This window comes from Bufo bufo, chromosome 1 (assembly GCF_905171765.1).
Source record: "Bufo bufo chromosome 1, aBufBuf1.1, whole genome shotgun sequence".
Lineage (NCBI taxonomy): Eukaryota > Metazoa > Chordata > Amphibia > Anura > Bufonidae > Bufo > Bufo bufo.
This window is the reverse complement of record NC_053389.1, coordinates 626002776-626074864: the sequence shown is the minus strand read 5'-3', so window position 1 is coordinate 626074864 and position 72089 is coordinate 626002776. Positions and strand designations below refer to the sequence as shown.

Below are 72089 nucleotides of genomic sequence, written 5' to 3'. Positions count from 1 at the left end.
CGGGGTGGAACGACCCCGCGTTACGTAGTCAGTTTTGTCAGGGGTTATCTGAGAGGTTGAAAGTTACCCTGGCTTTTCATGAGTACCCGGATACTCTAGAGAATGCTATATATTTGGCTATACGGTTGGATAGACGTATCAGAGAGAGGTGTAAGGGTCCCTCCGTGCAAGGGATCCTTTCTGCGTGTGGTTTTGTCTCACCTGCTGCCCAGGGTGATATTACTTATAACTCTGGGGTAGGAGAGGAACCATGCAGTTGGGTCAGATATCTTTTCGTTCTGGTAGGAGAAACTTTAGGAGATTACATAAATTATGTTACTACTGTGGTAAAAGTGACCATTTTGTTTTTGCTTGTCGTTTTGTTAAACCGCGTGATGATATGAAAGAAAAAAATATATATATGAGATACTGTCTGCCGTGACAGGCGGTGAAGGAGGAATAGGTAGCCAATTAATTTTTAAATTGGGGTATCCCCCAAAATATTGGGACATATAACAAAATAAAACAAAGAATAAGTGCACTTGAGTACAAGAATGGATGGTTGAGGCTCGTATAAATGTCTATTCTGCACAAGGTACGGACAAGTCCTGTGGGATCCATGCCTGGTTCATTTTAATAAACGTAAGCTTGTCCACATTGGCTGCGGCCTGTGATAATGCTCTCTGCCCTGCTAAACACATGTTCACACTATACACTGGCTGCAGGGCAGGTCAGCACCTCCAAGGCTGACACAGCTTTTCCACATTTTGGCCATGCTAACCCTGCCTTCTCAGGTGCTGGTGGCGACCTCCTCCTCCTCCTCTGCCTTCGCCTTGTGCTTCCACTGTGCCCCTGCTGTCAGGTGGAAATGCTATCATCAGCGTGCGCTTGTAGTCGCGCATCTTCCGATCAGTAACAGATGTTTTCACTAAATTTAGTTCCCTGTCAGCAATGCAGAGCAAGGGTTCATTCACAGCAAAAGGGGGTTCATATCACCCAGCAATAGAACAGAGGATTTTGAGAGATTTAGGCCCCTGTCACCCAGGCACAGCAGGGGTTCATTAACGGCAAAAGGTACAACAGAGGATTTTGAGAGATTTAGGCCCCAGTCACCCAGGCACAGCAGGGGTTCATTCACGGCAAAAGGGGGTTCATGTCACCCAGCAATAGAACAGAGGATTTTGAGAGATTTAGGCCCCTGTCACCCAGGCACAGCAGGGGTTCATTAACGGCAAAAGGTACAACAGAGGATTTTGAGAGATTTAGGCCCCAGTCACCCAGGCACAGCAGGGGTTCATTCACGGCAAAAGGGGGTTCATGTCACCCAGCAATAGAACAGAGGATTTTAAGAGATTTAGGCCCCTGTCAGCAATGCAGGGCAGGGGTTCATTCACGGCAAAAGGGGGTTCATGTCACCCAGCAAAAGAACAGAAGATTTTTTTTTTTTTTTTTTTTTAAATATATATTTTTATTTTCCAAAACATGGTGTTTGTACATAAGACAATAATAATCATAACGGTATGCCTGACATGGTAAACACAAACATCCTTACATATAGAAAAGTTCTATACAGCATCCCAAGAACACCCACACAATAATAAAATATTAATAACTATATCCCCCCCCCTCCCCATTGGCTGCCGTCCACTCCATCATTTAATGTTTACAATAATAACACTTTATAGCTATGTAGATTTGCGTGCAATTCTCCGTTTCCTTTCGATGTCCTCATAAACATTAATTTTTTGAAGGTATGCACCCCACTCCCTTATTGAGGGCGGGGAGACAGAGCCCCAATACTTTATCAATATAGCTTTAGCGACCATCAAACCCCGCATCCAAATCCGTCTAACCTGGGCCGGGACTTCCCCTTCTAACCCACATTCTCCAAAGAGCATTATCAGAATCCCTGGGTTATAGTTCGTTGAGCTCTCCCTTTGTAGGGTAGCGAAGACCTCATCCCAGTAACTTCTTATTTTGCTGCAGCTCCAAAGCAAGTGGACATAATCCGCATTAATGTATCCGCATTTGGAGCAGCAGCAATCCCGCTCTTTATTTTGGGGAAATTTTCCTTGAATTTTAGGCGTATAGTAAAGTCTATGAAGGATCTTAAATTGGATTAACCTATGCGCACTGGAAACTGACACCCTTCTCACATTCCTATAAATAGTAGACCACTGTAGTGGGGGGCAATTCAGCTCCTTCTCCCACTTAACTGTGCTCTTGAAAGGTGTTACAGTTGCCAGTGCGATTCGGAGTTTTCCATACAGTCTGGATAATTTCACTTTTTCGTATTTCTGAGCGTCACAAAAATCAAAAAATATATTCTCTTGTGGAAAAAAAGAGCCTCTATTCCTAGAGGCATTAAATATATGTTTCAAACGTGAGTACATAAATAAATCTAATGGTGAACTATCAGTAAAACCAAACTCCGATAGTGATTTAAACTGACCCATATAAAAAAGGTCAGACACCCTGTTAATACCCTTACGGACCCAATAACCAAAATCTGTAATTTTGAAGAACTCCTCCAGCTCCCTGTTCTCCCACAGAGGGGTGAAACCAAATGGACCGGAAGACTTAAGGGTCTTCTTCAGTCTGTTCCAAACCCTCTGCAGAGAGCACGGGATCAACAAGGACCTCCTCATTCCCATGGACCCATTCTCCAGGCATACAAAAATATTATCCACTGGTTTATCAAAAAGTTTTGTTAAATATCGTGAAAGTAAACTCTCCTTGAAACAGCGACAACGCTGAATCTGTGCACACAAATAATAACCTTGGAAAAAGGGTAGTGACAGCCCACCATCTGCCTCCGACAACCATAGATACCTCTGCTTTATACGCACTCTCTTCCTTCCCCAAATTAAGTCATTAATCATAGCCTCCAACCTATGAAAAAAGATATCGTCTATCCAAATGGGTGAGGCACACAACGGAAATAAAACTATCGGGAGGATAATCATTTTGATCAAAGCTATTCTATCCGTCTGTGCCAATATCAGCTTCCGCCAAGCACAGATTTTGTCCCTAACTTTATTCAGAATCGGGGCCAGATTAAGATCATAAAACCTATTTATAGGGAGCCCAATCTTAACCCCCAGATAGTCTAAAGTATCATTGGGGACCAAAGCACGAACTCGCCTCCCCTCATCTACAGCCTTACGGTTCAGCGGAAGAAGCGATGATTTTGACCAGTTAATTCTATAGCCTGATAGTTTACCAAAATCTTCTATTACCTCTATAACATACGGGAGAATTTTCCACCCCTGGTCCAAGAACAGAATCACATCATCGGCATATAGACTTATTTTATCGCCCGCGCCCTCAACTCCAAAGCCGTCTATACGTCTGTCTAAGCGAATCCGAGAAGCCAACGGTTCAATAAAGAGAGCAAAGAGGAGAGGAGACAGGGGGCAACCCTGTCGCATCCCCCTCCGCATCGTAACGGGGGAAGATCTAATACCATTGACACTAATACATGCAACTGGATGTGCATATAGCATTTGAGTCATTTCCAGAAAGGGCTTCCCGATGCCAAAGTGAAACATTGTAGCCCACAGGAAAGGCCACTCCATCCTGTCAAACGCCTTTGCAGCGTCTAAGGACAGAATGGAGTGGTCCATACTACCCCCAACAGACAGATTCAGATAAACCCTATACAGGCTCATCTGTATCTGTCGTCCCGGAATAAAACCCGTCTGATTAGGGTGTACCAAACCCGCTATGACCTTCTTTAAACGGTTAGACAAAATCTTAGCAAAGATCTTATAATCCGTATTCAAAAGTGATATGGGTCTATATGATCCCATATCACACGGATCTTTGTCCTTTTTCAGAACCAAGGTAATCACTGCTTCCCCAAATGATGGGGGTAAAGCACCGCATCCACAAGATTCATTTAGGACTAGAAGCAGAATCGGCAAGAGTACGCTAGCGTGAAACCTGTATAGATCAAACGGTAATCCGTCTGGTCCAGGGGCTGATTTATATTTTAGAGAGGGAAGAGTCGCCTGGAGTTCCTCTAAAAGAATGGGGGAGTCCAGACGCTCTCTATCTTGAGAGCCCAACTGGGGGAGCTCTAATTTTTGAAGATATTGATCCATAACAGTCCGACTACACATAGACTTAGATTTATAGAGGGTAGAGTAATATCTCGCAAATTCCTCCCTTATCTCCTCTGCAGAGTCCACACCAGTCCCCTGTAGATTCCTAATTTCTCTTATACTGGTAGACTCCCTCTGGTTGGCCACCAAACGAGCCAGAAACCGACCCGTTTTACCAGATTCGCAAAAACGATTCTGGCCTTGAAATAGAAGCTTATGTTGTGCTTTTTTATATAGTAGCGTCTTGAGCTGTAAATTGGCCTCTTTTAACTCTTTAATAGATTGTTCCGTATAGGAGTCATTTAATGCGGATCGTAAACTCCTTATTAAGTGTGTCAATTGTTGTTCACTATGGCGTGCTTCCGTTCTAAACCTATTAATTTTACTAAAGTATAGGCCCCTTATATGAGCCTTCAAGGCGTCCCATACATAGTGAATATGTGTCGATCCTACATTAAGATCCCAAAATTCCCGAATATCCTGGTCTATTCGGGATTGCTCCCCTATCACATCGAACCAATGCGGGTTCAGTTTAAAAGTTCTACCTGTATTTGGAGCCTCCTTAAACACAACAAAGACTGGGGAGTGATCCGAGATTCCATGGGGTTCATATCTCATTCTCAGGACTCGTCTGCACAGATCACGACTTGCGAACGCCAAATCTATACGGGACATTGACCCGAATGACTGGCTAAAACATGAAAAGATTTTTTTATTGCCATATAGGTGGTGCCAGATATCAACCAGCGCCAACTCCTGGCATATAGTAGTCAAGGGGGATCCTGCGCGGCCGCGCCCGGAGACCGACGAGAACCGATCCAACTCAGGATCCGGTACTGCATTAAAATCACCTGCCACAAAAAGTGCACATTGATTTTTTGTAGATATATATTGCACTAGCAGTGCAAACACCGTTGCATTAAATGGAGGGGGAATATAAATAAAAGCCAGAATGACCTCCTGCCCTTTCCAATACCCATGAAGAAATACAAATCTACCCTCTCTATCAATCAAATTATCTAGCGGTTGGTACTCCATCCCGTGATGAATATAAACACTAATCCCTCTTGCATAAGAAGAGTAGCAAGCGTGGTACTCAAGAGATGCCCATTTCCTTTTCAATGTGTAAATCCTATCCAATGTAACATGGGTCTCTAGCAGTACCACAATCGCCGGTAAGTGGCGGACTACAAGGTCAAACACCACCGTCCTCTTCACCCTGTCTCCCAGCCCTCTCACATTCCAAAATAGAATGTTACACTGCATATCCTGCTAATAAATGAGCTTTCCAAAACCCCCTTCCCTAACGGAGAAGCACACGAATCTACACGGCAAACGACGGCAGCCAATCCCTCCCTTAAACCCCCCCACCAAACCCCTATCTGGTTGACAGGGCATTTCACAATACCCATCAACCTCTCTCCTTCCACCAAACCTCCCCTCATTAACCTCCCGCCTCACCTGCCCTCCACGCCACTCAGACCCTTCAAGTCCAACCATTGTGCCACTTCCGTCTGTGTGGAAAAGAACCGCACCGAATCATTATATACCACTCTCAATTTAGCGGGATATAACATTGAATAGTTAATCTTAGCCGCAATCAATCTTTTTTTCACATCAGAGAAAGTTCTTCTTTTATTTTGATTTTCTCTCGAAAAATCAGGAAAAATTGATATCAAATTACCGTTAAATTGTGTATCTGCTATTTCTCTTTTGCGTCTAAGGACCCAATCCCGATCCTTTGAGCAAACAAATTTTGCCAGGATAGCCCTAGGAGGGGCCCCTGGAGGAGGTTTTTTAAAGGGGATTCTATGGGCTCTTTCCACACAGAAGGTAGACACGTCATAGTCTGGTCCCAGATTCTCTACCAGCCATTTCTGAATGAAATTCGACGGGTTATCCTGTTCTACCCCTTCTGGGAACCCTACTAACCGCAGGTTATATCTACGAGATCTGTCCTCCAGTTCAACCACTTTCCTTCTTAACCAAGAGCGGTCTTCATCTAACTCTTCTAGTCTGTTCTTTAATAGACCATTCTCTACGGTGACAGAGTTGACTGCAGATTCCAACTCCTTCACCTTTAGTCTCAATTTCACCATTTCGTCTCTTATTATGGTAACATCCCCTTGAACAACTGAAAGGGAAGAGGTCAACTCTGCCACCGAGGTATTAGTAGCGTTTACTACACCCAGTATATCTTGGAGTTTTTTATTAATACTATCGAAACCTTCACTATGGGAGGGACTGACCTTCGATAAACCCCGTTCTAACTGATCCGGAATTTCTAATCCTGACTCGGTCTGGGCGGTAGACCTGTGTACCCCTCCTCTAGTTTTGGGTGGTGGTGACTTCAGAAATTTATCTAATCGGGCCTGTGGGCTCCCTCCTGATCCTCCTTTTGGGGAAGTCACTCCTCCTGATTTACAGAACTTTGGCGGCATTTTTTTAAGCTAAATAAATAGAAACGTACCCCTACACACAAAATACTTGCACAGTATCTACTAAGTTACATCCCCCTAGTAGAAAGGCTGTAAAAGGTTACAAATACTTATATAGAGATCAACCCCTAGAGCAAAGAGCGGTTCCTGACCTCTAACAAACTCAGATATAACTAGTATTCATTCTATGAGTCATGTTCGTAGCAGTGTGTGACAGGGCCACTAATTAATGTCTTTAACTTAATTTAGTTACAAATAAGTATTACGCCTGGTTTCCAGAAGCGAGCTAAATATAAGTAAAAGACAGAAATAAAAACAGGGGGCCTGCTAAACTAAAGAACAGGCATACAAATATCCACACTATATGGGCCCCCTCCCACCGCTATACCATCTTAGGAGAACCGCTATAGAAATGAGGAACTCCTTTCGCACGGCATAAGAATATAATATACTCCGTCGGCATAGATAGGAATCAACCCCGGATCACTGTGGGACCAAAGGGCTTATTACATAAAAGTCCTGTAGGGGTAGTATATTTTAAGCGCATGGGACCACTATAGTAGATCAGGGGAAAGACTTATTAAACCCCATAGTCCGGCCCGACCACTAGAGCCCCCCAAATAGAGCTGGTCCACCCAGGAAATCGAGCCAAAAAGGTTGTCCAGTCAATCAGCCCAAGACCTCTGGTACATCCGAAAGTACACCTAGCAGTTGCAGCTGGGACAATGGGGGGCAGCAAGCCTCCACCCGTGGTCTCCACTCCTCACAAGCATACCACACGTTGAATCCGGGTGGGGAGAGGCCACAGAACACAGACCTCACTCACGGCTCCACCAACGTCTACAGCCAATCACCACCGCTCGCCCGCAATCAGCGGACAGTCAGAAGAGAGAGAAGCGCAGCGGTGCATGCGGCTCACCAGACTCCACCGCACGGTCAGCAGGGCCAGGATGAGAGGGGCACAAGGCATCCACCAAAGGATCGACGGGGCTAGGACAAAGCGTGGCACATACTCCGGCTCCAAACGGGTCGCGCTGTCTCCCGACATCCACTCAAGGTAGGGAAACCAAACTATACCTCAGCCGTACATCGTGGGGACCTCAGCCGTACAGCGCAGGATCCATCACTTAGCCAATGCGTCCAGGAGTATAGCCTCGTCCGATGAAAGGATCAGAACGTCGTCCCCCAGGGCCCACGCCGGAATGCCGAGTCCCGTGTTCCGCTCAAGACAGCTCCCGATTTGCAACAGAAGTGCACGCTCTCCAAGCTGGTCACTCGCCGGGCTCCGCGTACCGCATCAGAGCAGGAGGTAGAGCAGGAGGCATGGGGAGAGGGAGAGGCGGCGTAGGGAGAAGCGCGACACGCACCCCTACGTCATGCCGCTACGCCCCTGTAGACTCCTTCCAACAGAAGATTTTGATAGATTTAGGCCCCTGTCACCCAGGCACAGCAGGGGTTTGTATACACCAAAAATGGTAAAATGTCACCTGACAATTGAAAATAAGAATTTTTTCAATTTAGGCCACTAAAATTGGCACTTTTTTGAATTAAAATGGCTCTGAAATAGTCCTTGAAAAGGCTAAAGGGATGTAAAAGGCAGTAAAATGTGCTTAAGAGCATGGCAACTGCTCTGCAAACAAATGTGGATAGGGAAATATCTTAAAATGGAATAAAATAACTAAAAATTACAAATTATTAACCTGCAACTCAGAGAAGGAGGTGGATATGGAGTCGGAGGTTGAGGAGGCGGTGAATGTGGTGTTGTAGGTGGAGGCAGCAATGGAAGAGGAACAGGTAGCCAACAATGTTTTTTTTTAATTTTTTATATAAATATTGGGACAAATAAAAAAAAAGAAAACAAAGAATTATTGCACTTGACTTGAGTACAAGAATGTATGTTTGATGGTGGTATAAATGTCTATTCTGCACAAGGTACAGACAAGTCTTGTGGGATCCAAGCCTGGTTTATTTTAATGAACGTGAGCTTGTCCACGTTGGCTGTGGACAGGCGGCTGTGTCTGTCTGTAATGACGCCTCCTGCCATGCTAATTACACGTTTAGAGAGTACACTGGCTGCAGGGCAGGCCAGCACCTCCAAGGCATACAGGGCAAGCTCTGGCCATGTGAACAATTTGGAGACCCAGAAGTTGAATGGGGCAGAACCATCAGTCAGTACGTCTAGGCGTGTGCACAGGTACTGTTCCACCATGTTGTTCAAACGCTGCCTCCTGCTAACACGCTCCATATCAGCAGTTGGAGCCGGTTGTTGCGGCGAGTTGACAAAGCTTTTCCACATGTCGGCCATGCTAACCCTGCCTTCTGAGGTGCTGGCGCTGACACAGCTGCGTTGGCGACCTCTTCCTCCTCCCCAGCCTTCGCCTTGTGCTTCCACTTGTCCCCCGGCATCAGTCGGGAATGCTCTGTAGTCGCGCATCTTCCGATCACGCTCCAGTGAGGGAATTAAGGACGGCACATTGTCTTTGTAACGGGCATCCAGCAGGGTGGCCACCCAGTAGTCAGCACAAGTTAAATGTAGGCAACCCTGCAGTCGTTGCGCAGGCACTGCAGCATGTAGTCGCTCATGTGTGCCAGGCTGCTCAGAGATAAGGACAAGCTGTCCTCTGTGGGAGGCGATCGTCTGCGTCCTCCGTATCCCCCCAGCCACGCACCAGTGATGGGCCCAAGCTGTGTTGGGTGCCACCCCGCTGTGAACATGCTTCATCCCCATCCTCATCCTCCTCCTCCTCATCCTCCTCCAGTAGTGGGCCCCTGCTGGCCAAATTTGTACCTGGCCTCTGCTGTTGCAAAAATTCTCTTTCTGAACCACTTCTAAAAGACTGGCCTGAAAGTGTTAGAGAGGACCCCTCTTCCTCCTCCTCATTCTGGGCCACATCCTCTTCCATCATCGCCCTAAGTGTTTTCTCAAGGAGACATAGAAGTTGTATTGTAACGCTGATAACGGCATCATCGCCACTGGCCATGTTGGTGGAGTACTCAAAACAGCGCAACAGGGCACACAGGTCTCGCACGGAGGCTCAGTCATTGGTGGTGAAGTGCTGCTGTTCTGCAGTGTGACTCACCCTTGCGTGCTGCAGCTGAAACTCCACTATGGCCTGCTGCTGCTCGCACAGTCTCTCCAGCATGTGCAAGGTGGAGTTCCACCTGGTGGGCACGTCGCATATGCAGCGGTGAGCGGGAAGGCCGAAGTTACGCTGTAGAGCAGATAGCCGAGCGGCGGCAGGATGAGAACGCCGGAAGTGCGCACAGACGGCCCGCATTTTATGCAGCAACTCAGACATGTCGGGGTAGTTGTGAATGAATTTCAGCACATGCGCCAGGCAAGGGATGTGCGTCAAACCGGCTAGTCCCAGAGCTGCAACGAGATTTCGCCCATTATCGCACACATCAGGCCGGGCTCGAGGCCCACTGGCAGCAACCACTCGTCGGTCTGCTGTTCTATACCCCACCGCAACTCCTGCGCGGTGTAGGGCCTATCCCCCAAACACATCAGTTTCAGAATGGCCTGCTGACGTTTACCCCTGGCTGTGCTGAAGTTGGTGGTGAAGGTCTGTCGCTGACCGGATGAGGAGGTGGTAGAAGAGGAGGAGGAGGAAGCCGAGTAGTAAGAGGAGGCAACAGGAGGCAAAGAAAGATGCCCTGCGATCCTTAGCGGCAGAAGGACGTGCGCCAAACAGCTCTCCGCCTGGGGCCCAGCCGCCACCACATTTACCCAGTGTGCAGTTAGGGAGATATAGCATCCCTGGCCGTGCTTACTGGTCCACGTATCTGTGGTATCTGTGGTTAGGTGGACCTTGCCACAGATGGCATTGCGCAGTGCACACTTGATTTTATCTGATACTTGGTTGTGCAGGGAGGGCACGGCTCTCCTGGAGAAGTAGTGGTGACTGGGAACGACATACTGTGGGACAGCAAGCGACATGAGCTGTTTGAAGCTGTCCGTCTCCACCAGCCTGAATGACAGCATTTCATAGGCCAGTAGTTTAGAAATGCTGGCATTCAGGGCCAGGGAACGAGGGTGGCTAGGTGGGAATTTACGCTTTCTCTAAAAGGTTTGTGAGATGGAGAGCTGAACGCTTCCGTGTGACATGGTGGAGATGCTTGGTGACGGAGATGGTGTTGTTGGTGGCACATCCTCTGTTTGCTGGGCGGCAGGTACCCAACGTTCCTCCAGAGGCGGAGGAAGAGGCCGAGGCAGCAGCAGAAGAGGGAGCAGGAGGGGCCTGAGCCCTTTTTTGGTTTTGAAGGTGCTTACTCCACTGCAGCCCGTGTCTCGCATGTAGATGCCTGGTCATGCAGGTTGTGCTAAGGTTCAGAAGGTTAATGCCTCGCTTCAGGCTCTGATGGCACAGCGTGCAAACCACTCGGGTCTTGTCGTCAGCACATTGTGTAAAGAAATGCCATGCCAGGGAACTCCTTGAAGCTGCCTTTGGTGTGCTCGGTCCCTGTTGACGGTGGCCAGTAGCAAGCGAACTGTTTCGGCGATGGCTGCTCTGCTTTTGCACCCTGCTCCCGCTTTTGCTACGCTGTTGGCTCGGTCTCAGCACTGCCTCTTCCTCCGAACTGGCACGACCTTCATTCCATGTGGGGTCTAGGACCTCATGGTCCCCTGCATCGTCTTCCACCCAGTCTTCCTCCCTGACCTCCTTTTCGGTCTGCACACTGCAGAAAGACGCAGCAGTTGGCACCTGTGTTTCATCATCATCATCAGAGACGTGCTGATGTGGTATTCCCATGTCCTCATCAGGAAACATAAGTGGTTGTGCGTCAGTGCATTCTATGTCTTCCACCCCTGGGGAAGGGCTAGGTGGATGCCTTTGGGAAACTCTGCCAGCAGAGTCTTCAAACAGCATAAGAGACTGCTGCATGACTTGAGGCTCAGACAGGTTCCCCGATATGCACGGGAGTGATGTGACAGACTGATGGGCATGGGTTTCAGGCGCCACCTGTGTGCTTTCTGCAGAAGACTGGGTGGGAGATAATGTGAATGTGCTGGATCCACTGTCGGCCACCCAATTGACTAGCGCCTGTACTTGCTCAAGCTTTACCATCCTTAGAACGGCATTAGGCCCAATCGAATATCGCAGTCGATTCTGGCGACTACTAGGACTTGAGGTAGTAGGTTCTGTAGGACGTGTAGCTGTGGCAGAACGGCCACGTCCTCTCCCAGCACCAGAGGCTCCACCAACACCACCACCACGACCATGACCGCGTCCCTTATTAGATGTTTGCCTCATAGTTAGCGTTCACAAAGCAAAGTAAAAAGTGGTTTAGGCCTCATGCACACGACCGTTATGTGCATCCGCGTCCGTTGTTCCGTTTTCCGCACCCATTGACTTTCAATGGGTCAGTGGAAAAATCGGAAAATACACTGTTTGGCAGCTGCATCCGTGAGCCGTGTTTCCTGGCCGTGAAAAAAATAGGACCTGTCCTATTTTTTTCACGGTCAACGGTTCGCGGACCCATTCAAGTCAATGGGTCCGTGAAAAATCACGGGTGCACACAAAATTGTCATCCGCGTCCGTGATCCGTGTCCATGATCCGTGTCCGTTTTTTCCTATCATTTCAATGGCAAACTTGACTTAGATTTTTTTTTCATTTTTCATGTCCGTGGATCCTCCAAAAATCAAGGAAGACCCACGGACGAAAAAAAGGTCACGGATCACTGACCTACGGACCCCGTTTTTGCGGACCTTAAAAAAAAACGGTCGTGTGCATGAGGCCTAAGTCTGTTAAAAATAATTAACCGCAAATATAAACCCTGATGTAGGGTATTGCACTCTATTTTTTTTTTAAGACTCAATATTACAGCGGTATTTGTGGCCTAAATGTGACACTCACTTATGCACATCTTATCCCAGATGTGTAGTATATCAGAGGCTTTTTTCACCCCAGTAATCAAAAAGCCGTATTTATGGCCTAAATGTGACAGTCACTTATACTTGTCTAATCCCAGATGTGCAGTATATTAGAGGCTTTTTTCCCCCTAACCAAAAAGCTGTATTTCTGTCCAAAATGTGACAGTCACTTATGCACGTGTAATCACAGATGTGCAGTATATTAGAGGGTTTTTTACCCCAGTATGCCAAAGCCGTATTTATGGCCTTAATGTGACAGTCACTTATGCACGTGTGATCCCAGATGTGCAGAATATTAGTTTTTTTTTCACCCTAACCAAAAAGCTGTATTTCTGTCCTAAATGTGACAGTCACTTATGCACGTGTAATCCCAGATGTGCAGTATATTAGAGGCTTTTTTACCCCAGTATTCAAAAAGCCGTATTTCTGTCCTAAATGTGACAGTCACTTATGCTTGTTTAATCCCAGATGTGCAGTATATTAGAGGGTTTTTTCACCCTAACCAAAAAGCTGTATTTCTGTCTAAAATGTGACAGTCACTTATGCACCTGTAATCCGAGATGTGCAGTATATTAGAGGGTTTTTTCACCTTAACCAAATAGCCATATTTATGGCCTAAATGTGACAGTCGCTTATGCATGTGTAATCCCAGATGTGCAGTATATGAGAGGCTTTTTTACCCCAGTATGCCAAAGCCGTATTTCTGGCCTAAATGTGACAGTCACTTATGCACGTGTAATCCCAGATGTGCAGTATATGAGAGGCTTTTTTCACCCCAGTAACCAAAAAGCCGTATTTATGGCCTAAATGTGACAGTCACTTATGCTTGTCTAATCCCAGATGTGCAGTATATTAGAGGCTTTGTTCACCCTAACCAAAAAACTGCATTTCTGTCCTAAATGTGACAGTCACTTATGCTTGTCTAATCCCAGATGTGCAGTATATTAGAGGGTTTTTTCACCCCAGTATGCCAAAGCTGTATTTCTGGACTTGCAGATAGCCTATGCTGGTGCACTATCGTTGCATAAAATGACTGCCGATCATATATTGATATTGACTAACTGAAGAAAAAAAAGTTAGTTTTCAGCAGTAGTTGGCTCAGGGTAGGCTTAAGAAAAATTGTGCACTGCACCCACAAAACACTTTTTCTGTAGATCGCTGAGTACATAAACAGTTCTTGATAAGATTTCTCCCTGATCTCTCCCTCACAGCAGTTGCAGCCTCTCCCTACACTAATCCGAGCAGAGTGACGGGCCGTGCTACGTGACTCCAGCTTAAATAGAGGCTGGGTCACATGCTGCAGTTGGCCAATCACAGCCATTTCAAAAATAAAATTAATTATATCACCACACTGGATAAATCTGTGGTAATATCTGATTACACCCAAATAATTATCAGATTCCTTTTGTAAACTGGGATTAATTTAAAACATAACATTTACTAAGTCATTTAAAATAATGGTTTCTGCAAGGTGATGGACAACAACAATATCTCCAATATACCACTTCAAATGCATGAAAAAAAGGGGTGGATCTTACCCCATTCTGCGGGATCCACGATCAATGGAGAAATTTCCTGGTCTTGGATATTACCAGGAATCGGTGTTGACAGGGTGCTTGCGTCGGTATTGGCACTGTAGATAACTCCTAGTAGGCCCTATTCTGCCTTTCCTACCTCGTTAGGGGTCAGGGGCTACCGGCAGCGCCTGCCTATCACACATGGAGCACCCGCCCCGACAGGGGCGGCTTTTGAGACATCATCAGGGGACTTCACACATGTATTCAAGGGCAGCTAGAAATAAAATCAGAAACATACACTAAATACAGGTCACATATATTACTGAGTACCGCATATGAAATAGTCATCAGCAGGCTCAGGTTACTTACTAAAGATCAAGGTGGTTTTGGCCTCGTGTCTTCACTCAGGATATTCAGTTGTTCCTATCCATGCTGTACAATGGGAAGTGTCCCATAACAGCCAGTGTCTCACCACAAACAGCAATGATTTGGGTGAGCATTCAACAGTTGTTATCCTCTTCCTTATATACCTCACCTTCCGGTTAGTGTACGCCCCCCCCCTGATTACCTACCTCACCTGTCCGTATCCATTGTGGTGCATGTCGCTGCAGGTGGAACGCACGCCGCTCGCATGCGTTCCACCGGACCGGAAGTTGGAATCACATGGGTCGGGCTGACCGGAAGTGAGGTAAAGACCTGCATTTAGGCGTCGCTGGTTACATAGCAACCTCCAAACGCACGGCCAGTTCCCAGGCATATGATAATTTGCCTGCTCTTTTCTATATGCACAATTGCAAACCGGATTTATTAAGCAGGATTGCCAAACTCGATCTCCCCCTCTTCACACCCGTCACCAACTAGGCCTGGGGGACCTAACATATTAAAATTCCACCCAGATAGTGGATCCGTGTTTATACCGAGTCAGCCATCACATCTCACATTTTTATTATGAGATATGATGTTTCTACTCTATCCCAGTGGATCATCAGTGTTCTGTTCAGATCATCCATCACATCTCACATGCTCATCACTATGGATGAGCTAATCTGAGTGTGAGGGAGATCTGGCCATTTTACTTTTGCAAAACTAAACCGCTATTAAGAGTCATCCGTGATATGATGGTGCATAGCCACTACACACCAGTGCCTCACAAAAAAACATGGCTTGAGAGAGTCATTAGTGGTAACTTCAGATGCGGAGGATGTGTGGCGTGCCCCTTTATGGCCAAGGCAAAGTCGTTTAGGAGTAACAACACTGGCAAAATGTATACAGTTAATGATATGATTAACTGTAAAAGCATGGGAGTGGTGTACAAAATTACATGTAAATGTGGAAAGGAATATGTGGGGAAGACAGGGAGAGAACTGAGGAGAAGGATAGGAGAGCATGTGAGCGACATCAGAAATGGCAGAGACACGTCGGTGGCACGACATGTGAACACTGAACATGATGGCAGGCTGGACTGTCTTTCCTTTATGGGGATTGAAAAAATCAAGCCAGGAATAAGAAGGGGCGATTTTGATAGAAGGATCCTTCAATGTGAAGCAAAATGGATCTTCTATTTGAAGACAGTTCACCCTTTCGGCCTAAACGAGCAACAAAATTACTGCTGCTTTATATGAGTAATCTTGACTCTTAATAGCGGTTTAGTTTTGCAAAAGTAAAATGGCCAGATCTCCCTCACACTCAGATTAGCTCATCCATAGTGATGAGCATGTGAGATGTGATGGATGATCTGACCAGAACACTGATGATCCACTGGGATAGAGTAGAAACATCATATCTCATAATAAAAATGTGAGATGTGATGGCTGACTCGGTATAAACACGGATCCACTATCTGGGTGGAATTTTAATATGTTAGGTCCCCCAGGCCTAGTTGGTGACGGCTGTGAAGAGGGGGAGATCGAGTTTGGCAATCCTGCTTAAAAAATCCGGTTTGCGATTGTGCATATAGAAAAGAGCAGGCAAATTATCATATGCCTGGGAACTGGCCGTGCGTTTGGAGGTTGCTATGTAACCAGCGACGCCTAAATGGAGGTCTTTACCTCACTTCCGGTCAGCCCGACCCATGTGATTCCAACTTCCGGTCCGGTGGAACGCATGCGAGCGGTGTGCGTTCCACCTGCAGCGACATGCACCACAATGGATACGGACAGGTGAGGTAGGTAATCAGGGGGGGCGTACACTAACCGGAAGGTAAGGTATATAAGGAAGAGGATAACAACTGTTGAATGCTCACCCAAATCATTGCTGTTTGTGGTGAGACACTGGCTGTCATGGGACACTTCCCATTGTACAGCATGGATAGGAACAACTGAATATCCTGAGTGAAGACACGAGGCCAAAACCACCTTGATCTTTAGTAAGTAACCTGAGCCTGCTGATGACTATTTCATATGCGGTACTCAGTAATATATGTGACCTGTATTTAGTGTATGTTTGTGATTTTATTTCTAGCTGCCCTTGAATACATGTGTGAAGTCCCCTGATGATGTCTCAAAAGCAAGACAGAAACATGGCATGTAGGGCTTTGTAATTAGGGCCATATAGAACACTAGACCCATACTGAGGGAAAGGTTCGGTGTGGGGTGCTCCATGTGTGATAGGCAGGCGCTGCCGGTAGCCCCTGACCCCTAACGAGGTAGGAAAGGCAGAATAGGGCCTACTAGGAGTTATCTACAGTGCCAATACCGACGCAAGCACCCTGTCAACACCGGTTCCTGGTAATATCCAAGACCAGGAAATTTCTCCATTGATCGTGGATCCCGCAGAATGGGGTAAGATCCACCCCTTTTTTTCATGCATTTGAAGTGGTATATTGGAGATATTGTTGTTGTCCATCACCTTGCAGAAACCATTATTTTAAATGACTTAGTAAATGTTATGTTTTAAATTAATCCCAGTTTACAAAAGGAATCTGACAATCACAGCCATGCCAATAGTAGGCATGGCTGTGATGGCCTTTTGGGGCAAGTAGTATGACGCTTGTTGATTGGCTGCTTTGCAGCCTTTCAAAAAGCGCCCTAAAAATCGCCGAACACCGTACCCGAACCCGAACTTTTACGTAAATGTTCGGGTCCGGGTGCCGAAAACCCTAAAGTTTGGTACGAACCTGAACTTTACAGTTCGGGTTCGCTCAACTCTACTAGTAAACCTTTCTACGGCTTGTTGCAGTGCCGCTTCCTTTCTTTCAAAATTCGAGGAAGATGAGAACTTTTTTGCTGCCTCCACACATTCATGCAATTTTGCTGTATTTCTTGCTAATATCTCCCTTTGCTCCTCTAATAAAAGTTTCATTAGTCTTAGGGAAGACTCTATCGATTCTTTCTCCCACTTTTTTATAAACTCATCAGATATCACTCTCGCTGTTGGCAACAATGGACTCCTGAGTCCTCGAGGTACTATCCTATTTTTTAGAAAAACCTCTAGTGTCTGCACCTCCCACCACGATCGAACCTTATTTTTTTAGACCCTGGTGAGGTTCTTAAACACAGATCTGGGAACAGTATCACAGATACTCTTAATAATCTCGATATTGTTTCTTCTTCTTCTTACAAACTTTATTAATACACATAAGCATAAGCTTGATTATAATGTAAATGACTAATATAATTAGCACTACTTGTACTACTGTTTGAAAAAGCCCAATTAACCAGCCACTCGACCTTTTGAACCAGTTGGCAGGATTGAGAAAGGAAAAGGTGTCTCCCCACCATGAGTCTTTGTTTGTACTATTTTCCTGTAACCATTTGTCTCTCATGGTTTTCACCTTTTCTATTCTAGCTTTTACCGGTAGGTTACCTTGGGGATCTACAGTGGATATAAAAAGTCTACATACCCCTGTTAAAATGTCAGGTTTATGTGATGTAAAAAAAATGAGACAAAGATAAATCATTTCAGAACATTTTCCACCTTTAATGTGACCTATAAACTATACAACCTAATTGAAAAACAAACTGAAATCTTTTAGATAGAGGGAAGAAAAACTATAAAAATAAAATAATATGGTTGCATAAGTGTGCACACCCTGAAACTAATACTTTGTTGAAGCGCCTTTTGATTTTATTACAGCACTCAGTGTTTTTGGGTATGAGTCTATAAGCATGGCACATTTTGACTTGGCAAGATTTGCCCACTCTTCTTTGCAAAAACACTCCAAATCTGTCAGATTGCGAGTGCATCTCCACAGATTTTCAATCTGATTCAGGTCTGGGCTCTGGCTGGGCCATTCCAAAACTTTAATCTTCTTCTGGTGAATAGTGATTAGCAATATTCAAATTTGTGATATTTCGGGAATATTTGGTCGAATATTCGCCATATATCCACAAATTTGAGAATTCTCTATCTCCAGTCATTATTTTCTTGATTGCGGAAATCGGCAATAGAAAAATTTGCAATAAAAATTAGCATTACGAAAATTCGCAATCAACACTACTCCTAAAGCCAAAGATACTGCAACCTTCTCATTGGCCCACAAGCTAGAAGCAGGGGGGGATCATGTGTACTGATTTTTTAAAAAATCTCGAATATTAAAAATTACGAAAATATATCACTATATTCTAAATATTCGCGAATTCTCGAAGTGCCAATATTTGCAATAAAAATTAGCAATTTTAATATTCAAGATCAACACTACTGGTGAAGCCATTCTTTTGTTGATTTGGATGTATGCTTTGGGTCGTTGTCATGCTGAAAGATGAAGTTCCTCTTCATGTTCAGCTTTCTAGCAGAAGCCTGAAGGTTTTGTGCCAATATTGACTGGTATTTGGAACTGTTCATAATTCCCTCTAGCTTAACTAAGGCCCCAGTTCCAGCTGAAGAAAAACAGCGCTAAAGCATGATGCTGACACCACCATGCTTCACTGTGGATATGGTCTTCTTTTGGTGATGTGCAGTGTTGTTTTTGCGCCAAACATATCTTTTGGAATTATGGCCAAAAAGTTCAACCTTGGTTTCATCAGACCATAACATCTTTTCCCACATGCTTTTGGGAGACTTCAGATGTGTTTTTGCAAAATGTAGCCTGGCTTGGATGTTTCTCTTCGTTAGAAAAGGCTTTCATCTTGCCACTCTACCCCATATCCCAGACATATGAAGTATACGGGAGATTGTTGTCACATGTACCACACAGCCAGTACTTGCCAGATATTCCTGCAGCTCCTTTAATGTTGCTGTAGGCCTCTTGGTAGCCTCCCAGACCAGTTTTCTTCTCGTCTTTTAATCAATTTTGGAGGGACGTCTAGTTCTTGGTAATGTCACTGTTGTGCCATATTTTCTCCACTTGATGATGACTGTCTTCACTGTGTTCCATGGTATATCTAATGCCTTGGAAATTCTTTTGTACCCTTCTCCTGACTGATACCTTTTAACAATGAGATCCCTCTGATGCTTTGGAAGCTCTCTGTGGACCATGGCTTTTGCTGTGGGATGCTACTAAGAAAATTTCAGGAAAGACCAACTAGAGCAGCTGAAGTTTATTTGGGGTTAATCTGAGGCACTTTAAATGATGGCAGGTGTATGCTGACTCCTATTTAACATGATTTTGAATGTGATTGCTTAATTCTGAACACAGCTAAAGCCCCAGTTATAAGAGGGTGTGCACACTTATGCAACCACATTATTTTAGTTTTAGTTTTGTTTTCTTCCCTCCACCTAAAAGATTTCAGTTTGTTTTTCAATTGAGTGGTACAGTTTATAGGTCACATTAAAGGTGGAAAAAGTTCTGAAATGATTTATCTTTATCTCATTTTTTTACAGCACAGAAACCTGACATTTTAACAGGGGTGTGTAGACTTTTTATATCCACTGTATATAATGGCAACAAGTAGGTCCTACAACCTGACACATACCTCACTCCTTTGCTGTCAGGTAGTCCAAAACCAAGGTGTGTTGATTGGTGACAATGATTATCTGATTCTGGACAATGTTAGAGGCGTTCATGAGTTTTTACACTTCCCATATCTGATCATCCAAATAATCAGTTGCCGCCACTAGCTTGTCCCACATCTGCATTACCATGGGGTACAAGAACAAGGTACTGAAGAACTTATTGGTGATGCTCATCTCTACAACATGTGGCTTACAGTTTGGTCTAGGTGTGTTATCCTTGGCCCTACGGTACAAGTTGTGTTTAGGAATAGCATTTATGTCAATTTTAGAGTGTGGTACTATAAAAGTGGCAGAAGTAAGTCAGGCAATTGTACATAAACCAGTGACATTTCTGGGCAACCACTTGTATGCCTTATGCCCACAGACTAGGAATATACTTTCTGGGACTGCAACCACCATACTATTAAACAACTGAGTTATCAATTTGTCCAGTAGGACACCTGACAGTTTTGATCCCTTTTCCTGACTCTCTGAGGAGTTAGAGGTTATTCCAGCAATTAAATCAACTAAAGTACGGTTGCTACAGGCCAGATTCTCACCCTTTACAGGCTCTACCCCAACACATTGCACCAGGCTGTTCGGGTTAGTCATTGCAGCCAAATTTGTCATGAGGACTAAAAAACATACTGTATCTGCAAACAATAACCGTGTGACAAACTAGGAAAACATGACACATTGCACCACATGTTCTCGTTCCAGGGGGTAGAGCTATAATCATTTTGTGGCCCTGATCAGTTTACCATGAGCCGGGGGGTGGCTCAGCCCATCCTGCAATGGATAAGGATACCTCCTTGTTTTTAGTTTTGGACTTAACCTGCTTCATGCCTGTGCAAAAGATAGTAGAGTTGGCCAGTTCAGTCAATTCAGAAAAACTGAGGGGCACGGCGAAATAGGGTATACTGGCTGAACTCACAGGACTGTGAGTACAGATCCACCAGTCTCTCAATTTTTCAATGCCATTCAGTCCTTCAAACAGCAACTGATGATGCCGTATCAAAGCATTGTCCCATTCATCATTCAGTGAACAAAACACTGCTGACACGCTCAAGGACAGAGCCACTGCCAACAGAAGGACCCTCATCCTGTGGCTCCAAGACTTTCTTGCAGTGAGAAGCGTGGACCCAATTCGTCCTTCCTTCAACTTTTACAGCCTCAGTCTTTAGTAAAACTTGTAAAGGACCATCAAATCTGGGCTCAAATGTCTTTCTCACGTGCCATTTTATGACAACCCAATCACCAGGCACCAGGGGGTGTGTCCCTTCCACTGAGTCTGGATCTGGAATGGAAGAAAACACGTGTTTATGATTGTGCTCCAACCTGCGGGTGACGGCCTTCATGTAACTAACCATGCTGTCATTCTGGAGCTACAACTGTTGAGGAAAATACAGTCCTAATTTGGGCACAGATCCAAATAATATCTGAAAAGGGGATAAACCAGACCTTTTTCCAGGGGTGGTTCTGATGGAGTACAGGGCCAGTGGGAGGCACTCTGTCCAGGGCCTTCTAGTCTCTCTCATGGCCTTCTGGATTTTTAGTTTTTATCGTGCTAAGAGGGGCCTGGATGTGTTTCTAGAGCGTAATAATATTATAGGCTATAGCTACTAGAGAGGGGTCGTTGATCCAGGGAGTTATTCTGATTGCCTGATTGGAGTTGGGAAGGAATTTTTTATTCCCCTAAAGTGAGGAAAATTGGCTTCTACCTCACAGGTTTTTTTTGCCTTCCTCTGGATCAACTTGCAGGATAACAGGCCGAGCTGGATGGACAAATGTCTTTTTTCGGCCTTATGTACTAGGTTACTATGTTACTATGTTACTTCAAGCCTGAGTGACTCCCATAGCTCTCTTTATCTCCCTCATCACCTCCCCAGTGAAATCGCTTCCTCTGTCTGATTCTATGACCTCTGGAACCCCATATCTGCAGACAAGTTCACTGACCAATTCCTTTGCTGTATTCTTAGAATTTGCAGCCAATACTGGGCAGGCTTCCGGCCATCCTGAAAAGAGATCAACGCACACAAGCACATATTCATATACTCCCACTTTTGGTAGTTGTATATAATCTATCTGCAATCTCTGAGACGGGTAAAATGGCCTGGGTGTATCTTTCTTAGGTGTTTTTACCACCTTTCCTGCATTATTCAGAGCACAGATCATGCAACCCTGTACAAACCTGCTGGCAGTTGTGGAGAAACCCGGTGCAATACATTTCTTCAGCACAGTGTCCACCATTGGCCCTTTGGCCAGGTGTGTGGGCCTGTGGGCCTCTTGTGACATCATAGGGCAGAGAGCCCTGGGGAGGCAGATTTTACCTGAGGACTCCCAGAGACCTTGCTCATTCAGGGCTGCTCCTTTCTGTACCCAAGAGTCTCTCTCTCTCTCTCTCTCTCTCTCTCTTTCATCTGCCTCTGCAGACAGTTTAACCAGCACGTCTTCAGACATGTGGTGCGGCTTCAGGACGCTGACAGGGATGACCTCGGAGTTCCGAGGCTGCAATGTTGCCTGTTTGGCAGCTTGATCTGCCCTGTCTTTGCCCCTAGCCTCACACCAGTTTCCTGCCTGGTATGTGCTTTTACTGTTAAAATGGCTACTTCCTCCGGAAGCAACAGTGAGTTCATTAGTTCAGACACAGCATCTTTGTTTTTAATTGGTTGCCTTGCTGAAGTGAGGAAGGCTCTGGCCCTCCAGATGAGGCCATAGTCATGTGCAATACTGAAGCCATACCTGGAATCTGTGAAAATATTTTCTCTTTTACAATGTGCCATTTTACATGCTTCAGCTAGTGCCTTCAGCTCAGCCTCCTGTGCTGACATGTGAGGAGGGAGTGGTTCAGCCAATACTACCTCATGTTGCGTGACCACTGCATATCCAGTATGAAATCGGCCATCCTTACCCATGTATCTGCTGCCATCTACAAAAAACTCAAGATCTGGATTAGACAAAGGTTGATCATGTACATGAGAAAATCCAGATGTATCTTGTTGCATCAATTGTACACAGTCATGTGAATCATTTTAATTTAAATCATTTAAAAGAGAACCTGTACCTCCCTCCCCCATTTATGAATCTGTAATAGGCAGCAACGTTGCAGGATTCAGATTTCTTTTAAATGTAATTGAGTTAGGCATAAGGAGGCAGCACTGCAATCTAAGTTGACGAGCCATTGATATGTGCTTTGGCTGTACTTTACTGAAGATTCCTTGAATGTCATGAGGAGTCTGTACCACCAGAGGTTAACCAAGCACAATTTCTGATGCTTTTTCCACCATGAGTTGCACTGCTGCAACCGCCCTGACACAGGAAGGGGCGCCGCACGCTACAGGATTTAATCTGGCAGAAAAGTAGGCAACTGGATGCTGCCTGTCTCCTTGTTTCTGTGTCAGGACTAAGGTGCTATGGCCACTCAGCTCTGAGCAGAATAGATTAAAAGTCTAGTCATAGTTGGGTATGCCCAGTGCAGGTGCTGACAAAATTACCAATTTGAGAGTGTAAAAAGACTCTTCTGCCTGGTCACTGAGAGAAAAAAGTTCAGTACTCAGGCAGTCATACAAAGGCTGCATCAACATGGATGCCTTTCGAATCCAGGGTCTGCAATAAGACACCAGTCCCAAAAAAACATTCTGAGGGGTTTTGGCCCCCGAGGGAGTGTGATGTCTTTTCCAGTCTGTTTTCTTTCCTTGGTGAGGTGACTGGCACCTTCTGACAAACAGTGACCGAGGAAAGTAACACGGGATTGGCAAAATTGCAGTTTGTCCTTTAAAGATTTACAACCACTTTCTGCTATTGTTAGGTCACCGAACCAGGGGTGTGCACTGAACCCTGGTTTTGTGAGTTCACCTGTTGTTCTTGAGGGGATAACCGTCAATTTATGCATATGTGACCAGGTTTGCCACAATTGTAACATCTGAAGTCACCCCTGCTCTTTCTGGTTTGTCCCTGTTAACCAGACCATGGTCTCTGTTGTCCTTGTACCATATAAATTTTTGAGGATTTGGTAGTGGACATGTCTAGTTCTAAACCCTTAGCAGCAGCAACTAACTGAGATAGTGCTGTCACCCTTTCTTCAGGCTTACATGCCTTCAGTTTTGTCTGGAGGGCAGGTCTCAGTCCCTCCATGAAAGCGGATGTCAGTAACTTCTGTCCCATAGGTCCAGTGGTATCCCAACCCATGTCTGTCCACACTGTTCATAGTCTAGACTCAAATGCCACTACGTCTTCTTTAGTCTCGTGTACTACGTCTTTTAAACTACGGGCGCTGTCATCTTCCTTTGTCCTGGCCCATCTGCCAAAAATCCTGCAATATTCTATGCTTGATGCGTCGGCCTTTTCCCAGTCAGACCATGAGGACTGGTCAGTTTTTACCCTTTCAGCCAGTAACTATTCTTTTAGAGGGTTATATGGTGACTCTCCCATTTTTAAGGCCACTAAGTCATTTAAGTCAGCCTATGTTGCCCTATATGTGGCTTGTATCTGTTGTAACATACGTGGGCAGGCATAGGTCTTGTCAGTGGGTCAGGAATTCTACCTAAAAGTGCCATCTGATCCTTAGGACTCCAAGATAAATATGACAGTATGTGTTGTTGTTCATACTGACCTCTCACTTGTGGGGCTTGGGGAACCTGATTGTTTGCCATGTCTTCTCCGTCTGCGGCCCCGTCAACTGGTGGTGGTGCTAGAGGGCGTGGAATTAAATTTGTTCTGACATAAACATTCCACAACCTCCTCACATTCCTGATCCTTCATCCAACAACTACTGTGGATGACGGACACTTTCAGACTTTAGTACTTAGAACTATATATCCATATGAGTCAGCCATATCCTGCTCAACAACAGTGAATTGCAGTCAAACTCTGTGGACGTTGTACCAACAGAAATAATGGGTAAATGTCTTCAGAGTCTTGCCCAGTCACCATTTTGCCAACATTTTCAGACTTTCAGCTACTTTTTTAATTAGAGAACTGGCATAAAACCATACCAGATTCAACAGCAGACCATACGCTCTGCCTATGAATCTGGTACATGCTGCACTGGGAAGGGAGATTTGGGCACCATGGTGAACCCATATTACTAAATATCTCCTTGTACTTTCCGTTAAGCTAAATACAATTGCTCTCAATTAGAGTTGAGCGAACACCTGGATGTTCAGGTTCGAGAACTTCCCGGAAATGTTCGGGTTCGGGATCCGAACCCGAACCCCATTGAAGTCAATGAAGACCCAAACTTTTGGGCACTAAAAAGGCTGTAAAACAGCCCAGGAAAGAGCTAGAGGGCTGCAAAAGGCAGCAACATGTAGGTAAATCCCCTGCAAACAAATATGGATAGGGAAATGAATTAAAATAAAAATAAAAAAAATAAAAATGAACCAATATCAATTGGACAGAGGTCCCATAGCAGAGAATCTGGCTTCATGTCAGCAGAGAATCAGTCTCTTCATGCCATAGCAAAGAATCTGGCTTCATGTCAGCACAGAATCAGTCTCTTCATGCCATAGCAGAGAATCTGGCTTCATGTCAGCACAGAATCAGTCTTCATGTCATAGCAGAGAATCAGGCTTCACGTCACCCACCACTGGAACAGGCCACTGTCACACATTTAGGCCCCGGCACCCAGACAGAGGAGAGCGGTCCCGTAACAGAGAATCTGGCCTTATATCAGCACAGAATCTGTCTTCATGTCATAGCAGACAATCAGGCTTCACGTCACCCACCACTGGAACAGGCCACTGTCACATATTTAGGCCCAGGCACCCAGGCAGAGGAGAGAGGTCGCGTAACAGAGAATCTGGCCTTATGTCAGCACAGAATCTGTCTTCATGTCATAGCAGACAATCAGGCTTCACGTCACCCACCACTGGAACAGGCCACTGTCACATATTTAGGCCCAGGCACCCAGGCAGAGGAGAGAGGTCGCGTAACAGAGAATCTGGCCTTATGTCAGCACAGAATCTGTCTTCATGTCATAGCAGAGAATCAGGCTTCACGTCACCCACCACTGGAACAGGCCACTGTCACACATTTAGGCCCCAGCACCCCGACAGAGGAGAGCGGTCCCGTAACAGAGAATCCGGCCTTATGTCAGCGCAGAATCTGTCTTCATGTCATAGCAGAGAATCAGGCTTCACGTCACCCACCACTGGAACAGGCCACTGTCACATATTTAGGCCCAGGCACCCAGGCAGAGGAGAGAGGTCGCGTAACAGAGAATCTGGCTTCATGTCAGCACAGAATAAGTCTTCATGTCATAGCAGAGAATCAGGCTTCACGTCACCCACCACTGGAACAGGCCACTGTCACACATTTAGGCCCCGGCACCCAGACAGAGGAGAGGTTTATTCAACTTTGGGTTGCCCCGCAATATAATGGTAAAATGAAATTAAAAATAGTATTGAATGAGGAAGTGCCCTGGAGTAGAATAATATATTGTTAAGGGGAGGTAGTTAATATCTAATCTGCACAAAGGATGGACAGGTCCTGTGGGATCCATGTTCATTTTTATGAACGTCAGCTTGTCCACATTGGCTGTAGACAGGCGGCTGCGTTTGTAATGACGCCCCCTGCCGTGCTGAATACACGTTCAGACAAAACGCTGGCCGCCGGGCAGGCCAGCACCTCCAAGGCATAAAAGGATAGCTCTGGCCACGTGGACAATTTGGAGACCAAGAAGTTGAATGGGGCCGAACCATCAGTCAGTACGCGGAGGGGTGTGCACAGGTACTGTTCCACCATGTTAGTGAAATGTTGCCTCCTGCTAACACGTTCCGTATCAGGTGGTGGTGCAGTTAGCTGTGGCATGGTGACAAAACTTTTCCACATCTCTGCCATGCTAACCCTGCCTCAGAGGAGGTGGCCGTGACACAGCTGCGTTGGCGACCTCTTGCTCCTCCTCTGCCTTCGCCTTGGACTTCCACTGGTTCCCCTGTGACATTTGGGAATGCTCTCAGTAGCGCGTCTACCAACGTGCGCTTGTACTCGCGCATCTTCCTATCACGCTCCAGTGTAGGTAGTAAGGTGGGCACATTGTCTTTGTACCGGGGATCCAGCAGGGTGGCAACCCAGTAGTCCGCACACGTTAAAATGTGGGCAACTCTGCTGTCGTTGCGCAGGCACTGCAGCATGTAGTCGCTCATGTGTGCCAGGCTGCCCAGAGGTAAGGACAAGCTGTCCTCTGTGGGAGGCATATCGTCATCGTCCTGTGTTTCCCCCCAGCCACGCACCAGTGATGGGCCCGAGCTGCTTTGGGTGCCACCCCGCTGTGAACATGCTTCATCCTAATCCTCCTCCACCTCCTCCTCATCCTCGTCCTCCAGTAGTGGGCCCTGTCTGGCCACATTTGTACCTGGCCTCTGGTGTTGCAAAAAACCTCCCTCTGAGTCACTTCGAAGAGACTGGCCTGAAAGTGCTAAAAATGACCCCTCTTCCTCCTCTTCCTCCTGGGCCACCTCCTCTTCCATCATCGCCCTAAGTGTTTTCTCAAGGAGACATAGAAGTGGTATTGTAACGCTGATAACGGCGTCATCGCCACTGGCCATGTTGGTGGAGTACTCGAAACAGCGCAACAGGGCACACAGGTCTCGCATGGAGGCCCAGTCATTGGAGGTGAAGTGTGTCTGATCCACAGTGCGACTGACCCGTGCGTGCTGCAGCTGAAACTCCACTATGGCCTGCTGCTGCTCGCACAGTCTGTCCAGCATATGCAAGGTGGAGTTCCACCTGGTGGGTACGTCGCATATGAGGCGGTGAGCGGGAAGGCCGAAGTTACGCTGTAGCGCAGACAGGCGAGCAGCGGCAGGGTGTGAACGCCGGAAGCGCGAACAGACGGCCCGCACTTTATGCAGCAGCTCTGACATGTCGGGGTAGTTGCGAATGAACTTCTGCACCACCAAATTCAGCACATGCGCCAGGCAAGGGATGTGCGTCAAACTGGCTAGTCCCAGAGCTGCAACGAGATTTCGCCCATTATCGCACACCACCAGGCCGGGCTTGAGGCTCACCGGCAGCAACCACTCGTCGGTCTGTTGTTCTATACCCCACCACAACTCCTGTGCGGTGTGGGGCCTGTCCCCCAAACATATGAGTTTCAGAATGGCCTGCTGACGTTTACCCCGGGCTGTGCTGAAGTTGGTGGTGAAGGTGTGTGGCTGACTGGATGAGCAGGTGGAAGAAGAGGAGGAGGAAGCTGAGTAGGAGGAGACAGGAGGCAAAGAATGTTGCCCTGCGATCCTTGGCGGCGGAAGGACGTGCGCCAAACAGCTCTCCGCCTGGGGCCCAGCCGCCACTACATTTACCCAGTGTGCAGTTAGGGAGATATAGCGTCCCTGGCCGTGCTTACTGGTCCACGTATCTGTGGTTAGGTGGACCTTGCCACAGATGGCGTTGCGCAGTGCACACTTGATTTTATCGGACACTTGTTTGTGCAGGGAAGGCACGGCTCTCTTGGAGAAGTAGTGGCGGCTGGGAACAACATACTGTGGGACAGCAAGCGACATGAGCTGTTTGAAGCTGTGTGTGTCCACCAGCCTAAATGACAGCATTTCATAGGCCAGTAGTTTAGAAATGCTGGCATTTAGGGCCAGAGATCGAGGGTGGCTAGGTGGGAATTTACGCTTTCTCTCAAATGTTTGTGAGATGGAGAGCTGAACGCTGCCGTGTGACATGGTTGAGATGCTTGGTGACGCAGGTGGTGGTGTTGGTGGTACATCCCATGTTTGCTGGGCGGCAGGTGCCAACGTTCCTCCAGAGGCAGAGGAAGAGGCCGAGGCGGCGGCGGCGGCAGCAGCAGAAGAGGCCGAGGCGGCAGCAGCAGAAGAGGCAGCAGGGGGAGCCTGAGTGACTTCCTTGTTTTTAAGGTGTTTACTCCACTGCAGTTCATGCTTTGCATGCAGGTGCCTGGTCATGCAGGTTGTGCTAAGGTTCAGAACGTTAATGTCTCGCTTCAGGCTCTGATGGCACAGCGTGCAAACCACTCGGGTCTTGTCGTCAGCACATTGTTTGAAGAAGTGCCATGCCAGGGAACTCCTTGAAGCTGCCTTTGGGGTGCTCGGTCCCAGATGGCGGCGGTCAGTAGCAGGTGGAGTCTCTTGGCGGCGGGTGTTCTGATTTTGCCCACTGCTCCCTCTTTTGCTACGCTGTTGGCTCGGTCTCACCACTGCCTCTTCCTCCGAACTGTGAAAGTCAGTGGCACGACCTTCATTCCATGTGGGGTCTAGGACCTCATCGTCCCCTGCATCGTCTTCCACCCAGTCTTGATCCCTGACCTCCTGTTCAGTCTGCACACTGCAGAAAGACGCAGCAGTTGGCACCTGTGTTTCGTCATCATCAGAGACGTGCTGAGGTGGTATTCCCATGTCCTCATCATCAGGAAACATAAGTGGTTGTGCGTTAGCGCATTCTATCTCTTCCACCCCTGGTGAAGAGCTAGGTGGATGCCCTTGGGAAACCCTGGCAGCAGAGTCTTCAAACAGCATAAGAGACTGCTGCATAACTTGAGGCTCAGACAGTTTCCCTGATATGCATGGGGGTGATGTGACAGACTGATGGGCTTGGTTTTCATGCGCCATCTGTGCGCTTTCTGCAGAAGACTGGGTGGGAGATAATGTGAACGTGCTGGATGCACTGTCGGCCACCCAATTGACTAATGCCTGTACCTGCTCAGGCCTTACCATCCTTAGAACGGCATTGGGCCCCACCAAATATCCCTGTAAATTCTGGCGGCTACTGGGACCTGAGGTAGTTGGTACACTAGGACGTGTGGCTGTGGCAGAACGGCCACGTCCTCTCCCAGCACCAGAGGGTCCACTAACACCACCACGACCATGTCCACGTCCGCGTCCGCGTCCCTTATTAGATGTTTTCCTCATTGTTCCCGTTTACCACAATTTTGAGAATGGCAAATTTGGGAATAGTTTTTCAACCCAGAAAAAAAAAAGTGCTTTTACGGTCACTACAAATAACATGACCAGCTAAAACAGTACAGATTTGCTTGAATAGAAATGTGAGACCTGTTTTTTTTTTGCACTGTGTGACAGGTTAAGGTTTAATCACAGAATCAGACTTCTATCTGCACGGTAGTGTGTGTCTTAGGTTTTTCTGAATGACACTATCAATACCTTCAATGTAAGATATCCTTTTTGGGATAGATTTCAAGTAGGCCTCAAATACCAGAAACTAGTTATTTTGAGAATGGCAAATTTGGGAATAGTTTTTCAACCCAGAAAAAAAAAAGGGCTTTTACGGTCGCTACAAATAACTTGACCAGCTAAAACAGTACAGATTTGCTTGAATAGAAATGTGAGACCTGTTTTTTTTTTGCACTGTGTGACAGGTTAAGGTTTAATCTCAGAATCAGACTTCTATCTGCACGGTAGCGTGTGTCTTAGGTTTTTCTGAATGACACTATCAGTACCTTCAATGTAAGATATCCTTTTTGGGATAGATTTCAAGTAGGCCTCATATACCAGAAACTAGTTATTTTGAGAATGGCAAATTTGGGAATAGTTTTTCAACCCAGAACAAAAAGCGTGCTTTTACGGTCACTACAAATAACTTGACCAGCTAAAACAGTACAGATTTGGTTGAATCGAAATGTCAGGTCTATTTTTTAGGCGCTGGGTGACAGGCTCAACTTGCCCCTGATGTAGTATATGGCCAAAAAATAACCACACTGTTGATGGTTAAATGCACTTGGGTGACACAGGCTCAGCCTGCACCAGATGTAGTATATGGCCAAAAAATAACCAGACTGTTGATGGTTTAATGCACTTCGGTGACACAGGCTCAGCCTGCAGCTGATGTAGTATATGGCCAAAAAATAACCAGACTGTTGATGGTTAAATGCACTTCGGTGACACAGGCTCAGCCTGCAGCTGATGTAGGATATAGCACAAAATAACCACACTATTGATGGTTAAATACACTTGGTGATAGCTTGTGCTGGCGCACCACAAGTCACAAAATGGCCGCCGATCACCCCAGAAAAAAAGTGATCTAAAAACGCTCTGGGCAGCCTCAAAAAAGTGAGCAAGTCAATATTAGCACTTCAATGATCCACAGCTGCAGATCGATTACAGAATGAAGTCTTTTGGAGGAGTTAATCACTGCCTAATCTCGCCCTAACGTCGCAGCTGCAACCCCTCCCTATGCTTCAATCAGCAGAGTGACGTGCAGCGCAACGTGACCCAAGCTTATATAGAGACTGGGTCACATGCTGCACTGGCCAATCACAGCCATGCCAATAGTAGGCAAGGCTGTGATGGCCTCTTGGGGCAAGTAGTATGACGCTTGTTGATTGGCTGCTTTGCAGCCTTTCAAAAAGCGCCAAGAAAGCGCCGAACACCGAACCCGAACACAGACTTTTACGAAAATGTTCGGGTTCGGGTCCGTGTCACGGACACCCCAAAATACAGTTCGGGTTCGCTCATCCCTACTCTCAATTAGTTTTTATCCATATGATAATGACCTTGATGAATAATGCAACATATGAATTACAAGAGAGAAAAATGAAAAAATAACTTAATGTCATTGTGCTTAGATTGGCAGAGTATAAACTGCTAGTGGCGCTCAGTCAATGATCACACAACCAGGGTGGTGCATCCTTTATTTTGGGTTCTGCAGTAGGAAATATGTTGAGGCAGGGTCACATTAATACTGGGTGGCATCTCCCTTTGCTGCAATATGGACTGCCACTCTGGCATGGTAACAGATGATGGATATATGTCATTTCAAGCTCTTTCAACTTGGAGCCTTAATTCAGCTATGGTGGTTGTTGTCTGCTGTGAATGGGACATCCATCAACCCATCCAGTTCCAGGGATTCTTGATCGGGCTGGCCAGGTTAGATGCTGGATACCCTGAAGAGCACAAAGTGTAGCATGGGCAGTGTGTGGGCATACGTTATCTTGTTGGAACAACATATCTCTTGAGTCAAAAAGGCAGTAGGACTAGTTCCTGTACATACCAAAAGCTGGTCAATATTTCCCCCATGAACACCAGATGGGAAAGGCCATGGTAGCTAATAGTGTTGCATTACCTGGTGTTGCTCAATTTCCAAACTGCCTTAGTACCACCAATACAGACATAGTATCTTGAAGATAACCCACGGACTGTAGCTTCTGGCAGTTTTTAGGGTTACAGTGGGCCCCCTTATCTCCAGGGCCCTTGTGCAGCTGCACAGGTTATACACATGGTATGTCCATCGTTGCCTACAAATATATTATGCCAACCAACAAATAACCAATTCAAATGTGCTTGCCAGAATAAATATGACATCCACAGTATGATTTTTTTTTTCCATATAGGAATATCCGAACCATCGTTTATAGCAAAAAGTGAAGACAGATTATTCAAATACTTATTTCAACAACAAGATTACCAGAAGTGGGTTCGTCCAGTTGAACACTTAAATGACACTGTGAAAGTGAAGTTTGGCCTTGCTATTACACAGCTTGTGGATGTGGTATGTATAGGACTTTTATTACTACTGTTTTCAGGATTTCATATTAGATATCTGCATGCTTCAACACATATTTACCTGTAATATATGATTTTCTGGATTTTGACAGATAAGGTATCAGTTTTTCTAAATAGGAACACTGACATGCTATAGATTTTGTAGCTCATACATGTATGTCAGTTGAAATATTGAAATGTTTTATCATGCAATTATTTTACACTTCAAAGCCATATTAATGTCCATATTACAGTAATATTTATATCGTTCGCATACTGAGCAAATTTAAAAAAGCACTTCATGGTTTTTTTTCTTTGCCTATATAGTGTAGGATAGACCATTATTATAGAATAAGCCAGAATCTCATGTGTGCCTTGTGTATGCTTGTTTTATTTGATTTGCAATTTGTGGGTTGTCTGCCATTTTGATTCCTTCTTCTCCTTGGATATGGTTTTCCTAATAAATCCTACATTTTCCATCATGCCGGGCTTTGCAGAAACAGAGGGGGCATAGTCTTACCACACTGCACTGTGTAAGTGCAGCCAAACTGCTGTCCCCCAATCCTCACACTGCAGGGTCTCTATGTATTCCTGTGTTTTAACCTGTCAGTTCTTTCTGCCCTTTCATCTCTCTGTCCCTGTCAGCTCTTACATGCAAGAAGCAGAAAGACATCTCATAGAAATACACTGGAGAGTCAGCACACACAGATGGCATAGACAGGCAGTGTGAGTCAGGAGGTTTATACAGTATATCGGCATCTTATCACTGTATACACTTAAAAGGATTCTGTCACCAGTTTTTTACCCCCCCCCCATTTAAAAATATGGTTATGTTCATGGAGCTCTAGCGATTCCTAATGTGGTCTTATAACTGAAATCTGTAGGCTCATTTTGTCTAAAAAATGTTATAACTAACCTGTCATTCATCTCACAAAGGTGGGGATGCTCATGATGCTCCAGATGCCGCCCACACCTGCCGCCGTTCGTGCCCAGCTCCTCCTTTGCTGTCATCAGCGCCGCCTCAGAATCCTTTTCTACGCCTCCGGCTCTCCCTCACTCCCCCCTCCTTCTTCTCTAACATCCCGCACGTGCGCACAGGCCTGTGAGCTGTCAGGAGCAGCACGTCCGCCCACAGCTCATTTCAGAAACCCACCGGAGAATTCAATTCTTTTGCTCTATTCCCACTTCAGTATTTCAAAGGTACTAACATCATTTTGCTCCTGACAGCTCTTCGCGGGCTCTGACAGGCTGGCGCCAGTGTTCAGCTCATCGGGAGGTTGAGCGCCGGCGCATGCGCACTTCGCTCCATGAAGCCGAACGGAGAAGTCCGCACGGGCGCATCAGGCACAGGCCTGTGCGCACGCGCGGGATGTTAGAGAAGAAGGAGGGGGGAGTGAGGGAGAGCCGGAGGCGTAGCAAAGGATTCTGAGGCGGCGCTGATGACAGCAAAGGAGGAGCTGGGCACGAACGGTGGCGGGTGCGGGCTGCATCTGGAAGACATGAGCATCCCCTTGGGCACCTTTGTGAGATGAATGACAGGTTAGTTATAAAGTTTTTTAGACAAAATGAGCCTACAGATTTCGGTTATAAGACCACATTAGGAATCGCTAGAGCTCCATAAACATAACCATATTTTTAAATGGGGGGGTAAAAAACTGGTGACAGAATCCCTTTAACTACTATATATCTGCACATATGGTCCTCTATATAGGGGAGACATTATACTGTATCTTTAACAGAATATAGGAATATACAGAGGAACATAGAGGGAGGGGCCTGGTACTTGCCAGAAGGTATTTAGTGATGATGTCATCCTGTAATTCACAGGGAGTCACAGGTAGAGAATGAGTTACACACTAGATCAGGCTCTGGACAGCTGGTCATTAGAGATGAGCGACTTTCATATTTTGAAATTCGTTCACACTTCGTTTGGTGGTAAAAGGTAAATTGCGTTATGGATTCTGTTACCACGGACCATAACGCAATTCTATGGGCTGCAAAACGGATCCGTCCCATTTCCGTTATGCAGGGGAGTACTACCTCTAAAGGCATTCCGATATGCATTTCGTCATAGAATTGCGTTATGGTCCATGGTAACGGAATCCATAATGGATTTCACTTTTTACCACCAAACGAAGTGTGAAAGAATTTCATAAGTGGAAATTCGCTCATCTCTACTGATCATATTTGATATCGCATAACCAGGACCATAAAGAAAAAATTCCAAATGTATGGAGGCAACTGAGTTAGGCTGGGTTCACACAGGCGTCACGTTTTGGCTCAGGATGCATCCCCGGTGCATTGCGGCAAACCCGCGCAAGTAGGTACGCAATTTCAGTCAGTTTTGACTGCGATTGCGTTCCGTTGTTTAGTTTTTATTGTCGGGTGCAATGCGTTTTGCACACGCGTGATAAAAAACTGAATGTGGTACCCAGACACGAACTTCTTCATTGAAGTTCAGGTTTGGGTTGAAGGTTGTGTAGATGTAATTATTTTCCCTTTATAACATGGTTATAAGAGAAAATAATAGCATTCTTAATACAGAATGCTTAGTAACATAGGGCTGGAGGGGTTCAATTTTTTTTAACTCACCTTAATCCACTTGTTCGCACAGCCCGGCTTCTCTTCTTTCTTCTTTCTTCAGGACCTGGGTAAAGGACCTTTTGATGACATAACTGCGCTCATCACATGGTCCATCACATGATCCATCACCATGGTGATGGATCATGTGACGGACCATGTGATGAGTGCAGTGACGTCACCACAGGTCCTTTTCCTCCTGCACAGCAAAGAAGAAGAAAGAAGAGAAGCCGGGCTGCGTGAACAAGTGGATTAAGGTGAGTTAAATTTATTATAATTTTTTTTTTAACCCCTCCAGCCCTATTTTGCTAAGCATTCTGTATTAAGACTATTATTTTCCCTTATAACTGTGTTATAAGGGAAAATAATAATGATCGGGTCCCCATCCCGATCATCTCCTAGCAACCATGCGTGAAAATCGTACCGCATCCGCACTTGCTTGCGAATGCTTGCGATTTTCACCAGCCGCTTTCACTTCTATGGGGCCTGCGTTTCGTGAAAAAACACACAATATAGAGCATGCTGCGATTTTCACGCAACGCACAAGTGATGAGTGAAAATCACCGCTCATGTGCACAGCCCCATAGAAGTGAATGGGTCTGGATTCAGTGCGGGTGCAATGCGTTCACATCACGCATTGCACCCGTGCGGAAATCTCGCAAGTGTGAACCCAGCCTTAGGGTGTAACAAATTACACTGCTAGCATACTGGCGGTGAGTCAGTAATATATGTAGCATAAAAAAATTAAATGGGAGTACTTCTTTAAATCTATATTTGTTAGAGTCTACAAAGAGGCTACAAGCTATATGTATACTGTACCTAAAATATCTTAAAAGTAATTTTGACAGTTCAAATACATTTCCTATGACAGTATTCACACTAAAATTCAAAGTTGTTAATTCCAGATAATGACTAAAAGTTTTTTTTCTCTTACAGGATGAGAAAAATCAACTGATGACCACAAACGTTTGGCTTAAACAAGTATGTATTAGTCTTTGCACTGGAATTATGTTATTGTTGACATTTTATTCTGATAATAAAGGGCCAGGAATTGGCTTATTCTCACAGGTCCATCAGACACAACTGCAGGATAAATGTGTCACTACATGGTGCCCCTTCAAATGAATATGTAATGCATAGTCTTGCTGAGTCCTTCAGAAGAGGACCTGATGTTTGCAGTAGCTCTCTGCTCTCTATAACCAACAGCAACAACTACGCAGTGAACAGAGCTTTGTAGTTTCAGTGCCTCTTCCCAGATTCGCAACTACTCCTAAACAGATAATCTGATATTGGTAACCTACTCTAAGGATCGGTCATCAGCACTGGAGTCCCAGAGAACCCCTGTATCTCCAACTGCGTTTGATTTGTGTGTCATGCCTTTAACAGCTTATGGTATATGTCAAAACATATAAAAATATCTCTGTTCTTAAAATTCATTTACAATTACTTTTACCATTTAAATGAAACCAACACTAGACAAAGTAAATAGACTATATACAACCAAATTGAATATGGCGGCAAGTTTCCATTTCACAAAGATTAATGGAGTTGAGCAACGCCCTTTTAAAAATTACTGACCACCAGGAATGTGTTTAAAAACAAACAAAAACAAAAAAAACCACCAACTTTTGTAAGGCACCTCTATTTCAGCACCAGGGTTCTCATCCTTGCTGCTTCTGGTCCTCAACAGACTGGAAGTGATGATGGTCTGCACTCATTCACTGACCGTACAAATTATTATTATTATTTATTATTAAAGCGCCATTCATTCCATAGCACTGTACATATAATAAGCGGTGCACATACATAATACAGACAATTGCACTAATCATAAACAAGACAAGTTACAAACTGGTACAGAAAGAGAGAGGGTCCTGCCCGTGAGGGCTTACAATCTACATGGTATGGGAGAAGGACACAGTAGGTGCGAGTTAAGTTGGTCATGGCGGTATAGAGGCAGCAGGGTCACTGGTTGTAGGCTTGTCTGAAGAGGTGGGTTTTCAGGTTTCTTTTGAAGGATTCCAATGTAGGTGAGAGTCTCATATGTTGGGGTAGCGAGTTCCAGAGTATGGGGAATGCACGGGAGAAATCTTGGAGTAGATTGTGGGAAGAGGCGATAAGAGGAGAGGAGAGAAGGAGGTCTTGTGAGGATCGGAGAGTGCGTGTGGGGATGTATCGGGAAAGTAGCTCAGAGATGTAGGGAGGGGACAGGTTATGGACGGCCTTGTATGTATTTGTTAGTACTTTGAAGTGAATTCGCTGGGCAATGGGGAGCCAGTGAAGGTATTGGCAGAGGGGAGAGGCAGAGGAGTAATAGGATGAGAGGTGGATTAGTCGGGCAGCAGAGTTGAGGATAGATTGGAGGGGTGCGAGAGTGCTAGATGGAAGGCCACAGAGGAGAATGTTGCAGTAGTCTAGGCGGGAGATAATGAGGGCATGTACAAGAATTTTCGCAGATTCAAAGTTAAGGAAAGCACAGATGCGGGAGATGTTTTTGAGTTGGAGGCGGCAGGTGGTGGAAAGAGCTTGGATTTGCGGTCGGAAGGAAAGTGCAGAATCCAAGGTCACTCCAAGGCAGCGGACTTTGTTGACCGGGGAGAGTGTGCAGCCATTGATCATGATAGATAGGTCTGTTGAGGGGGTTGAACAAGATGGGGAAAAGATTATAAATTCTATCTTATCCATGTTAAGTTTTAGAAAGCGAGAGGCGAAGAAGGATGATATAGAAGATAGACATTGTGGGATTCTTGATAGTAAGGTGGTTATGTCTGGACCAGAGAGGTAGATTTGTGTGTCGTCAGCGTAGGAGTGATACTGAAAGCCATGGGACTCTATGAGCTGTCCCAGGCCAAAAGTGTAGATAGAGAAGAGCAGGGGTCCTAGGACAGAGCCTTGCGGGACACCAACAGAGAGGGAATGAGACGAGGAGGTGGTGCGAGAGTGGGAGACGCTAAACGTCCGGTCTGTGAGGTATGATGTGATCCAGAAGAGGGCCAGGTCGGTGATGCCAAGAGATGAGAGAGTTTGCAACAGAAGGGAGTGGTCAACAGTGTCAAAGGCAGAGGACAGGTCAAGGAGAAGGAGGACAGAGTATTGTTTCTTGGTTTTGGCTGTCAGTAGGTCATTGGTGACTTTGGTAAGTCTCGGTCGAGTGGTGGGGTCGGAAGCCAGATTCTAGGCGGTCAAAGAGGGAGCAGGAGGAGAGGTGGGAGGACAGTTCTGAATGGACATGTTGTTCAAGTAGCTTTGAGGCATACGGAAGAAGTGATATGGGGTGATAACTGGACAAGGAAGATGGGTCAAGTGAAGGCTTTTTGAGGATGGGTGTAATGGTAGCATGTTTAAAAGCAGAGGGGAAGACACCAGAGTTTAGTGATAGGTTGAAGAGATGAGTTAGGGTTGGTATAAACACTGTGGTGAGGTTAGGGATGAGGTGGGATGGGATTGGGTCAAGTGCACAGGTGGTCAGATGAGATTTGGAGAGTAGAGTGGCGAATGACCTCTGAGGCTCATTAGTCATGTGTCGTGGTCATGTGTCGCTAAGAGTTACTTCACCACTGTGGCTAGTGAATCGCTGCAGCTGTCAATATGACAATGGATGGGACATCATCTCTTGCAGTCTGCAGGGACCAGAAATAGGAGGGTCAAGTGCTTCAGCATTGAAAATTGAGTGTTGTTTTTTTTTTTTTTTTAACAGGTTCCTTGTGGTTAGTAATTCTTTTTGTGATGTCGGATTAATGTTTTAGAATGTTATTCCACAGAATTTATTTTCTCTATTTTTTCCTCATTATAATAAATGATTTATGTTATGATTTGAAATGGTCTGCTAAATGCGTGGCATCTCAGTTCCTATGCTTCCTGGCTGATGTTTTGGTCACTTTTGAATGCTGGCGGTGCTTTCACTCTAGTGGTATTATGAGACGGAGTCTACAACCCACACAAGTGGCTCAGGTAGTGCAGCTTATCCAGGATGGCACATCAATGCGAGCTGTGGCAAGAAGGTTTGCTGTGTCTGTCAGCGTAGTGTCCAGAGCATGGAGGCGCTACCAGGAGACAGGCCAGTACATCAGGAGATGTGGAGGAGGCCGTAGGAGGGCAACAACCCAGCAGCAGGACCGCTACCTCCGCCTTTGTGCAAGGAGGAACAGGAGGAGCACTGCCAGAGCCCTGCAAAATGACCTCCAGCAGGCCACAAATGTGCATGTGTCTGCTCAAATGGTCAGAAACAGACTCCATGAGGGTGATATGAGGGCCCGACGTCCACAGGTGGGGGTTGTGCTTACAGCCCAACACCGTGCAGGACGTTTGGCATTTGCCAGAGAACACCAAGATTGGCAAATTCGCCACTGGCGCCCTGTGCTCTTCACAGATGAAAGCAGGTTCACACTGAGCACATGTGACAGACGTGACAGAGTCTGGAGACGCTGTGGAGAACGTTCTGCTGCCTGCAACATCCTCCAGCATGACCGGTTTGGCATTGTGTCAGTAATGGTGTGGGGTGGCATTTCTTTGGAGGACCGCACAGCCCTCCATGTGCTCGCCAGAGGTAGCCTGACTGCCTTTAGGTACCGAGATGAGATCCTCAGACCCCTTGTGAGACCATATGCTGGTGCGGTTGGCCCTGGGTTCCTCCTAATGCAAGACAATGCTAGACCTCATGTGGCTGGAGTGTGTCAGCAGTTCCTGCAAGACGAAGGCATTGATGCTATGGACTGGTCTGCCCATTCCCCAGACCTGAATCCAATTGAGCACATCCGGGACATCATGTCTCGCTCTATCCACCAACGTCACGTTGCACCACAGACTGTCCAGGAGTTGGCAGATGCTTTAGTCCAGGTCTGGGAGGAGATCCCTCAGGAGACCGTCTGCCACCTCATCAGGAGCATGCACAGGCGTTGTAGGGAGGTCATACAGGCACGTGGAGGCCATACACACTACTGAGCCTCATTTTGACTTGTTTTAAGGACATTACATCAAAGTTGGATCAGCCTGTAGTGTGTTTTTCCACTTTAATTTTGAGTGTGACTCCAAATCCAGACCTCCATGAGTTGAAAAATTTGATTTGCATTTTTTTATTTTTGTGTGATTTTGTTGTCAGCACATTCAACTATGTAAAGAACAAAGTATTTCAGAAGAATATTTAATTAACTCAGATCTAGGATGTGTTATTTTTGTGTTCCCTTTATTTTTTTGAGCAGTGTAGCATAAATTTGCCATTGACTTCCATACTGCATGACATGTCTTCCTTTTGTATAGAGTTGTAATAAAAAGCATAGTTGACTATGTTTTTCAGTACAGTTTGGGGCAACCGGATGCCATTGTATTTCTGAAAAATATATATATAACTATGTAATATAAGTGTAACTATCATTTCAGTCTATTTTAATATTGTGTAGAGATGGAGGTGCTAAAAATTTTTTGTAATGTACATCATTAGGGAAAGATGTTTCTTTGTACTAGAAAACAGGGTATAAAGAGTCTTCTTAGAAAAATTCTGAGTATTACTAAGGAGAGTCTGTCTTCAGTCTTCAGTGTTCTAAAGGTGTATATTACACCTATGTGTAATATACAGTGACTTCCAGTCTGCATCTTGTCACTACCCTAGTCCCTGACTATGTACACGTGCCCTATCACAGCCCATCACCCTGCCTATCTGATTTATTCCGGAGTGCACGACCAATGGAGACACCTACGCCTCCAATGCAGACTGCAAAGAAAAAAAGGGGTTAGGCCTCTTGCACACGACCGTATGCCGTCCGAGACATACGGTCTGTGAGCGGGCCATATGTCCCGGAGCGGCATTGATCGTGCGCACGGGAATACACAGCATCATAGATGACAATGATGACGCTGTGTAGTCCCGTGCGCATGATCAATGCCACTCCGGGACATATGGCCCGTTCACGGACCGTATGTCTCAGACGGCACACGGTCGTGTGCAAGAAGCCTTAGTCAGCACATCCCAAGCCTGCATTCTTTGAATATAATGGAGGCTAATGTGGCACCAAAGTACGTGGTATTTGGTGTAGGTTCCTGTCTTGAAGAGATCACTTGCCGGTAGAGGTTAGCAAAGGTTTGAAAAATTTGATTTGCCGAACTTTGACAAGAAATTTGATTTGTTGTGAATTAATTCATCAGGAATCCCTATAAATAAGGTATACTCAGGCCTCTCAGTGTGAAGACTTGGAAGTTATCCCTTTCCCAACTAAAAACAGTATAATTACCTAGGCAGCTGGGCATTTAAAAATGGTGCCCACTGGCGTGGGCACCATGGCCACCGGGTGTCTGCTGTTTTCATACATATCTATAGCTCAATATAGTGATGACACATCATTACCATCATTGACTGTGAGCAGTAAAAAGATATTTAAAACCAAAATAATCTAGTCAAGTACCCCCATCCTCCAAAAAAAAGAACAGACGCGTCTATTTTGTTTTCACAGACACAGGAAAAAAGTTGTCTGTTTTTATGGACTGTCCAGGAATTTCAGGACAGTTGGCAACCCTGCCGTGTACATAACTGTGCAGTGCACCAAGATTCATAGCTAATGCCTTCTGTTAGCTATAGATTCACAGACCCTATCTCTCGGCGCCTCCCCGATGCTCTTGACTGGTGATCCCAGATGCCCGAAGTGTTTACTTTGAAAAAAATTGAGTGTTTAAAGCAGGCTGGGTTGCCTGAATACTTCAGCTAGGAATAATGGAATAGGACTCCGGTTCTATTTTGTTGTTTTTCAGAACTGGGGCAATGATTAAGAGGGACTGCCGGCGGCATCTGTATTGCGCCGCTAGAGGTGAAATTCTTGGACCTGCACAAGACAAACCATAGCGAAAGCATTTGCCAAGAATGTTTTCAATAATCAAGAAGGAAAGTCACAGAATATTTTTTTTTACCCACAGAACGTGTTAGCTAGGAATAATGAATTTGGGTCCAGTTGGAGTGATTTGTCTGGTAATACTATCGTAGTTCTGAGCATAAACGATTGCAATAGCGACACAGGCAAATTTTTTAGCTGCTGCACAATTTGTGACTCTCCACTACTTGCCTCCTGTGTCCCTTCACATTTTATATAAATTATAACAGAAACTAGTTCAAATCTACTCTAGCTGTTAGCTGGCTAATAATTGCCTAACTGGCTCATAGACTACTGCCTGATGCACCAAATATATGTGCGTGTGCCTCTTAATAAGTTTGGCGTATTTTGGGCTGACAAACTTTATACTGCTGTTTGTAATGCCAGTCTTAATATATATGCCCCAAAGTGTCTAAAACACTATATAAATAAATACTGTATAATATAAATGCAGTGTGAAGAATGTATACTAGTTTTGTAAAAAACTGGCACATATATGTGAAGGAAATAATAAAAGCTTTCCACTGAGTCCCAGGCTATGAGCTGTGCGCTACGATTGGCCAGCGCTGCAGAAAGGGACAACCCTAATACAAAAACTCCACCCAGTACAACAGAGGGAGCTGCAGATACCGGAGCCTATACTGGGCGAATGGAGGGGCGCCCAGACATACTAGTAAGTGCAGGGGGACCCCTGGGCGCCACTCTGCCCACTGATATAGTTAGTTTTTAGTTTTTAAACTAGTGAAAGTTCCTCTTTAATACTTGTATTTCCTAAATGGCAGTTTTTAGATGAGTTAGTTGTTATTGTGCAGATGTTCAACATGCCAACCATAAATTCACTTTATTCAGATTGTAATATTAGGTTAAAAGAAGTAGAGGAATGTGTGACATTGGAAAACATGGTATATGTTAGAGGAGAGCTTTTGACAGGTTTTTCAATAATTAGCATAAAGATCAATAGTGGTCTATAAGAAAAGCTATTGAATGTGTGGCAAAAGCAGAACCTAATCTCTCCTTTGTCATTTAATGTCATCCATTCATTATATAATGTAAAATGAAACAGTCTTAAAGGGGTTGTCTCATCATGGTCAAGGGGGACATATCGCTAGGATATGCCACCATTGTCTTATAGGTGCGGATATATCGAGAACGGAGCCCCGCAAGTGAAGGAGGGCGCACTGCGCATGCGCAGACACCCTCCATTTATTTTCTATTTGTCTGGGGAAAATAGCCAAGCGCTGGCTCGGCTATTTCCGTTGGCCCGATAGAAAGGAATGAGAGTGGGGCAGCGCACTTCTATGGTGAGCCGGCTTGGTGGTGGCCGGACTGGAGTCCTCCAGCCACCACCTTGCAGGGCTCCGTTCTTGATATAGGTGCGGGTCCCAGAGGTGAGACCCGCACCTATAAGACAATGGGGGCATATCCTAGCGATATGCCCCCATTGTCTATGATGAGACAACCCCTTTAAACATGTGAAGCAGGAGTAGTAGACATGAAACTATAAATATCTGAACTCATAAGAACTTCATAGAAATATTACTTATTTTTTCTGTCAGGAATGGGTAGATGTCAAACTAAGATGGGCTCCAAGTGAGTTTGCTGGGATAACTTCAATACGGGTTCCATCCGATTCTATCTGGATTCCTGATATTGTTCTTTATGACAAGTAAGTACATTAAATGTATTAGACAAAGAAAATGACAGACAGTTCTTAAGTTACGTTGATGACATTATAATATCACATGCAGGCTATAAGCTGCTGTAAATAATAAAGCAAAGAAAGACTTATAAATGGTGTACCCCAAGGTTCAGTGCTGGGTCCTCTATTATTTATCGAGGACAGGATTAATAGCACTGTTTCTATTTTTGCAGATGACACTAAGCTATGTAGTACTGTGCAGTCTATGGAAGATGCCCATAAATTACAAGCTGACTTGGACACTCTGAGTGATTGGGCATCAACTTGGCAAATTAGGTTCAATGTGGATAAATGTAAAGTTATGCATCTAGGTAGTAATAATCTCTGTGCATCATATCTCCTAGGGCCGTGATGGATAAACTCCGGAAATCCAGCTGTGGTAAAACTACGAATTCCAAGATGCCCCCTTGCTTGGCTGTTCTCAGAACTCCATAGAAATGAATAGAGCATGCTGGGAGTCATAGTTTCACCAAAGCTGGAGTGCCAGGGGTTAGCCATCACTGTCCTAGGGTAAGTAATATTGGGAGAGTCACTTCTAGAAAAGGATTTGGGTGTCCTTGTACTGTAGATCGTAGATTAAATAACAGCATACAATGTCAGTCAGCTGCTTCTAAGGCTAAGGATATTGTCATGCATTAAACGAGGCATGGACTCGCGAGACAGGGATGTAATATTACTACTTTATAAGGCATTGGTGCGGCCTCATCTGGAGTATGCAGTTCAGTTCTGGCCACCAGTCCGTAGAAATTATGCTCTGGAACTGGAAAAAGTACAGAGGAGCGCGACTAAACTGATAAGGGGCATGGAGGGTCTTAGTTATGAAGAAAGATTAAAAGAATTACATTTATTTAGTCTTGAGAAGAGATGTCTAAGGGGGGACATGATTAACCTATACAAACATATAAATGGGCCATACAAAAAATACGGTGAAAAACTGTTCCATGTAAAATGCCCTCAAAAGACAAGGGGGCACTGCCTCCGAATGGAGAAGAAAAAGTTCAGTCTCCAGAAGCATCAAGGCATCTTTACTGTACCTCCGGACGTGGTCACAGCAGGAACAGTAGACAGTTTTAATAAAGGGTTTAGATGAATTCTTAAAAGTAAATGAAATTAATGCTTATGAAAATGTGTAGAAAAATGAGTCCCACTTCCTTCTGGGATTTAAAGGGCTTCTGTCACCCCACTAAACAGTTTTTTTTGTTACTTATAATCCCTATACTGCAATTTATGCATACATACTGTGATTAATCATTGTGGTTCAGCAGATTCTGGTAAAAACGTACTTTTAAAATATGCAAATGACCTTGCAACCAGCAAGTAGGGCGGCTACTTGCTGGTAGCAGCCGCATCCTCCTATCCTAAAGACGCCCCCTCCGCATGTTGATTGACAGGGCCAGCGAACGGGATCTTTCTCTGCTGGCCCTGTTTGCATTAAAAATCTGGCGCCTGCGCCTTACCTGTCTTCAGTCGGCGCAGGCGCACTGAGAGGTGGACGCTCGCTCGGCCGCTCCATCCTCAATGCGCCTGCGCCGATGATGTCACATCTACACCCGACGCAGGCGCATTGAGGAAGGAGCAGCCGAGCGAGCATCCTCCTCTCAGTGCGCCTGCGCCGACTGAAGACAGGTACGGCGCAGGCGCCAGATTTTGAATGCAAACAGGGCCAGCAGAGAAAGATCCCGTTCGCTGGCCCTGTCAATCAACATGCGGAGGGGGCGTCTTTAGGATAGGAGGATGCGGCTGCTACCAGCAAGTAGCCGCCCTACTTGCTGGTAGCAAGGTCATTTGCATATTTTAAAAGTACGTTTTTAACAGAATCTGCTGAACCAAAATGATTAATTACAGTATGTATGCATAAATCGCAGTATAGGGATTATAAGTAACCAAAAAAAAAAAAAAAAACTGTTTAGTGGGGTGACAGAATCCCTTTAACCGCCTCCGGACCGCCTAACGCAGGATCGCGTTGCGGAGGGCGGCAGCCCTGCGCACAGTCACGCATATATGCGTCATCTCGCGAGACACAAGATTCTGCTCAAAGCCGGCCCGCGCATGCGCATCGCGGGCCGGCAAAAATGATCGTAGCTGGCAGGCTGGCGATTTTCAGAAAATCTAATCACAAGCCAGATAACACATTATATTTGTAAATATGATGTGTTAAATGGCTTGTCTGCTCCTCTGCTGGTCCTTTTCGTCGGTTGGTTCCAGCAGAGGAGCAGACATCACAGTGAGTAACCACCAAACACTACACTTAGCCCCAGATCACCCCCCATCACCCCAAATAACCCCTTGATCACCCCTTGATCGCCCCTGTCAATCACCTAGTGAAAGGAAAAAAGTGATCAGTGTAAACTGTCACTTTTTTTTTCCACTGGTATTGACTGATAGGTTTTAGGATAGTTTAGGCCCCTTGGTTAGGTAGTTTAGCGTCAGTTAGCGCCCAGCCCACCGCACCGCAGTCACTGATTCGCTGATTAGCGTATCGCTAATCAGCATTTGTACTTTTATAGTATCTGTAAGTGATCAAAACTGATCACAGTCAGATCTATAATTGTATTAGTGTCACCTTAGCTCGCCCTCCACCCAAAACGCAGTGTTTCCCCGATCAGGCCTGATCGGTCGTCCACACGTGCGTTCACCCACACCCGCCCCGCCGCAGTGACAAAAAATATATATTTTTTTGATCACTGCACAATCACTTTCAAAGCGCTGCGGCGATAAAAAAAAATCTGTTTTGATATTTTTTATCAATCACAGCGGCCTCCGGTACTTCGCTAGCCTCCCCTTTGTAAGATAGGCTTGCTTTTTTTCTTGGGTAGTCTCAGGGAATACCCCTAAATTTAGTAGTCCAAATGTCAAACAGGGGGTATTCTTCTGAAGAGGCCTACAGTATTCTGACCCAGTCGGATGAGGAATGGGAACCCTCATCTGACGAATCTAGCGGGTCAGAATATGAACCTGTAGAAAGCAGTGGCAGTCTGACCCAAAGTTTGGACGAGGAGGTTGAGGTCCCTGATAGCACCAGGCGTACCCGGCCCCGTGTCGCTAGACCACAGGTTGCGCAGGATCCGCTTCAAGAGCAGCAGAGTGGGGCTGGCGCTGTCGGATCACGTGGTGAGGCATACACCAGCAGCGCAGCCCTCCCTGGACCTAGTACCAGCACTGCCGTACAACATGGTGAAGTGGCGAGCACCAGAAGGGCAGTTGAAGCTGGTACGGTGGCACGTGCAGTAGTTACCCCGTTGCAGCCACCGCACAGACAGGCCCGTAGAGCCCCTAGAGTCCCTGAGGTGCTGGCAAATCCTGATTGGCAGTCACCAACTTCAGCCGCACCATTAGTTCCCCCTTTCACCGCCCAGTCTGGAGTTCGGGTTGAGACAGCTCAGATCGGTTCGGCCCTGGGATTTTTTGAGCTGTTCTTGACTGCGGAGCTCTTGGACTTAGTCGTGGCAGAAACAAATCGGTATGCCACTCAATTTATATCCGCCAACCCGGGAAGCTTTTATGCCCACCTTTCCGGTGGAAACCAGTCCAAGTTTCCGAAATTAAATTTTTTCTGGGCCTTCTCCTCAACATGGGTCTAACCAAAAAGCATGAATTGCGGTCATATTGGTCCACGAACCCGATTCATCACATGCCCATGTTCTCTGCTGCTATGTCCAGGGCACGATTTCAGGCCATCCTGCGTTTCCTGCACTTTAGCGACAACAGCACCTCTCGTCCCAGAGGCCTCCCAGCTTTTGACCGGCTCCACAAAATTCGGCCCCTCATAGACCAATTTGCAGATTTGTATACCCCAGAGCAAAACATCTGCGTAGACGAGTCCCTAATACATTTTACTGTGCGCCTTGGCTTCAAACAATACATCCCAAGCAAGCGCGGTATAGGGTCAAATTGTATAAGCTCTGTGAAAGCGCCACAGGCTATACCCACAAATTTCGGATCTATGAGGGAAAAGATCAGACCCTGGAGCCGGTCGGTTGCCCTGACTACCTGGGGAGCAGTGGTAAGACAGTCTGGGACTTGGTGTCACCCTTATATGGCAAGGGGTACCATCTTTATGTGGACAATTTCTACACAAGTGTGCCCCTCTTCAGGGATTTGTTCCTAGAACAGATTGGCTGCTGTGGCACCGCGCGAACTAGTCGCGTGGGCTTCCCCCAACGGCTCGTTACCACCCGTCTTGCAAGGGGGGAGAGGGCTGCCTTGTGTAACGAAGAACTGCTCGCGGTGAAATGGAGAGACAAGCGTGACGTTTACATGCTCTCCTCCATTCACGCAGACACGACAATACAAATTGAGCGAGCAACCCGTGTCATTGAAAAGCCCCTCTGTGTCCACGACTATAATTTGCTCATGGGAGGGGTGGACTCCAATGACCAGATGTTGTCTCCGTATTTAGTTTCCCGACGCACCAGACGCTGGTATAAGAAGGTGTCTGTATATTTAATTCAATTGGCTGCATATAATAGTTTTGTTCTCTACAGTAAGGCTGGGAGAACACGATCCTTCCTCAAATTTCAGGAAGAGATCATCGAGAACCTCCTGTATCCAGAAGGTTCCGTGGCCCCATCCACCAGTGTAGTTAGCCGTCTACACGAGCTACATTTCCCCAGTGTCGTTCCTGGTACCTCAACCCAACCGTCACCCCGAAAAAGATGTCGTGTCTGTAGCAGGAGTGGAATAAGGCGTGACACCCGCTATTTCTGTCCTGACTGCCCTGACCACCCTGCCCTATGCTTTGGAGAGTGTTTCCGGAAGTACCACACACAGGTACACTTAGCATAGGGAATGCATCTCACAGGACAGGCACACAGGTCTATTAGGGCCCTTTCTCTCACAGCTGCTGCAAACCTCTCCTTTCACCTGGGATAAAGTGCATAATGTACTTCGCCACATCTTTGGGCGATTTGCGCTTTGCACATTGTCCCATGGGGAAGGAGAGGTTTGTCCTATAAAAGGTAAAAAACAAAACAAAAAAAAAAAACACATTGCCCAACTTCTCCTGAGTACGGCAATACCAGATGTGTGACACTTTTTTGCAGCCTAGGTGGGCAAAGGGGCCCACATTCCAAAGAGCACCTTTCGGATTTCACAGGCCATTTTTTACAGATTTTGATTTCAAACTACTTTGCACGCATTTGGGCCCCTAAAATGCCAGGGCAGTATAACTACCCCACAAGTGACCCCATTTTGGAAAGAAGACACCCCAAGGTATTTCGTGATGGGCATAGTGAGTTCATGGAAGTTTCTATTTTTTGTCACAAGTTAGTGGAATATGAGACTTTGTAAGAAAAAAATAAAATAAAAAAAATCATCATTTTCCGCTAACTTGTGACAAAAAATAAAAAGTTCTATGAACTCACTATGCCCATCAGCGAATACCTTAGGGTGTCTACTTTCCAAAATGGGGTCATTTGTGGGGTGTTTGTACTGTCTGGCCATTGTAGAACCTCAGGAAACATGACAGGTGCTCAGAAAGTCAGAGCTGCTTTAAAAAGCGGAAATTCACATTTTTGTACCATAGTTTGTAAACGCTATAACTTTTACCCAAACCATTTTTTTTTTTACCCGAACATTTTTTTTTTTTTATCAAAGACATGTAGAACAATAAATTTAGAGAAAAATTTATATATGGATGTCATTTTTTTTGCAAAATTTTACAACTGAAAGTGAAAAATTTCATTTTTTTGCAAAAAAAATCGTTAAATTTCGATTAATAACAAAAAAAGTAAAAATGTCAGCAGCAATGAAATACCACCAAATGAAAGCTCTATTAGTGAGAAGAAAAGGAGGTAAAATTCATTTGGGTGGTAAGTTGCATGACCGAGCAATAAACGGTGAAAGTAGTGTAGTGCAGAAGTGTAAAAAGTGGCCTGGTCATTAAGGGTGTTTAAGCTATGGGGGCTGAGGTGGTTAAGTCCCCACCTATCCTTTGGTTGAACTTAATGGACTTATGTCTTTTTTCAACCGTATTAACTATGTAACTATATATTTAACTTTAAAGGGGTTTTCTGGCTTAGGAGCCAACAACCCTTATGGTCCTAACATGTGCCCCATAAAAATAAACCTCACTTGTCCACGGTCCCACCATGCTTGCTCCACTGCCCCAATTCCCATTGCTTTTTGTCCCCATAGGACCAGGAGGTGGCTTGGCCCCTTAAATAGATGTGAGCATTGAGGCCTGTGATTGGCCACAGCAGTCGCAGGACCAAGCCAATTCCTAGTTATGCTGGGACCAGAAGGGGCTTGGGACAGTGCGAGGTGAGATTGTGGACAGTTGAGTGTGTTGTTCTAGGTTGCTGGTAGCTCCAGTGATCAGCAGTAGTGTTCCGTTTCCCTGTAGTGACACCGTACCACATTACATAGTTCTTGTTGAAATGAATGGACTTTTCCATGTAACATACATAGTAACATAGTACATAAGGCCGAAAAAAGACATTTGTCCATCCAGTTCGGCCTGTCATCCTGCAAGTTGATCCAGAGGAAGGCAAAAAAAAACCCTGTGAGGTAGAAGCCAATTTTCCCCACTTTAGGGGAATAAAAAATTCCTTCCCGACTCCAATCAGGCAATCAGAATAACTCCCTGGATCAACGACCCCTCTCTAGTAGCTATAGCCTGTAATATTGTTACGCTCCAGAAATACATCCAGGCCCCTCTTGAATTCCTTTATTGTACTCACCATCACCACCTCCTCAGGCAGAGAGTTCCATAGTCTCACTGCTCTTATCGTAAAGAATCCTTTTCTATGTTTGTGTACAAACCTTCTTTCCTCCAGACGCAGAGGATGTCCCCTCGTCACAGTCACAGTCCTGGGGATAAATAGATGATGGGATAGATCTCTGTACTGACCCCTGATATATTTATACATATTAATTAGATCTCCCCTCAGTTGTCTTTTTTCTAAAGTGAATAACCCTAATTTTGATAATCTTTCAGGGTACTGTAGTTGCCCTATTCCAGTTATTACTTTATTTGCCCTCCTCTGGACCTTCTCCAGCTCTGCTATGTCTGCCTTGTTTACAGGAGCCCAGAACTGTACACAGTACTCCATGTGTGGTCTGACTAGCGATTTGTAAAGTGGTAGGACTATGTTCTTATCACGGGCATCTATGCCCCTTCTGATGCAACCGATTATCTTATTGGCCTTGGCAGCAGCTGCCTGACACTGGTTTTTGCAGCTTAGTTTGCTGTTTATTAAAATTACTAGATCCTTTTCCATGTCAGTGTTACTGAGTGTTTTACCATTTAGTATGTACGGGTGACTTGCATTATTCCTTCCCATGTGCATAATTTTACATTTGTCAGTGTTACACCTCATCAGCCACTTATCTGCCCAAGCCTCCAGTCTATCCAGATCCCTCTGTAGTAGTATACTGCCCTCTTCAGTGTAAATTACTTTACACAGTTTAGTGTCATCTGCGAAAATTGATACTTTACTATGCAAGCCTTCTACAAGATCATTAATAAATATATTGAAGAGAATAAGGCCCAATACTGACCCCTGAGGTAATGCACAGATGTGAGAGAAAGACATTCTTTGTAGCTACTTACTGCTCCAGCCTATTGAAGGAGATCCCATTAGAGGACACTCCATTACCACAGAATGCAGATATGGGAAAACTGTCACCAAGACAACCCCTTTAATACTTTATATAGGAGAAATAGAAATGAAAAAATAAATAAAACAAAAAAAGCAAATAGGAAGCTGAAAAACAACAGTGCATAAAAATAACATTTTAATCATTGTCCTATCTTTTAGTGCTGATGGTCGTTTTGAAGGCTCTGTGACAAAAGCTGTAGTGAGATATGATGGCACGATAAACTGGACCCCACCTGCAAATTATAAAAGTTCTTGTACAATTGATGTAACATTTTTCCCCTTTGATCTGCAAAACTGTTCCATGAAATTTGGTTCTTGGACTTATGATGGATCACACGTTGATATCATCCTTGAAGACTATGATGTAGACAAGAGAGACTTCTTTGATAACGGAGAATGGGAAATAGTAACTGCTACAGGAAACAGGGGGAACCGGACAGATGGCTGCTGTTGGTACCCCTTCATCACCTATTCTTTCATCATCAGACGTTTGCCCCTATTTTATACTCTTTTCCTCATTATTCCTTGTATCGGACTATCCTTTTTAACAATTCTTGTTTTTTATCTTCCTTCCAATGGGGGGGAGAAGATTTCCCTTTGCACCTCTGTGCTAGTATCTCTGACTGTTTTCCTCCTGGTGATTGAAGAAATCATTCCATCATCTTCCAAAGTCATCCCTCTTATTGGAGAATACCTAGTGTTTACCATGATATTTGTGACTTTATCAATTGTTATAACAGTTTTTGCCATAAATATTCACAATCGGTCTTCTTCAACACATAATGCAATGGCACCATGGGTTCGAAAGATCTTTCTGCATAAACTTCCTAAACTGTTATGTATGAGGAGCCATGTAGACAGGTACTTTACAAGAAATGAAGACACTGGTATAGTGAATGAACCTGAGAAATCTAGAAACACATTAGAAGCAGCTTTGGATTCTATTCGATATATAACGAGGCATGTGGTAAAGGAACACGAAGTCCGTGAGGTATGTATGGCTTTCTATAAATTTGTATAGCTTACCATACATCAAACTTTATTTTTTTACTGTTTATAAGTCCGTTTAAGATTATAAGATAAGATCTGCCATTCAAGTGTATGCTGGGTCTGTCAGAGAGAGTGCGGCTGTCAAAGAACAGCTTTGAGTTCCAAAGCAGGGAACATATGGATATGGGTTGTTGTGTTGAGACAACTACTATAAAATAATATGTTCAGGCAACTTTGCTATGGGGTACCTACTACAAGGAGGAGCATATGTGCATTTCACCAGGACTCCCATACTGAACACACCAAGCATTTAATAAGAGCAAGAGGTGGTGTACTTTATGCATAGTGTGTAGAATGGTCCTTGTGTGGGCTGGCTGTAATAGTTTTCAACAGGAGAGAACTCAACTAAATAAAGGGGTTGTTCCATCTCAACATTTTTGGTATACTGAGTATACAAAGTAAATGAGAGCACACCACACATGCTCAGTATTCTCTCCATTCACTGCTATGGGACTACAGAAGCCTGTTCACTCCACATAAGACTATCTTATAGTATTCTCAAGTGCATCATAATTTAGGAGGACTAACCAACTTACATTTCAGGAGCTTGCAGACACAGAATGTCAAGTCAACCCTATTGAACCAGGGTTATTCCCTGCTACGGTTTATCAAGCTGAGCTAAATGATCCCTTAGTGGTGGCCACATTTTACTCAATATGCTAATTTGGTGTTCAAGGCACCTCTTCACCACCATCTTTCCTGATTAGCCACTTCCCCTACCCTTGAGTGACAGGGCCAGGCATCCTCTTTATTTGCCTGCCTGGAATTCACCAGCGCATGGACAGATCTGATCTCAGCATCGGGAAAAGTGTATTTTCTCTGCTGAGATTTGAACTATGCATAAACCGATTCAGCACCACTGGTGTATGCACAGTTTGGATCTCAGCATCAGGGAAAGTACACTTTGCCTGATGCTGTAAACCAAATTGCACAAGCACCGATTCAACATCCACAGGCGCATGCGTCACAACAAGCAGCACCCTCTGCAGACTTTGCCTTATCTCACCCTGGACGCCCTCCTCTCAATTCCACAACAATGTGATTACTCAGTAACACATACAGTAAATGCATACAGTACACACATAAAATCAATACACACTGTTCAGTGTATTCACATGTTCCCTTTTACCAGGTGTTCTTTCCCCAGGATCACCTACTGATACAACATACCTTGTGAGGTAGGCAGTAAATATATAACATTAGGAAGAATTGTAGACTGAAAAAAATCTGCTATGAGAAAAGGTTGGTCCCTCACTATTTGCACTTGCACTTTATAATACACTCACCCTGCAAATATTGTACATAGCCACTCTGCTTGTCAGGTTTTACAGAGTGATTCCTTTCATCAGTCAACTGAGGTTAGTCATTGCTAGGAATCAAAAATGGCACTTTTGAGCAAATAGGGCCGAGTTCACATCTGCTTTGTGAACTCCAGCACTGTAATAGGGTCACTGTATCCAGTGTACATGCCTGCTTTCAGCCGGACCAAAAAATCATACACACAATTTTTTTTGTCTGGCCGAAAGTCTGCTCATATGCCGGAATGGTGCTGAATTACTGATGATCCCATTACAGTGAATGGGGATCTGGCGGTGTACGGTGGTATAAGGCTATACTGGATACGGTGAACTCTGGCAGTCTGTTCTTCTAGAGTTTACAGTGCAGAGGTGAACCCAGCCTAAAAGGATTTATCCAACTGTATCCTGAGAATAGGCCATCACTTGTAAATGACTGGACAACTTCCTTTATGCTTTTGTCACTTATACTAGATCGCCCTTCCCTTATTTTTTAACATAAAAGGAATGTGTCACCTTCCTTTTTGATAATCAAAACCAGATAGTGACACAAATCCTTTTTCTAATCTGTTATTTTCTGAATGTAGATTTTTTTATTCTGTTTCGTGAACATGATCATGGGGCTGCCATCTTGCCTGATCATGTTCGTTTAGAGATATGTTTTACAGCAGCCATGTGGACCAAAGACCCAAATGGACAGGAGCAGACCTTATTCACTTCCATTGGAGAGTTTTCTATACATAATCTGTGACTTGTGCAGGGAGGAGAGTATATACAGTGGCATGCAAACGTTTGGCCACCCCCTGGTCAAAATTACTGTTACTGTTAACAATTAAGCAAGTTGAAGATTAAATGATCTCCAAAAGGGATAAAGTTAAAGATGACACAATCCCGTTGTATTCTAAGAATCTCACAGAACTGGAAGACTTTTGCTAGGGAGAATGGATGAAAATCCCTCAAACAAGAACTGAAAGACTCTTTGCTGGCTACAAAAAGCAATTACAAGCTGTGATACTTGCCGAAGAGAGTTCTATTAGGTTCTGACCATGCAGGGTGCCCAAAATTTTACTTTGGGCCATTTTCCTTTTTTGCTATTTTGAAAATGATGAAGATGTAAATAACTGTTTCTACTTAAAATACTAAGGGAATGTGTCATCTTTATGCCTTTTGGAGATCATTTAATCTTCAACTTGTTTAAGTTTACACAGTAAGGGTCCATTCACACGTCCGCAAATGGGTCTGTTCCGCAATTTTGCAGAACGGGTGCGGACTCATTCATTCTTTATGGGGACGAAATGGATGCGGACAGCACACAGTGTGCTGCCCGCATCCGCATTTGCGGAGTGCGGCCCCGATCTTCGGGTCCGCAGCTCCGCAAAAGATAGAACATGTCCTATTCTTGTCCGCAGCTGCGGACAAGAATAGGCATTTCTATAGGGATGCCGGGCGGGTGTGTTGCAGATCCTCAATTTGTGGGTCTGCAACACACCAAGGACGTGTTAATGGAGCCTAACAGTAATTGTGACTGGGGGTGCTCAGACGCCACTGCAAGCTGTGTTTAAACTTGATTTTAAAAATAATTGTTAATTTTATGTTGAAATTTCAGTTTAAAGGGGTTGTACAACCCCAAAATAACTGGAACGAGCAGAGATAGGAGTCTCACCACTGGAACACTGCACTGTTCCATAAGTGAGTGTATTATTTTCTTTTCATTTAAGCACTCTCCCGGCACTCATTAAAATTTGATTGGAAGTCAGACAACTTCCTTTTAAGTTGTGTGTGACCAGAGGTTTACCTTGGCTACATGGAAGATAATTAGGGCCTACTAGAGCTGGGTCTCTCCATAAACCCCACCGTTGCTATTTAAGCTGCCTTGGTAATAATTTTTTACCTACTTTTTTTTTGCCTTGCCCTTTTAGTCATATGTAATCTTTCTTTAGGGGGTAAGACCTTTGCAATACAGCATGCAGTGCTACATGCCATGTTTTGTAGGCTGCTATAGGTCAATAAAGGTACTTTCAAATATGTCAGATTTTGTTGAATAAATTCTCTGTGACTGAAGAAATCTCATCTGCGTAGTGCAGACATTTTCTGCATGTAAATTGACCTGCGTTGCAGATTTAGAAATTCAGTTAAGGTTAAGAAATTGGCATGGGGGGGGGGGGCAACATTTCAGTTTTCGCCTCAGGCAGCAGAAAGGCTAAGTACACCCCTGCTTGGAGATGCAGCATAAACCCCATGAAAATCTGCATAAACTACACTGCCATGTGACTGCACCCTTAGTGTACTTTTGTAGGCCTCCAATTTCATTCTGTGTTCACACTGCATTTTAGCCCATCACTAGGGGGGTATATGTTTGGATACCCAGAAATAGTATTCAGATATATGCATTCAGTATATACAGTGATGGATTCATTCACTTTAACAAGGCAAACAGAGTCTAAAAGATTCATCATATAACTCTATTTAACCCTTCGAGGACCAAGCGATTTTCTGTTTTTGCGTTTTCATTTTCCACTTTCCCCCTTTCCAGAGTCATAACATTTTTATTTTTCCATTCACATAGCCTTATGAGGGCTTATTTGTTGTGGGACAAGTTGCATTTTCTAATGGCGCCAGTTTAAGGTTGCGTACATTGGGAAAAAAAATCTGCCACTGTTTTTTTTTTCTTTTTTTAACAGCGTTCACTACGCGGTTAAATTGACCTGTTACCTTCATTCTTCAGGTCAGTATGATTACAACAATACCAGTTGTATAGTTTTTCTTGATTTTTGATACTGGAAAACAATGAAAAACCTTAAAAAAAATAATTTTTTCATCACCATATTCTGAGCCCCTGTGTGACAGCTCATTTTTTGCAGGGGGATCTGTACTTTTCAGTAATACCATTGTGTGTGATGTTATGATCACTTTTTATGAAAAAATTGGGGGGAGTTGAAGTGATAAAATAGCAAATTGGCCATTTTTATTTTTTTTCTGTTACGCCATTTGCAATATGGGATTAATATTGTTATATTTTAATAGTACAGGAGTTCTCGTACGCCCATTAGATTGCCCATTGTGTTCATTAATGGCTATAAAGCCATCATTGAACACTTTATTTTCACTATAACGATAGTGCAGCCACCTGGTGGCCAATATTGGTATAAATTACTAATAGCTGCTGAAGCCTGCTTGAGGTTTTGGTCTATTAGTACAGCGTAACAGGTTCCCTGTTCTTAGCCACTCCTGCTCCCGGACCGCTCAGATACCATGGTCATCTGAAGATTGAAATGTATGCGATCAGCAGTATGGAACAGTAGAAACCCAGCAGCGAGGGCGCCCTCTGCACGCACGAGCAGGCAGCATGTTTAAAAACGTGACTTCTGCCCTACATGTATGGCAAAGGTTGCAAAGGGTTAATGACAGAACCAAAATGAAATTGGGTGAAAAGAAGTCCAAAGATTAATCCATTGGCTTCTATTTGCCTCATTGAAGTGAATCGAATCAGCAGGGAGCTAAAGAGCAGAATGAACCAAGGCTTACAGAACCGTATGGGCACATCACAACTATGCATAACGTATTACAGATCTGTACTGTATCAGTTTGGATCTGTAATACTATCATGTGCATAAGGCCTAACACTTCACTTTCTTCATGAAATGCTCTTTAATTCTGCATTATTACATATTAATATACTAGAGCTGCTTACCAAACAAGTGATTTTATATATTTTGCAGGTTGTGGAAGACTGGAAGTATGTTGCTCGGGTTCTGGACCGTATGTTTTTATGGACCTTTCTTCTGGTTTCAGTTATTGGGTCTATATTTCTATTTATCCCTGTTATACACAAGTGGGCAAATATTATTGTGCCTGTACATATTGGGAATATGCATGGAGACAGGACTACATAGCCCATTTCATTGTAACAGTCCTAAGATATTGAATGCATATATCATATATTTGCTGATGCATTGTATATTTTGAAAATGAATGCTTTGAAAGAAGATATTTTTATTTCAATAGCTTGAATATTTAAATAAAAAAAATAAAAAAACAAAAATATGAGCATTTTGTTGCAACTTTATTCAATATATTTTTTATTACACAATAGTTGCAAGACCGTAAACCGGGGAGGGACCCCCAGGATACAGCGAAGTCACAGACGAGGAAAGCGACAACACACAGCTTTGTGCAAAACAGAAACTTTACTAAAACAGTAATATAGACATAACATTGTGAAGGTGCGCCAAAGATCTTATACCCCGGGCCCACAGTCACTGTCCCTATCCGGTTGGACAGACCTATCGCGATGGCGTGCACAGCAGAGCATGCAAGTCGACGCTGTGCCGCAAAAGAGAACAAACCTAGCCGATGGCGCACATAGCAGAGCCTGCAAGTCAATACTGTGCCTCAGAACAATTCTGTAAAGCCTGCCAAGAATGCAAGTCCTAACTGACTAACTATTTGCAGGCCTAAACTTAGTCTCTGATACTTCAGGCGCCTCTAGTATAAGGTGATGAGTAAACGGATTTAATGACCTGCGTCTGTTCTGTGTCAGAGGATGTATTTTAACCTAGATGATCACCAGGCGCCCAGTCCTCATGCGGCCTTGCTTGGTAATTAAACTTCTGTTCAAACGCTGTAAAAAAGCAGGATCTAGGTCAGGGACAATGAACAGTCCCCCTCCACTTTGTCCCCAAACACTCCAGGACACTCTGACACCAGGATGGAACCGGATTCTATATCACACATCCAGTGCTTTCACAATCTCAGCTCTCACTTCCTGGTTCATCTTTCAGCAACCAGCAGCATGAGTCATCCTCTACTTTGCATGTTTAAATCCAGCAGTAGCTTAGCTGTAACAGAGAACCAGTGGCCTCCTGTGGCCAAAATGCAAAATGACAATCCTAAAGTTCAATTATGCAAAGCATTATACAGGTAGAGCTGTTTCACAATTTCACATGCCACCCCACTAGAGGTTGTATTTGGTTACCACCCCCATACAAACTCCTCCTGTGCATAGCGCTGTGGAGGCACACCAGCATTGGGCCTTGCTGACCGTCTCAGAGGGAGGGGCTCAGAAGTACTGGGGACATCAGGCATATCTGTCAGGGCAGGTGCTACTACTTGTTCAGCACTCTTTCTGGGTGGCAAACCTGCCATAGTTGGGGCCTTTTTGGGTACCTTGGCAGGGACAACCCACCATTCCTCCTCCTCCTCCTCATCTGAGGGGCTTTCCTCTGTACTCTGAGCATGAGGAGGCACACTGGTTTGTTAAAATTGCAACATCTTAACATATTACGGTGCACGTTTCGTGAGAGTACCCCAGTCCCTACTGGCTCTACCTCATAGACTGAAATGGCAGGGTCTACCCTCCTTTTCACCGTGTATGAGACTGCCTCCCACCGCCCATCCAACTTCCCAGACTGCTGTTTGGCTTTTACCATCGCCTGATTCCCCGGGGCATACCCATTTTTCTCCACTGTCTTTGGTTAGGGTGTACCACCTGTCCCAGGCGCTCCCCCACAACCTTGTGGACCGCTCTCAGCCGGCGGTGGTGCTCTCGCACCCACGCGGTTGTACTTCTCGGTGGTGGCTCCATTGGGTTGGGCATGTTGAGATCTTCAATATCCCGTCCTGCTCTTCCAAACATGAGCATATGTGGAGAGTATCCGGTGGTACTGTGTACCCTGTTGTTATAGGCCCACATTAGTTCAGGTAGGCATTTGGGCCACCAAGCCTTTTGGATATCCTCCCAGAGTCCGCAGCATCTATATGGGGTGGTGCGGGAGCGTTCAATCCCATACAGCTGGTACTGTTCGTTCATTAGAGTACCCTGGTACGAATGTATTCTCCGTGGACAACCGAAAACCTGAATAAACTGTTTGCAGACCGCTTCATCGGCCGACTCCGCTGTCTGGTCTCTGGTGGGTACAGCTACTGCATACTTGGCGAAGTGTGATCTGTCATAACTAGACAGTATGAGTGTCCCGAGGTAGAGTATCCAATCTGCACATAATCAATCATCAGAAGCTCCAGGGGCGCTGAGGTCTGGATGGTCTGGACAGGAGCCTGCTTTTCAGTACTCTTACTCAACCCGCAGGGTCGACACTTAAGACATGCCTCGGCCACCATGTCGGCCAGATCTGGACAGTATACCAGCCGTTGGAGCCACTTGAGCGTTTTGTCACTCCTAAAATGGGCTCCTCTTTCATGGGCTTCCCTGGCAGCTTTGGTCCCAATGACATGGGGATGACAATCTGGTGTCGGTATTGCAGCTCCGACTGTAAGTATATGGTCCGGCACAAGAGACCCTGGTAACGGTCAACTTATCTCACTGCCTCAACAACTTTGTGCCCTCTGGGGTCAGTCGGGCTCGCTCTTCTGGTCGTGGCTAGATCTTAGCCCAAACCCATTATTTCACTTTCCACAAGTCTGGGCAGCCATTCTGGATTCTCTCCCAATCGGCCAATGTCTTTCCCAGCACCAGGGACATCCCAGACACCACCCCACTTGAATGTGCCACGTCCTTGAACATGGGTAATCGACCAAGGTCAGGCGTTTCAGTGTCCTCCAGCTCCTCATCAGTACTCTGAGCTGACAACCCTACAGGGGCTCGGGAGAGTGCATCAGCGTTGCTGTTCTCCCTACCTGACTGAAACTTGATGCGGTATTGGTACTTAGAAAGGCAAGCCAACCACCTCTGTTCAAGCGCACCGAGTTTGGGATTCTCCAGATGTGCTAAAGCGTTGCTGTACGTCATCAAGGTCACCTCTGCATCTGTCAGGTACTCTGCAAATCTTTTGGTCATGGCCCACACCAGCGCCAGTAGTTCCAATTTAAAGGAGCTGTAGTTCTCAGGGTTGCATTCTGATTCCATTAGAGACGGGCTGCCATAGGCAATGACTTTCTCACGTTCATATTAGACTTGGGATAACACGGCCCCCAGACCATGTAGACTTCTGTCAGTGTACAACAGGAATGGGGATTCGAACCGTGCAGAAGCTAGAATCGGGGCACTGATCAGCGCCTCCTTCACTACTTCAAAGGCCTCTTGTTGTTTGGATCCCCACTCGATGGGGCGATTCTTTGGGCCCACCGCAGTGCCCCTTAATAATTTGTTTAACGGACTCACCAAATGAGCAAATTTGGGTATGAACCTCCGGTAGTAGCCGGCCAGTCCCAAGAATGCCCGCACCTCTCTCTCTGTATGCGGTTGGGGCCACTTCTGGACGGCCTTGCCGGCTTTACCCCCTCCTGGGTGACCACATGTCTAAGATACTCGATCTGTTGCCGAAACAATTGGCACTTCTTGGGCTTGATCTTGACCCCATGGTCTCGTAGCCGTCCTAGGATCTGTCGCAGCTTCTTGAGGTGATCTTCAAAGGAGGCCCCAAACACCTACTATGTTGTCCAGGTATATCAATACTGACTCGAAGTTGAGATCCCCCAGGCAGTGTTCCATCAGCCGCTGGAACGTTCCCGGGGCATTGGACAGGCCAAATGGCATCCGTTTGAACTCGTAGAGTCCCATAAGTAGAATAAAAGCCGTCTTTGCTTTGTCCTTCTTGGCCACCGGTACCTGCCAATATCCACTGGCCAGGTGAAGAGTCAAGAAGAACTTTGCGTGGCTCGGGGATGTAAATGACTCCTCAATCCGTGGAAGTGGGTAAGCATCCCGGACGGTCTGAGCATTCAGTTTCCGATAATCCACGTAGAACTGGAGACTCCCATCTTTCTTCCGCTCCAAGACTACTGGAGCAGCCGGTTTTCCAACATGCTGGCCAACATATCCTTCACCTCCAGGTACATTTTAGGTGGGATTTGCCGGTAGCGTTCCCTGATCGGTGCCGCATCGCCGGTAGGGATTTCATGTTCAATGGCGGAAGCACACCCGAAGTCCAGTCCTCATCATGTCGTGAGAAAGCCTCTTGAAATTCCCAGAGGGTGTCTTACAGCAACTTTTGTTGTCCGGGAGTCAGAGTCTTGCAGTCCACCTCCATCACTCAACCATTCCACCCTGCTGTCAGGGTCTCCCTTTGATGAACCTCTACAGCATCAGGCTGTAGCATGAAACTTTGTCGTCAAGAGACATCCCCTTCGGACACATAGACTTTGGCCAGCAAGGTGTTTCCGGGAATGGTCAGCTTCAACATTGAGGCAACGTACAGGCACACCCGTCCTTCACAATGGCGAGGGCCCAGGCTACCAGTAGGTGAGTCTGTGTTTCCTCTTGATAAGAGGGCTCGATCAAGACCTCCAGTCCATTCAGTCATTGCCCATCCCCCACCGGCAGCATCAATATTCGTTCTTGTCGAGGTGGGATCTTCACCGGGGTCTTCCGCTGCACCTTCATGTCTCCAATGGACCGACCGGACATGTTACTCTTTTGCAGATTACAGCTCTTTACCAACTGTTGTAAAACAATCTTGGTTGGCCGGTGTGTGGTAGCCTGTTGCCAATACTTCGGCCCTTCTTTGGCATAGAGTTGATGACACTCCCATCTTCGGGCTCCATCATATGCCGGAAGTTCCTTTCGAAGAACTCCAGGGGCATAAGGGTGCACTCTGACCCTGTATCAACTAGGCAGCATAGCTTCTGGCATACAGGTCATGTTCCTCACACACAGGGCCTAGCTTCTGGTGTACCGCTGCAGTACGCCCAGCTACTGTGGCGGTCAGAAGTTTAACATCGGCTCGGACTTCATCTGTTCCGGGCACTCCGGCTATATGGCCGTACTGTTGACAAGCCCAACAGATGGGTGCTCGTTTGACGTGCCCCCGCACCTGAGTTATCCTGGGTGGAGGGGCGTGAAGCACTGGGGTCATTTTAAGGGGCCGGGGTGATCCTGCCTTCATCTGGGACACTTCCAGCCTGAGTTCTTTCAATTCTGTCCGCAGGGCCTGGACCACATCCTTTTAAAGAATCAGAGTCTTCAGATGCAGACTGACGTCCCGTTGCATGGGTGCTACTCACTACTCTCGCCGTCACAGGCATGTGCTCTTGCTCTTTCTTCACGGCGGCTAGGTATACGCTGTAGAATGTCATGTCGGCTGCCGTCCGGGTCATCTCTTGCAGCTTGTCCTGTAAGAACTTGTTGGAGAGCCCCACTATGAACTGATCTCTTAGTAGCCGGTCCACCTCCCGGAAGGCTCCCATGGCCTCTGGGTACAGCCGCTGTATTTCATTGAGCGTCTCCTCTAGGGCATTGGAGTACTGCATCAGGGTGTCACCCTCTCACTGTGGTCAGTTGAAGTGGCTCCGCAGCTGCACTACTTTAGCACGCCCCCCAGTGCTCCCTCCAGCAGGGAGAATATTTTCTCTAGGGTGTCCCTCTCGGATTCGGGCCTTACCATCACTGTCTAACATCACCCTCTAGAGCTCCCAACGCAACCTCTGCCTGCAGCTCGGGGGGCAGGTTACACATTCTAACTGCGTCCCGCACCCTTTCAGTCCAGTCCTGCAATGTCCTGTTTCGGCCGTCATACGTTGGCAGATGACGCAGCAGCACCCCTTCGGGGATGTATCCTATTGGGGCGGGCATGGCATTGGGGGCAAGCTGGCCTTGCGCTGGTACACCCTGAGCTGGGTTCTGATCCGGCACCACTGCCTCCGGGGAAAGGTCTCCGGCTGCGTTCCCGTCCATAACGGTCGCTGTATCCCACCGACTACCCCAAGTTGTAAAACTGCAAACTGGGGAGGGACCCCCAGGATACAGCGAAGTCATAGACCAGGAAAGCGACAACACACAGCTATGTGCAAAACAGAAACTTTACTAAAACAGTATTATACCACTATTCTAAAAGATAACCTTTAATTCATTAATCATGAAACCAATTCACCCATAATATACAATAAAGAAATAATTAAGCAAAGAAATAAAGCAAAATTCTATTCTGGTCTCGTATGGTTGTAGGTAGGTATAGGAGACATACCAATAGTATAGGGTGTAGGGCAGTGTCCCTATTGATGTCCCTATCTCTGGAACAAAAAATGAAAAAGTAAATACTAAATAATGTCCTAAAGAGTCCCTACGCGTTTCGCCTAGTTGATTTCAGGCTCCTCGGGGGACACTCAAACACCAAAGATACCTGTCACCGTAAAGATTGTAACTCAGACAGAAAAATACCGGATACCAGGAGCACAGTACCTGTTATTAAGATGATAACGGGCAGCTAGATAGCTGATAACAGCAATCTAGCAACCCGTTATCATCTTAATAACGGGTACTGTGCTCCTGATATCTAGTATTTTTCCGTCTGAGTTACAATCTTTGAGGTGACAGGTATCTTTGGTGTTTGAGTGTCCCCTGAGGAGCCTGAAATCAACTAGGCGAAATTCGTAGGGACTGTTTAGGACATTCTTTAGTATTTACTTTTTCATTTTTTGTTCCATTTTCTTCATATCACTATTCTTCCTTTGTTGTACAATACTGGGTGGTACTTGTTACCTTATTTGGGACACTAAGTCTGTTTGTTATTTTTGGCAACTTATAGCAGTCCAGGTCTATATTTAAGGCCAATATTCCACACTACTGGAATATATCCCGGTGTCAGGGCTATCCTAGGGTTATTAGGAGGCACAAAACACGGGATCGCCCCTATCGGGGCGGCTATTCTGTTTGTAGGCAGGGCGGCAGAGATAGGGACATCAATAGGGACACTGCCCTACGCCCTATACTACAGGGAGTGCAGAATTATTAGGCAAATGAGTATTTTGACCACATCATCCTCTTTATGCATGTTGTCTTACTCCAAGCTGTATAGGCTCGAAAGCCTACTACCAATTAAGCATATTAGGTGATGTGCATCTCTGTAATGAGAAGGGGTGTGGTCTAATGACATCAACACCCTATATTAGGTGTGCATAATTATTAGGCAACTTCCTTTCCTTTGGCAAAATGGGTCAAAAGAAGGACTTGACAGGCTCATAAAAGTCAAAAATAGTGAGATATCTTGCAGAGGGATGCAGCACTCTTAAAATTGCAAAGCTTCTGAAGCGTGATCATCGAACAATCAAGCGTTTCATTCAAAATAGTCAACAGGGTCGCAAGAAGCGTGTGGAAAAACCAAGGCGCAAAATAACTGCCCATGAACTGAGAAAAGTCAAGCATGCAGCTGCCAAGATGCCACTTGCCACCGGTTTGGCCATATTTCAGAGCTGCAACATCACTGGAGTGCCCAAAAGCACAAGGTGTGCAATACTCAGAGACATGGCCAAGGTAAGAAAGGCTGAAAGACGACCACCACTGAACAAGACACACAAGCTGAAACGTCAAGACTGGGACAAGAAATATCTCAAGACTGATTTTTCTAAGGTTTTATGGACTAATGAAATGAGAGTGAGTCTTGATGGGCCAGATGGATGGGCCCGTGGCTGGATTGGTAAAGGGCAGAGAGCTCCAGTCCGACTCAGACGCCAGCAAGGTGGAGGTGGAGTACTGGTTTGGGCTGGTATCATCAAAGATGAGCTTGTGGGGCCTTTTCGGGTTGAGGATGGAGTCAAGCTCAACTCCCAGTCCTACTGCCAGTTTCTGGAAGACACCTTCTTCAAGCAGTGTTACAGGAAGAAGTCAGCATCCTTCAAGAAAAACATGATTTTCATGCAGGACAATGCTCCATCACACGCGTCCAAGTACTCCACAGCGTGGCTGGCAAGAAAGGGTATAAAAGAAGAAAATCTAATGACATGGCCTCCTTGTTCACCTGATCTGAACCCCATTGAGAACCTGTGGTCCATCATCAAATGTGAGATTTACAAGGAGGGAAAACAGTACACCTCTCTGAACAGTGTCTGGGAGGCTGTGGTTGCTGCTGCACGCAATGTTGATGGTGAACAGATCAAAACACTGACAGAATCCATGGATGGCAGGCTTTTGAGTGTCCTTGCAAAGAAAGGTGGCTATATTGGTCACTGATTTGTTTTTGTTTTGTTTTTGAATGTCAGAAATGTATATTTGTGAATGTTGAGATGTTATATTGGTTTCACTGGTAAAAATAAATAATTGAAATGGGTATATATTTGTTTCTTTTTAAGTTGCCTAATAATTATGCACAGTAATAGTCAGCTGCACACACAGATATCACCCTAAAATAGCTAAAACTAAAAACAAACTAAAAACTACTTCCAAACATATTCAGCTTTGATATTAATGAGTTTTTTGGGTTCATTGAGAACATGGTTGTTCAATAATAAAATTAATCCTCAAAAATACAACTTGCCTAATAATTCTGCACTCCCTGTATTGGTATGTCTACTATACGTACCTACAACTATACGAGACCGGAATAGAATTTTGCTTTATTTATTTGATTTATTTTTTCTTTATTGTATATTATGGGTGAATTGGTTTTATTATTAATGAATTAAAGGTTATGTTTTAGAATAGTGGTCTTTTATTGAGCCCTAGAAGTATTTAACACTTTTGATTATAGTTCCCACGGACAGGTGTATGTCCCTTCTGTAATTTCTTCTAAAACAGTAATATAGACATAACAATGTGAAGGTGCACCAAAGATATTATACCCTGGGCCCACAGTCACTGTCCCTGTCCGGTTGGACAGATCTATCACGATGGCGTGCACAGCAGAGCATGCAAGTCGATTCTGTGCTGCAAAAGAGAACAAACCTAGCCGATAGCGCACATAGCAGAGCCTGCAAGTCAATACTGTGCCGCAGAACAATTCTGTAAAGTCTGCCAAGAATGCAAGTCCTAACTAACTATTTGACACTGTACCTCATAAAAGGTTAGTATATAAAATGAGAATGCTCGGACTCGGAGAAAACGTCTGTAAGTGGGTAAGTAACTGGCTCAATGATAGAAAACAGAGAGTGGTTATTAACGGTACATACTCAGATTGGGTCACTGTCACTAGTGGAGTACCTCAGGGGTCAGTATTGGGCCCTATTCTCTTCAATATATTTATTAATGATCTTGTAGAAGGCTTGCATAGTAAAATATCAATTTTCGCAGATGACACTAAACTGTGTAAAGTAATTAACACTGAAGAGGACAGTATACTACTACAGAGGGATCTGGATAGATTGGAGGCTTGGGCAGATAAGTGGCAGATGAGGTTTAACACTGAGAAATGTAAAGTTATGCACATGGGAAGGAATAATGCAAGTCACCCATACATACTAAATAGTAAAACACTCGGTAACACTGACATGGAAAAGGATCTAGGAATTTTAATAAACAGCAAACTAAGCTGCAAAAAACAGTGTCAGGCAGCGGCTGCCAAGGCCAATAAGATAATGGGTTGCATCAAAAGGGGCATAGATGCCCGTGATGAGAACATATTCCTACTACTTTACAAATCACTGGTCAGACCACACATGGAGTACTGTGTACAGTTCTGGGCTCCTGTAAACAAGGCAGACATAGCAGAGCTGGAGAGGGTCCAGAGGAGGGCAACTAAAGTAATAACTGGAATGGGGCAACTACAGTACCCTGAAAGATTATCAAAATTAGGGTTATTCACGTTAGAAAAAAGACGACTGAGGGGAGATCTAATTACTATGTATAAATATATCAGGGGGCAGTACAGAGATCTATCCCATCATCTATTTATCCCCAGGACTGTGACTGTGACGAGGGGACATCCTCTGCATTTGGAGGAAAGAAGGTTTGTACACAAACATAGAAAAGGGTTCTTTACGGTAAGAGCAGTGAGACTATGGAACTCTCTGCCTGAGGAGGTGGTGATGGTGAGTACAATAAAGGAATTCAAGAGGGGCCTGGATGTATTTCTGGAGTGTAATAATATTACAGGCTATAGCTACTAGAGAGGGGTCGTTGATCCAGGGAGTTATTCTGATTGCCTGATTGGAGTCGGGAAGGAATTTTTTATTCCCCTAAAGTGAGGAAAATTGGCTTCTACCTCACAGGGTTTTTTTGCCTTCCTCTGGATCAACTTGTAGGATGACAGGCTGAACTGGATGGACAAATGTCTTTTTTCGGCCTTATGTACTATGTTACTATGTTACTATGTTACTATGTATTTGCAGGCCTAAATTTAGTCTCTGATGCTTCAGGCGCCTCTAGTATAAGATGATGAGTAAACTGATTTACTGACCTGCGTCTGTTCTGTGTCAGAGGATGTCTTTTAACCGAGATGATCACCAGGCCCCCAGTCCTCATGTGGCCTTGCTTGGTAATTAAACTTCTGTTCAAACGCTGTAAACAATCCTCCTGAAGCAATCCCTCTTCCAAAAAGCAGGATCTAGGTGAGGGACAATGACCAGTCCCCCTCCACTGCGTCCCCGAACACTCCACGACACTCTGACACCAGGATGGAACCGGATTCTATCTCACACATCCAGTGGTTTTACAATCTCAGCTCTCACTTCCTGGTTCTTCTTTCAGCAACCAGCAGCAAGAGTCATCCTCTACTTTGCATATTTAAGTCCAGCAGTAACTTAGCTGTAACAAATAACCAGCGGCCTCCTGTGGCCGAAATGCAAAATGACAATCCTAAAGTTCAATTATGCATAGCATTATACAGGAAGAGCTATTCCACAATCTCACACAGATCAAACATTTTGGCTATGCTTAACTAATGTTTAAATGGTATGATAATTAAAAAGATAAAGCTTCCCACCCTATTCTAGAGATCACGTCTCACCACCTGTGAGCTTAACCCAATCCCATACCACCTCATCCTCAACCTCACCACAATGTTTATCCCCACCTTAACCCATCTCTTTAGCCTATCTATAACCAACGATGTCTTCGCTTCCTGTTTTAAACATGCTACAGAACCATCACACCATCCTTAAAATGCCTTCCCTCAACATACTGTATCTTCTTTGCTAGCTATCGCCCTATATCACTACTCTAATATGCCTCAAAGCTACTTCAACAACATGACCACCTTGAACTTTCCTCCCACCTCTCTTCCTGTTCCCTATTTGTCCATCTATACTCTGGCTTCCGACCCCAACATTGTATTGAAACTACACTTGCCAAAGTCACAAACGAACTGCTAACTGCCAAATCCAAGCATCATCACTCTGCCCTCCTCTTCGACTCTGCCTTTGACATTGTTGATCACTCCCTTCTGGTACAAACTCTATCATCTCTTGGCATCATGGACTTGAGCCTTTTAGTGTCTTCCACTTACACACTACCTCTATTTTTTCATCCTCTCTCTGTCGGATTCCCACTTCTATGGAGACAACATGCAAATTTACCTCTCTGGTACAGATATCACCACCCTTCTATCCAGAATACCACAATGCTTATCTTCTATATCCTCCTTCTTCTCCTCTCGCTTTCTAAAACTTAATGTGGATAAAACAGAATTTATATTTTTTCCCCATCTCTTGCAGCCCCCCAACCAGACCTATTTAACACACTCAATCGCTGCACATTTTCCCTCTTAACCAAATCTGCTGCCTTGTGGTATCCATCAATTCTGCTCTGTCCTTCAAACCGCGCATCCAAGCCTTTTTTACCTCCTGCCAACTCCAACTGAAAAATATCTCTCGTATTCGCACATTCCTCAACCCAGAGTGTGCAAAAATTATTTTACTTGCCCTCATCATCTCCCACCTAGACTACTGTAATATCTTCCTCTGTGTAGTTTCGAAGTGGAATTAAGTCCAAAGTTTGGGAAAACTTTGATTCTAAACTAATCCAAATTTCCTTGCGTTTCATAACAAATCAGTTTTCCCTAAAATGGTGGCTGAACGTGTTACAAAGCAAAACTTAGTGTAGAGGAAACAAGCCAGGGAACGCAAGATCATCCATAATGCCGTGCAGCCAGCCAATCCACAGATAGCCATCCTCTGTGATGTTACAGCACTATAAAACCCTCATCCAGTGCAGTCTCTGCCATTTTCCACTGAGCTAAGCAAAAGGAGATACGTGGCAAGTGCTCATGCTCTAGGGACAGTATTGCTGAAAGCAATTAATAAAAGAATATTGAAGAGGGGAAAGTGCAGGGAGACTTATTCTGTGTCAGTTTTATTTATCTATAAATACCATTCAGTCATTTAGGGGGACCAGGTCTTAATGATGACCATCCTCATCTTTTGCTGACTTTGCTTCTTCCAAATCATCCTTCAAAGTTTCCATGTCCTAGAAAAGTCAGCAAGATGCAGGGAGAGGAGGAGCTGGATGTTCCTGATGACACATTCTCATCGATATTAAATGATGTGGAAAAAGAGGAAAAGCAGATGGCAGAAGAAGGGCTCCCACCTGTAGGAGAAGAGACCTACTCCTGTTGTTTGGGACTACTGCTGATTGTGCAGCTTGGAAGACCACACAAAATATATTTTGTTTTCTCCCACCTGTAGGGCAGGAGAGCTCTGGGGTTGGAGAAGTGGGTATGCCAGAGCTGATTAATATTCTGGGTTTACTGTCTAATAACCTGCAGGAGACTGCAGACCAGAACAGCAATAATTTGAATATTGTGCCCCTACCTAGCCAGCGAAACCCCATACCAGCAACAGCCCAGTTTAAAGGTACATTAAAGGTGTTCCCCCGCCATTAAGAATGAAGGCCGACTATACAGTGCAGTCTTCATTATTAAATTAAAGGCAGCTGCGGGCTAATTGGCTGTGTGGTTCTTCACCGCAGTGTGGATGCTCTCTAAGGCACAGTGGCCTGGGTATACCTAATTTATAGTGATTTGTGATGAATTAATTCAGAGCAAATCAAATTTCTTGGTTAACTTTGGCAAAGTTGCCAAATTGAATTTTTGAAAAACATGCTCATTTTTACCTCCCATCTAACACTCTTGCATAGAGTTGAGCGAACACCTGGATGTTCGGGTTCGAGAAGTTCGGCCGAACTTCCCGGAAATGTTCAGGTTCGGGCTCCGAACCCGACCCGAACTTCGTCCCGAACCTTATTGAAGTCAATGGGGACCCGAACTTTTCGGCACTAAAAAGGCTGTAAAACAGCCCAGGAAAGAGCTAGAGGGCTGCAAAAGGCAGCAACATGTAGGTAAATCCCCTGCAAACAAATGTGGATAGGGAAATGAATTAAAATAACAATAAAAAAAATAAAAATTAGCCAATATCAATTGGACAGAGGTCCCATAGCAGAGAATCGGGCTTCACGTCAGCAGAGAATCAGTCTCTTCATGCCATAGCAGAGAATCTGGCTTCATGTCAGCAGAGAATCAGTCTTCACATCACCCACCACTGGAACAGGCCACTGTAACATATTTAGGCCCCGGCACCCAGACAGAGGAGAGAGGTCCCGTAACAGAGAATCTGGCTTCATGTCAGCACAGAATCAGTCTTCATGTCATAGCAGAGAATCAGGCTTCACGTCACCCACCACTGGAACAGGCCACTGTCACACATTTAGGCCCTGGCACCCAGACAGAGGAGAGAGGTCCCGTAACAGAGAATCTGGCTTCATGTCAGCACAGAATCAGTCTTCATGTCATAGCAGAGAATCAGGCTTCACGTCACCCACCACTGGAACAGGCCACTGTCACATATTTAGGCCCCGGCACCCAGAGAGAGGAGAGAGGTCCCGTAACAGAGAATCTGGCTTCATGTCAGCACAGAATCAGTCTTCTTGTCATAGCAGAGAATCAGGCTTCACGTCACCCACCACTGGAACAGGCCACTGTCACACATTTAGGCCCTGGCACCCAGAGAGAGGAGAGAGGTCCCGTAACAGAGAATCTGGCTTCATGTCAGCACAGAATCAGTCTTCATGTCATAGCAGAGAATCAGGCTTCACGTCACCCACCACTGGAACAGGCCACTGTCACATATTTAGGCCCCGGCACCCAGACAGAGGAGAGAGGTCCCGTAACAGAGAATCTGGCTTCATGTCAGCACAGAATCAGTCTTCATGTCATAGCAGAGAATCAGGCTTCACGTCACCCACCACTGGAAGAGACCACTGTGACACATTTAGGCCCTGGCACCCAGACAGAGGAGAGAGGTCCCGTAACAGAGAATCTGGCTTCATGTCAGCACAGAATCAGTCTTCATGTCATAGCAGAGAATCAGGCTTCACGTCACCCACCACTGGAACAGGCCACTGTCACACATTTAGGCCCTGGCACCCAGACAGAGGAGAGAGGTCCCATAACAGAGAATCTGGCTTCATGTCAGCACAGAATAAGTCTTCATGTCATAGCAGAGAATCAGGCTTCACGTCACCCACCACTGGAACAGGCCACTGTCACACATTTAGGCCCTGGCACCCAGACAGAGGAGAGAGGTCCCGTAACAGAGAATCTGGCTTCATGTCAGCACAGAATCAGTCTTCATGTCATAGCAGAGAATCAGGCTTCACGTCACCCACCACTGGAACAGGCCACTGTCACATATTTAGGCCCCGGCACCCAGACGGGTTGCCCCGAAATATAATGGTAAAATGAAAATAAAAATAGGATTGAATGAGGAAGTGCCCTGGAGTACAATAATATATGGTTAAGGGGAGGTAGTTAATGTCTAATCTGCACAAGGGATGGACAGGTCCTGTGGGATCCATGCCTGGTTCATTTTTATGAACGTCAGCTTGTCCACATTGGCTGTAGACAGGCTGCTGCGTTTGTCTGTAATGATGCCCCCTGCCGTGCTGAATACACGTTCAGACAAAACGCTGGCCGCTGGGCAGGCCAGCACCTCCAAGGCATAAAAGGCTAGCTCTGGCCACGTGGACAATTTGGAGACCCAGAAGTTGAATGGGGCCGAACCATCAGTCAGTACGTGGAGGGGTGTGCACAGGTACTGTTCCACCATGTTAGTGAAATGTTGCCTCCTGCTAACACGTTCCGTATCAGGTGGTGGTGCAGTTAGCTG

General features: G+C 45.3%; 1 protein-coding gene across 1 annotated transcript; it reads left to right on the top strand.

The window, feature by feature from the left end:
- Positions 1 to 32105: 32105 nt before the first annotated feature.
- On the top strand, positions 32106 to 57253 carry CHRNA5 (cholinergic receptor nicotinic alpha 5 subunit). The gene is made up of 5 exons (XM_040415766.1): positions 32106 to 32255; positions 35765 to 35809; positions 43239 to 43348; positions 51142 to 51973; positions 57047 to 57253. Exons 2-5 carry the CDS (start codon positions 35783 to 35785, stop codon positions 57218 to 57220), a joined length of 1143 nt encoding a protein of 380 aa, XP_040271700.1. The 5' UTR covers positions 32106 to 32255; positions 35765 to 35782; the 3' UTR covers positions 57221 to 57253.
- Positions 57254 to 72089: the final 14836 nt, after the last annotated feature.

What these genes read in the sequence shown, in the direction of transcription:
- CHRNA5 (XM_040415766.1), top strand. Translation starts at nt 35,783, where the DNA reads ATGACCACAAACGTTTGGCTTAAACAA. An exon ending in CAAACGTTTGGCTTAAACAA is followed by an intron (nt 35,810 to 43,238) that starts GTATGTATTAGT and finishes TTTTTCTGTCAG; the next exon opens with GAATGGGTAGATGTCAAACT. An exon ending in GATATTGTTCTTTATGACAA is followed by an intron (nt 43,349 to 51,141) that starts GTAAGTACATTA and finishes CCTATCTTTTAG; the next exon opens with TGCTGATGGTCGTTTTGAAG.